Raw genomic sequence first — 72,089 nt, 5'->3', positions numbered from 1 at the left:
CACTGTGAACTTGGTATGCTCTATCTTATACATGTTATGCTCAACATGTACTACTTGTTCAACATGAACTAAGAAAATGACTTAAGTGTGTAGACACTCACTTGTCAAAACCAGTCTAAGATCAACAATCTCCCCCTTTGACATGAGTGTCAAAAAAACTTGGTCATGCATTGATATCCTTATTCTTACGAGCATAACATAGATCTTCTTCAACTATTATTCAAAATTTCAAAATATACAAATTTTGCAACAATACTTATACCTCAAAATTTCATAATAACACCTAAGTTGATAGGTCTTTTTTGTATTCAAAACTCTTTACTCCTACTGAGTAGATATGCTTCAACTGATACTCTTTCATTTCATCCTATTTGTGTTTATCTATGCATGCTCATACTCTATTTTTATCTTTCTCCCTCTTTGATTAGCTCCTTTAATTGCTCTTTCTCCCCTTTTCTTTTTAATTTCTCCTCCTACTTCATAAGCTCACTTATACATACTTATCTCACTTATCTCCCCCTTTTTGACACTCATGTCAATGGGCTATAAAATGATAGTGTGCTTGTCCAAGAATGATTTATGGACTTCTAGTATAATCTTAAGAGCCGCATCCACATTTTCACATGCTACATCCAAAGACTTAATTTGGATAGCTAGCTTGGTAGTAAGGTCGACTAGGCCATCTAATGTAGAAAGATTGGAGTCTTTCTTTATAAGATTTTCTACATAGCCTAACTCCTTGTGAAAAATCTCCTTGTGAGGAGTCAATTTTGTTTGGATGCTAATTAGTTTGGCCCTTATATTGGCTTCATCTGTAGATAATGTTGCTAACTAACTCTGTGCCTACAATAAAGTTCTAAAATGCTTCTCACTTTGAGCTGGATTCATAGGCAATTTTGCACCCAATGAATTAACTTGACTTTCCAAGCTCAAAATGTGACTCCTTTTCTCTTGTGTGAAAAGTGTGGGGTTGCATAGTTTGGTGTATAGTGAGAAAATATTCTAAAATACCTTCTTCACACTTTCTACCTTAGTTTCCAATGTAGCTTGTGTAAGTGCTATGTCACCTGATATTTTCTCATTTACTTTTCTTTCAAATTTCTTTTTAGACCACTTTAATAATTTAGCATTTGTATCAAGGTCTACATCACTTACCTTTTCTACTATATTTGTCAATTGTCAATGGCTTGGTTTCATCTAGAGTAGGCCGACTAAATGCATCTAAGAGGATGTATTTAATATCCAACAATGCTTGCTTCTACCTCTACTCCCTTCTGAGTAGTTCCTAATGCTTCTTTCTAACTAGGACTTCTTGCAATATACCCATTTGATCTATTGTCATTGTGTCAAAAATTTTTTTGGTAAAAGAATCTCTTCATCACGGCTTACAACTCCATATTGTATTACCTCTTCTACCTTTGATAAGCTTAGACTTGGAACTATAATTTGCAATGGTTTTGCATATGTACTCATTTTCTAAAGAGTGTAATTGGAAGGAGTGCCAGATTCTAGTAAAGTTATTAGTACATGAATGGCTGCTTGCTCCTTCAGCTTTGGTGTCAACTCAAGTTCTTCAGGCTTGTCCTTATTTTCCATAATGCCTTGGGATGCACCTTGTACTTGTGTTGAAGGTGAAAATAAATTTATCTAACCTATTTGACTCTATTCTTCAGTAGTGGCTTGGGTTTCCACTATGTCCTTTGCAACTATATCAACCTTTGTTGGTGTAGCTTTAGGGACTTTATCTAAAGGTTGAACATGAGTGAATTGAGGGGTGATGGTAGGAAATTATTATGTTTTCACCTCTTCCCTTGCATTGTCAATTACTATCTTTTGAATCTCATCTACACTCACTAATACAAGATTATCACACAATTTTTCCTACATTGTAGATTGATCTAGTATCTATTTCAGATCTTTCTCTAAAGGGGGTTGATGTTCTTAGCAGTGAGATCAAAAACATCCTTCACTGCTACTATTTCAATATTTACACTTGTTATATGTTGAGGGATGAAATTAAGCAATTGTGTATCTTGTACACTTTGTTCTTCTTCTTACTACTCTACCTCAACTGTTGTCTTTTTTAGAAAGGATAGGGTTGTTCTTGCACCAAAAGATTGACTTGTTAATGCCTGATACAACCAATAGTCTTACAAAACTATAGGAGGTGGTTAACACATATTGCAAAGCCTACGAGGGATGCTAGCCCACTACCAACAATCCCCCTCCTAGCATCACTTGTCATGGCCAGCAAGATTTGAACCTATGACCAAGTTCTCATACCAATTGTCAGAAATGACAAGGTTGTCACTACACCAAAAGATCAACCTATTAATGCATGATACAGGCAACAGTCTTGTAGAACTATAGCAGGTGGTTAATCCATTCCATGAATCCTATGAGGGATGTTGGCCCACTACCAACAACCTTGTCATCTATATTCATTTTTGTACCTCCCTCAACTCTTTCTTCATTGTTGTCATCTTCTTCATCATCTTTAACATCTATAGGCTCTTCTTCACTTGCCTTTACTATAGGTGATCCATATGTGACCTTCCACATCTATGTGGGCTTCTTCACAACATCTTCAATATTGTTCTACAATATGCTGAAGGCTCTATATTTTGGAACAAATTGAACTGCATATTTCTTCATAGCCTTAGCAATTTGTGTCTTATTGAGTTTAGGCATTACTTGAGCAAGGGATGACTCCTTGATTTTCCTTTTTTAATTCAAACAATAATGCCATTCATGCTCTACTCTTTCATATAAACCTTTAGGCATAGAGTTTACAATTTCTAGTGGGGCTTTTTCAAAATTTGCCATCATGGCATATATTGCCTCCTCCACTTGATTCTTTTTAACTTTACCAAGATTATCAAAATCAATATGAGAAAATCCTATTAAATGTACACTATTCTTAACATTTTTACATAGTTTTTCTAGATTTGAGGATGGGTTATGACTCACCACGTAGAATTGACTATTGTCATCTGATTCTATTTTCTCCTCATTAGATTCAGCTTGAACAATCTACTTTCTCCTTGACCTTTTTTGAGCTCCTCCTTTTTTCTCTATTAGTTTGATCTTTTCTTTTACCTTTTTTGTAGTAACATATGCACTAGCCCTTTTGGTAGGTACTATAGGTTTGGGCTTGCTTGGTTTGGCAGTCTTTTTGGTTCTTGTCATTGGTTGAGCCCTAGCCTTTCTCTTCTTTTGATCAGTAGGAGTAGGTACTTCATTAGCTTCTTCTCCCTTGATACCTTCTGTAATTTCTATCTCTTCCTCTTGCTGATCTTCTCCCATTCCTTGTGTTAGTGCAAGTGGTACTTGGGTATGGGTGTCTTCTTCCTCTTCTTCCTCTTCCTCTTCATCCTCTTCCTACTTGACACTTTCACTAAATTTAGCTTTCAATTTATTCACCAACTTCTCCTTCTTATTTATAATAGAGGTAGTCTTTAGTTCCATGGAAATCTTAGATTTGGCCATCTCATAATTACCAAATTCTTTGGCATCATTATCTATTTCTTTAGCAAGTATTGTAGTTATTTCTATAGAGGCCTCATCTACATTGATTTCATATCCTAAAGGCCTTAGCCATCTTACCCTTGGAGTTTCTACTTGAATAGAAGTATAATAAACTATTGGAAATATAAGAGTAATTGAGAGGGGTTGGGTGAATCAGTTACTGCAAAAATAAATCTCAGATCCCTTAGATGTCAGTACTAAATGCAAAGAGATAACTAAATACTGTTGAAGCTTAGCAAACACACAGAATGTTGTAGCTTAGTAGTATCTGGATTAGCTCAGTAAAGTATAACACATATATCATTAGATGTTATCTATGATTACCATTACTTTAACTTATTTTCAAACACATAAGTAAAATAGCATGAACACGTTTGACACCAGGATTTAACATGCAAACCCAATTTGGGAAAAACCACCAATAGCAACTAGTTACTAATTTTAACTCTTTTAAAGTGAACCCTAGTAGGAGCCAACCCTATAAAAGGTTTCAAAACACACTATTAGGTGTGACCTTGTTAAAGAATTTAATCACCCTATTAGGAGTGTCCTAGTTAGAGGTCTTGAGAACAATTCAATGGAATTACCACCTTGTTAGAGGATTTGCAAATAGTTGTTAAGCCAACTTATTAGGAGATTTAGATCACTACTACAATGGTTAGAGAGTAACAATTAGATGACTTGATTTGACAACAATTAATTTGCTAATTTTAGATCTCTATTCTAGCTTCTACTTGATCCTTCCTGATCGAATATGAATTTGTTGCACCACAAGGATATTCTGCTTATCCTTCAAATTCTCTTCCTTTTCCCATCAATAGATCTTCAATCACATCATCACAATTCACACATTCTCTTCCACTTTTCAAAATTTGAAATCACAACTTGATTGTTAGTTTTTGATGACTATTCAGGAAAGTATTGTACATACTTTATAAATTCTTTAAAAAAAATTGGGCCCTATTTTATCAAGATTTTGGGCCGACATGTAATTATTAATCATAACCCTTAAGCAGTAAAAATACTTGTATAAAAGGGCCTAGGGTTAGGGATTGTTTCATAAGGTGATGCAAAAATTGGTTCTTGTAGTGGCATTAAGCTATAAGGGATTACAGATTGTAATCAAGTTGTAATCACTAGATCATAAAAATATTAGACTTTCTAGTTGGTGGATGTAGCCCAAGGTTTGGGTGAACCACACTAAATCTTGGTGTCTTGTGTTCTTTTCTATGTGATCTATTATTGGCTATATTTGCATGTAATTGTTATTTTTTTCTGTGGTTTAATCCTAACAATTGGTATCAGAGCGAGGTTGTTTTTTCAATTATCCTCTGCAAGAAGGTTTCATAGTTGAGTGGGAGCAATGGAAGATGAGCGTAAGCTAAGGGTTTACATGTTTAATGGCTAGAATTTTTAGTTATAGAGGATGCAAATGGAAGACTATCTATATCATAAGGATTTATGGAAGCCATTGGAAGGCAAAACCAAGAATCAGGGATCTATGTCAAATGATGAATGGGATCTTTTAGATAGAAAGGAACTTGGGAGCATTTGATTATGTTTGGCACCATTAGTGGCATTTAATATTACAAAAGCAAAGATAACAGAAGAGTTGTTGCAAATCCTAGCAAAACTGTATGAAAAACCCTTCGCTTCAAATAAGGTATTTCTCATGAAGCATTTATTTAATATGAAAATGGAAAAAAGTGGATTCCTTGTGGATCATTTAGTTGAGTTTAATACAATAACTAGTTAGTTATCTTCTGTGGGTATCAATTTTGGTGAAGAAATTAGGGGTCTCTTGATTTTGTGTTCTTTGCCTGAAAGCTGGAATGACTTGATAATGGCTGTGAGTAATTTTGTTCCTGGATCTAGTACCCTAAAATATGATGATGTGATCGATGTTTTTTTTAGTGAGGAAACTCGTAGGAAATCCTTAGGTAGATCCACATTAGGAAGTGCTTTGAACACACAAATCAGAGGTAGAATGACTGAGAGAGGAAATAATTTCAAAAATTGTGAGAAATCAAGAGGAAAGTCAAAGGGGAGGAGGTCTTGATCAAGAGGACTGAATGACTATTGGTACTTTGGAAAACTAGGGCATAAAAAGAAAGATTATTGGAACCGAAAGAAAAATGAAGGAGATAAACTAGATGGAGACAAGGAGGCAAGGGTGGTAAGTAAAAAATTTGAAGAGGATGTTTTGCTTCTATCTTTAGAAAGTGTTGATGATTCATGGGTTTTAGATTCTAGTGCTTTGTTTCATGCTACACCTCATAGAGGTTATTTCATTGATTATGTCCAAGGGGATTTTGGACTTGTTTATTTGGGGGATAATGAACCCTTTCAGATTGTTGGAAAGGGAAAACTTATGATTAAGTTGTAGAATGGGAATCATTGGCTACTACATGAGCTAAGACATGTTCCAAGGCTAAGTAGGAATTTAATTTCAGCAAGGCAACTCGGTGATGAGGGTTGTGTAGTTAAATTTTAATGATAAAAATTGGAAGTTTACAAAAGGTTCCCTTAAGGTAGTAAAAGGTGTGAAAGTAGGCACCTTATATCTTTGTACAAGTCATATTGTTACTTCTACTTTAATTGTTTTAGAGAAAAATGAATGTTTAGAAACAATTGCTGTAGTTGAACAAGGAGAACAAATAGCTACTAAGAAGAAAGAAGATTATTATGTAGTGCTAGATGATACTCCAAAAGATGATTTTCCAACCATTCCTCATGATGTGCAACAACCGAAACAAAAAATACCACACACAACAGTGAATGTTAGATGGTCAACAAGGCAAATTAGACCTCTAGAAAGATTTTCTCCCTCTTTTTATTCAATTTTACTTATTGATGCTGGTGACCCTGAATGCTATGATGAAGCAGTGTAGGTGGATATTAAGATTTAGTGGGAGTTTGCAATGAAAGATGAAATGGACTATTTGTTGAAGAATAAGACATGGGATTTATGCAAGTTGCCTACAGGTCAAAGAATTTTACAAAATAAGTGGGTTTACAGGTTGAAAGAAGAGTATGGAGGTAAGAAAATATCTAAAGCCAGGTTAGTTGTAAAAGGATTTGCATAGAAAAAAGGAATCAATTTTGATGAGATATTTTCTCCTATTGTTAAAATGACTTCTATCTATACTATTTTAAGTCTTGTGGCTATTGAAGATTTTCGTTTGGAGCAGCTTGATGTTAAAATGGCCTTCCTTCATGGTGATTTGGATGAAGGGATATGTATGGCTCAGCCATGGAGACTTGAGGTCAAAGGTAAGGAGAACTTAGTGTGCAAATTGAAGAAAAGTTTATATGGCTTGAAGCAAGCACCTTGACAATGGTATCTGAATTTTGACAATTTTATGCATGAGTATGGATATGGTAGGTGTCATTCAGATCATTGTGTTTACTTTAAGAGGTTGGATGATGATAACTACATTATTTTATGTTTATATGTTGATGATATACTTGTAGTTGGGTCTAACATGGATCACATTAAGGGGCCGAAATGCCAATTAGCACATGCATTTGCTATGAAGGATTTGGGGGCAGAAAAAAAAATCTTTGGTATTAAGATTTATAGAGATATGAAGAATAGGAAATTGAGACTATCTTAGGCTAATTATGTTGAGAAGGTGTTGCAATGATTCTCTATAGAAAATGTTAAAGTTGTCAGCACACCTTTACCTAGTCATTTGAAGTTGACTAAGGAGATGTGTCCCAAGACACATGAAGAGGATGATAAGATGTCCAAGGTACCCTATGCTTCAGTTGTAGGAAGCTTGATGTATGCTATGTAATGTACAAGGCTAGATATTGCACATGTAGTGGGAGTCATTAGCAGGTATATGAGTCATCTAGGCATTGAGCATTGGAATATAGTCAAATGGATTCTTAGATATTTAAGAGGAACATCCAATAAGTGTTTACACTTTGGGGGCTCTACTACAAATTTACAGGGCTATGTTGACTCAGATTTGGTAGGAGATATTGATGCTAGATAGAGTACTACAGGTTATGTCCTTACTATTGGTGGGGTAGCTCTGAGCTGGGTTTCTAGGTTATAGAAGGTTAATGCTTTATCCACTACAAAGATAGAGTATGTAGCTACTACAGAGGTAGCCAAGGAGATGATATGGCTTCAATTCTTCTTGGAAGAATTAGAACACCCTCACAAGGATAATTATTTATTTACAAATAGTTAGAGTTCCATTCATCTTGCAAAGAATTCAGCTCTACATTCAAAGACCAAACACATACGGTTGTGGTACCATTTCATTCGGTTAGTTTTAGAGGATGGACAGTTCAAGATAGACAAGATACATATAGATGAAAATCTAGTAGATATGTTTACAAAGGTAGTAACAAGGTAGAAGCTAAACTCCTCTTTAGCTTCAGTTGGTCATCTAGATTGAACATGAATAAAATGATAGCAGAGTCTAGGGTGGTTTGATCTAGTGGGAGCCTCATGGAGTAGTAGCATAGCTACAAGATTAGTCTCCAAGTGGGAGATTGTTGTTTAGTGTGGAGCCTGATCAGTCCCCAAGTAGGAGATTGTTAGTTTGTGGTGATTAATTAGGAAAGTATTATACATACTTCATAAATTGAAAAAAAATTGGGCCCTATTTTATCAAGTTTTTGGGCTGGCATGTAATTATTGATCATAACCCTAAAGTAGTAAAAAAACTTGTATAAAAGGGCTTAGGGTTAGGGATTATTTCATAAGGTGATGCAAAAATTGGTTCTTGCAACAATATTAAGTTATAATCCATATTGTAATCAAGTTGTAATCACTGGATCATAAAAATATTGCACTTGCTATTTGGTGGATGTAGCCCAGGGTTTGGGTGAACCATGTTAAATCTTGGTGTCTTGTGTTCTTTTCTAGGTGATCTATTATTTTATGATATTGGTTATATTTGTATGTAATCGTTATTTTTGCCTATGGTTTAATCCTAACATTGACCCTATACTTATATCTTCCACTTTGTCAAGTTGGCTCAAATACAACTTACAATAATCAATATTCATCACCTTAGTTGACTAGAATCAATAGATAAGTCAATTAAGCTTAATACAAAAAAATAAGAAAATCCTTCGTTAGCCAACCTAGCTCGATAGAAACTAACTCTAAAATGATTTCCTTCATTAACCAAAAAAAGCTTGGTTAACACTACAAACTTATAAAAATCCTTTGGTAACTGAGTGAGCTCAATTAGCACTAGTTTCTCCAACTCTCCTTTCTTACCTAAGTGAGCTTGGTTAACACTTTCTTTTTGCAACTTTTCCTTTGATGCCTGAGTGAACTCTGTAGACACTACCTTCTAAACTAGGCAAACATAGGAATGCTTGGTAGACACTAAGAACTATCTTCACTACCTGAGTGAGCTTAGCATATACTGACTGATAATGATTATGACATTTGTGTAACATTAAAAACAACATGTAATAACAAAAAAGACTTTTATTTCACCAAATATGGACATCTCAAATTATTTACTCATTTCTTCTGAAAGTGCTTTGCATAAATTATCATTTCCTGTAAATAGAGTATCATCAACAAATATTTCTACCAACACAATCTTCTTATCTGGTCCTTTCTTGATATATAGACTACTGTTATCATTAGTTCTTTGAAAACCAATCTATACCAAGTAATTATGGAGTCTTTTATACCAAGCTCTAGGGGCTTGTTTAAGACCATATAATGCTTTTTGTAGTTTGCAAACCATGTCTCCATTGCTAGGATCTACAAAACCTCTTGGTTGCTCAATGTAAACTTCTTCATCAAGAATTCCATTCAAGAATGCAACTTTAACATCCATTTGATATAATTTAAATCCTCTATGTGTTGCATATGCTAGTAAAGTTCTAACACCTTCAAGTCTTACAATAGGAGCAAAAGTCTTGCAATAGTTAATACCTTCTTCTTGAGAATAACCTTTACGTACTAATCTTTCTTTTTTTCTTAATACCTTTCCATCTTCATTCAGCTTATTTTTAAATACTCATTTTGTACCAATTACATTTTTATCCTTGGGTTTAGGAACAAGAGTCCAAGTTTTGTTCTTCTCTATCTGTTCTATCTCTTCATTTATTGCTTCAATCCAACTTTCATTTTCTAGAGCATTTTTAACACTTCTAGGTTCAAATTCAACAAGTAAACATGAACCTTTTAATTTTCTTCTTGTCATTGTTCCATCAAATTTGTCTCTAATGATCTGATTAGGTGTATGATGCCTTCTGACATATCTTGCTAATATAGGCTCTTTGGTCTTTGAATGAGTTCCACCATCTTCTTCTTGAATTTCAGTTTCAAGCTAGAGTCCTTCTATTTGTGACTTGGGTCCATCAAGTTCAGTTTGAACTAGCTCGATAGCCTCTGATTGTGACTCAGGTCCTTTCAACTTGGGTTACACCATCTGCAACTTGATAACTATTGGATTTTCTTGGGACTTGGGAGATGAAGCTTCTTTTCTCTTAGATAGATTTGGCAGAGTACCAGGTTCATAGTAAATGAATCTTTTGTAGTCTTTAGGTTCCTTGTTGCTTTCTTCTTTAGTCTTTTCTGCATATTCATCAATTCTAACATGTGCACTCTCTATAATTTTGTGAGTAGACAAATTCAAACATCTATATGCTTTACTTCTGTAGGAGTATCCTAGAAACATGCCTTCATTACCTTTAACATCAAATTTTCCTTTTCTAGATTCTTTTGATATGTAACATTTACTACCAAATACTTTTGAGTAGCTTACATTAGGTTTGTAGGCATACCATGGCTGATAAGGTGTCCTATTTGAATCTTTCTTCAACTAAACTCTATTCAAGGTATGAACTGTAGTACTAATAACTTCCTTCCAATATTTGAGAGCAACATTATTTTGAATCATTAGGGTTCTTGCACAATCCATGATAGATCTGTTTCTTCTTTTTGTTGTACCATTCAGCTGTGGTGTACTAGGGGTAGATACCTGTCTTTTGATTCCTCTTTAAATGCAGTAATTATTGAATTTATGGGAGATGAATTCACTACCTCTATCTGATCTTAGGCATTTCAACTTATTTCTAGTTTCTTTTTCTACTCTTGCCAGATACCACTTGAATTTTTGAAAGGCTTCTAATTTTTTGAAAGGTTTCTGATTTTTCTTTTAAGTACATTATTGTCATCATTCTAGAGTAGTTATCCAAAATAGAATAAAAAATATTTCTCCACTATAAAACTCTATTCCAATAGGTCCACATAAGTTTGTATGAACAATTTCCAAGACTTCTTCTAATTGATAGTCTTTTCTTTTGAAGCTTGTCTTTCCCATCTTACCAATTTGGTAATTCTTGTATAGACCTATGTCAAGCTTCTTCAAACTAGGAATACCTCTTACTCTTTTATGTTTTCTTATCTTAACTAGATAATCAAAATTCACATTACATAGCCTTTTGTTCCATAACCAACTTTCCTCTACTTGAGCAATAAAACATGAACAATTACTGAGATCAAGATAAGATAGATTACCTTTTGTTTATTTGGTAGATCCAACCAAATTTCCTTTTCCATCTAGAAGTTTGGCCTATCCATTCATGAATTCTACCTTGAATCCAATGTTATTTAGCTATTCCACACTCAGTAGATTATGCTTTAGTCCTTCACCCCAATAAACATTGTCACATATAAGTTCTTTAGTTAACAAGACACATCCTTTTCCTTTTATGTTACAAGGTTCATTGTTTCCAAATCTTACACTAGCTCCATTATAATATTCCATATGATCAAATTTTGTTTTTTCACCAGTCATATGATGTGAGCAACCACTGTCAATAATCCATATATCATTTTTTCTAACATGTGAGATAAGTTCCATCTTATCTCCTTCATCATCAAATTCAGCTTTCATAGCTATATATACCATTTCATCTTCACTGTTATCAAAATTTTTTGGCATAAAAAAAGATTTCTTACCTTTTTCCTTGAAGCTATTGTAGTTCATGGAGTCCTTCTTGCCTTTATACTTATTTCTTTTCTTCTCATCCTTAATTTATTTGTTTGGGCACCTAGCAACAATGTGATCACTTTCTTCACAAGAAAAGCAGATCAGAGGAACTTTACCTTTGTACTTTCCTCTTTCTTTGGAATACTTTCTTGGAAGTAGGGTTTCAAAAAATTCAAGATCATTTTCTGAACTTTGTTTTGATGGTCCATCTTCTCCACTTCTTGATTGATAGGATTTTGACTTTTTACCCTTTTCTTTGAGCGAAAGTTTGGTTTTAAATGTAGATTCAATATTCTTTGAAGCACGAACATAGTTATCATAATTGTCTAACTCAAAAGTTATTAATCTTCCAACCAGAGCATCTAAACCTATCTTTTTATTTGGATCACATCTCATTTCTTGAATAGAAGATACTCTAATAGCATAAATAGGAAGATGAGTTCTGAGTACTTTAATTACAATAGTTTCCTCCTTGATGTCTACTCCAGATGCTTTGATTGCACTTACACTAGCCTTGATCCTTTCCACATATTTATCAATGTTTTCATCTTATCTCATTTTCATTTGATCAAATTATCCTCTAAGGCTTTCTTCTTTGAATCTTCTTACATTGTCATCTCCTCCATAGATATCTTTCAGTTTATTCCACATTGAAAAAGTAGTTTTGCAATCTTTTACCTCATCAAATTTAGTATAACTAAAAGCAGATGCAATATGAATCATCATGATATTATGATTCTTCTTTTCAATAATGTCTTCAATTGATAATGTTCCAGTGGGAGTCTTATATTTAGCATCAAGATACTTGCAACTTGAATCATTGATGGCAGCCATATGTAATCTCATAAGTCCTTGCCATGTTGCAAAATTGTCTCTATTCAGCTTGGGAATCTGATGCAGGAGCATCCAGAGGTATAAGGGCAATCCTGTGTCACCCAAAAAAATGTACTTAGACTTAGTTTCTATTTCATGTCTTTACATTTTTGGATACCCATTTGGCTCAAATAAAGGTTCCAACTCTCATAGTTCAACTATCAGTGCGTTTGAAAATCCCAAAAAAATAGGAGCATGTATTTGGGCCATCATTTCGGTAAACTAGAAGGTGTGAATTGGCCAGATGAATGTAATCATGATTTAGAGCATTCCAAAAAAAGAATCAGGTCAATAGGCCCCACGGTTTGAAATTTATTGCAGTTTTTCGAGTTTTGGAGACCTCCTAAGAATGCTTCAAAGTTAGGTTTGGGGCATTAAATGACCTTGAAAAGGGTCAAAACATGGGGGAAAAGAAAAGCTTGTCCATAGGGCTATAGAGCGCTTCAAGAGCTTTCTGAAAATGTAAACGGTTCGTCAATCGGAGCTACGGTTCAAAAGTTATGCCTCCCGAAAGTTCGGCTACCATTTTTGGATTCTTCTAGATTTGCACCGACTTCTAACGTAGCTTCTGGAACCTTCTATTTTGTCGGTGGATGCCTACTAGCACTTTCTAGAATGTACTCCTAGTCCTTAACCCTTCAGGGTCTATTTAAGGAGATTTCTGACATTGTAAAAGGCAGTTCGGAGTGGAGTTTGAGAGGAGGTGCTAAAAGGAGAAATATTCTCCAGATTTATGCTATTGTGAGCCCTTAGGGCATCTTTTGAAGTTTATTTTCTCTGCACTGTTTGTACTAGCTTATCTTCTCAGTTAATATAATTTCCCTTTTCTATTGTGTCTATTCTGTTGTTGGGTTGTGTCCCCATCAGAATCTATCATTTGTAAGACATCCTAATCTTTAGCTTAGGTCCTTGAAACCTTCTTTGCAAGCACCAAAAGCTCTAATACCAATTGTTGGAAATATAAGAGAAGTAACTGAGAGGGGATGAGTGAACCAGTTACTACAAAAATAAATCCGAAATCCCTTAGATGTCAGAACAAAATGTAAATAGATAATTGAATACTGTTGAAGCTTGGCAAACACATAGAATGTTGTAACTTGGTAGTAACTAGATTAGCTAAGTAAAAGATTAACACATAAATCATTAGATGTTATCTATAATTAACCATTACTTTAACTTAGTTGCAAACACATAAAGAAAATAGCATGAACACATTTGACACCAGGATTTAATGTGGAAACCTAATTTGGAAAAAATCACCAATAGCAACTGGTTACTAATTTTCACTCTTCTGAAATGAGCCCTGTTAGGAGCCAAATCTATTAAAGGTTACCAAACACACTATTAGGTGTGACCTTGTTAGAGGATTTAATCACCCTATTAGGAGTGGCCTAGTTAGAGGCCTCGAGAACAATTCAATGGAATTGCCACCTTATTAGAGGATTTGCAAATAGATGTTAAGCCAACTCTGTTAGAAGATTTAGATCACTACTACAATAGTTAGAGAGTAAAAATGAGATGACCTAATTTGAATACAACTAATTTGTTGATTTTAGATCTCTGTTTTGGCTTCTACTTGATCCTTCCTGATCGAATATGACTTTGCTACACCACAAGGATATTCTACTTATCCTTTAAATTTTCTTGCTCTGCTCATCAATAGATCTTCAATCACATCATCACAATTCACACATTCTCTTCCACTTTTCACACTTTGAAATTACAACTTGACCTTACACTTATACCTTCCACTTTGTCAAGCTAGCTCAAATACAACTTACAATAATCAATATTCATCACCTTAGTCAGCTAGAATCAATAGATAAGTCAATTAAGCTTAATAAAATAAAATAAAAAATCCTTTGTTAGCCAACTGAGCTTGGTAGAAACTAACTCTAAAATGATTTCCTTCATTAACCAAAACAAACTTGGTTAACATTGCAAACTTACGAAAAATCCTTTGATAACCGTGTGAGCTCGGTTAGCACTATTTCTATCCAACTTTCCTTTGTTACCTGAGTGAGCTTAGTTAACACTTGCTTTTTGCAAATTTTCCTTCGACGCTCAAGTGAACTTGATAGACACTACCTTCTGAACTAGGTAAACATAGGAATGCTCAGTAGACATTGAGAACTATCTTCATTGTTTGAGTGAGTTCGGCATATATTGAATGATGATTATGACATTTGTGTAACATCAAGAACAACACACAATTAATCAATTGTATCCAACATCAACATAAAAACATCATCATAATATTTTTCCACTAGTGATATTGGAATCCTCAATCTCTTTTTCATAGATTTGTTGAAGTTCTCAAAGTGACTTGTCATTACTAATTCAAAATTCTCACCCAATTATTCGATGAACTCATCATTTTGAACTACCACTAACCTATTTGTTTTCCATGCCATAGTGCCAAATGTAGGAAATGTGTTTTGAATATAAAAGAAGATACATATCAGAATATAACCAAATTTGCACCGAGCACTCTTTATTTTCTTTATTGCACCTAGGTTTTCAATTAATTGATGTAGCTGTAGCTCAGTAAGATCATATGTGTGATCCTTTTCCACAATATTATAACAAACATCTATTGCAATATGTGGAACACTATTTAATCTACTTGGTTAGTAAAACTTGTGTGTAATTACTCTAATGACAAATCTATCAAAGGATCTGTGATGGTGTCAATAGTCATTCTTCTCTTATTCCACATGGGTCCTGTATTCTTTATGATAACCTCTTTTGAATCACTCCTTAAATTCTTAGGCTGATCTAGGGTTGGATGCCCTATTATCCTATGGATTATTATTTTGGTTATTTTGATTGGCCCATTATCTAACCAAAGTGAACTAACATGAATTCTACTCAATACAATCCTAATCCATTCAATTTTGATAATATTTAGGAAATCTAAGGCATGAGTTAACCCTTTCTTCTCTACAATTTTGAATTCTTCCCTTAACACCCTATTTTCACAAAGTCTATCATATGCATGTCTGATTTCCATGTCTCCAATACTTCCAATCTTACAGTTGTAACATTTCTTGACATCTTGAACCAAATTTTTGTGGTATCATGGATAACGCACCGGAGGGATCATGTTTATATGCAATATTAGGTATGGCCTTAAAAATTGGTTGTTTGACCTCATTACTAACTAGCTAAACATTAAAAACCTCTCTACCCTCTAAAAACTTTGAACTAGATGCCATTTTGTGAAACTAGGGTTTATGAAAGTAGAAATAGCATAGCTCGGCACATGTTAAATACCTTGCTAAATCTGATGAAATGCTATTGAATCACTATTCAAATATTTTGCAATCACTTCTAATGAATTTCTTGATTACCTCTTGCTCTCCTTGCTCTTTCTCAATTTTGAAATGATGGAAAATGAGTTGAAATCAATCAAATACACTTTTGAAAATCTATAATTAATGTTGAGTGCTTACACAATTGTATGTTTGGCATCAACCAACTTTTGGTGGTATCATGGATAATGCACCAGAGGGATCATGTTTATATGCAATATTAGTTATGGCCTTAAAAATTGGTTGTTTGACCTCATTACTAACTAGTTGAAAATTCAAAATGTCTTTACTCTCTACAAACTTTGAACTAGATGCCATTTTGTGAAACTAGGATTTATGAAAGTAGAAATAACATAGCTCGACACATGTTAAATACTATGCTAAATCTGAAGAAATGTTGTTGAATCACTATTCAAATATTTTGCAATCACTTCTAATGAATTTCTTGATCACCTCTTGCTCTCCTTTCTTTTTCTCAAATTTGAAATGATGTAAAATGAGTTAAAATCAATCAAATACACTTTTGAAAATCTATAATTAATGTTGAGTGCTTACATGGTTGTAAGTTTGGCATCAACCAATTTTAGGCTTACTCAACATCCACTAGTCTTTTCAATCATTTGGAAACCATTATGAGCTTGACATCAACTAGCCAGTCTGTTAGCTTGACATCTTCTAGCATTTCACTCAGAAATCATAGGAAAATTTTCATACTTGACAACAACATAAAAACTTAAAGATTTCTTTGATTTCTAATAACATCTTTCATCTTTATTCATGCATATATAATCTTTTCATAACTAAATTATTTTGGAACTGATGTATGATATAACTTATGAATATCAATCCCACATACCTCATGATTGCCTAGTTTGATGAGGTATGATCATTTGACCCATTGGATGAAGTGATCCCTTCTCCACTTGATGTGCTACAATCCTCCTTTTTCTTCTATGTCTTGCTCATTTTATTTCTGACATTTTCAACATCGTCCTTGCCTTTGCCTTTATCAAAATCACAACTTGGTGCCTTGGAATTTGTTGGACAATATCAAATGATGTGGCCAATCTTCAAACAACTAAAATATGTGGTTTCGTTCAATGACCTTTTGTAGTCACTTTTGAAGTGTGTCCTAATACAATTCTCAAGAACATGTCCATACTTTTGACAATAATGACAATTGTATCTTGTATTATAATCCTAGTTATAAGTGTTGCCATTGTTATTTACCTTTGTTTGCCTATTTAATGACCACATAGGTTTGGATCTACACTCAAAAGCTCTATGTCCATATTTTTGATAATTATAACAATATCCTTCAAATCTTTGTGTGTGCATGGTCATAGTTTTACATTTATGTGCTTGATGACCTTGTTTGTTGCACTTATGGTAGTGAACCATGCTCTTATGTTTGACATTTTGATTTATAGTCTTTCTCCTACACACATTAGTAGTATGTCCTTTCTTACCACAATTATGAAAAGTAGTTTTGAAGTTCTTACCTTTTTTGCTCCTTTCTTTAGCACTTCTAGGTGATTCTCTTTTTTTAGTACTTGTGTATCCCAGTCCAGATGCATCACTATTGGATCTAGGGGATCTCAATAATTGCTCAAACTATTTGATAGCTTCACTTGGTTTATTGAAACTTTCAGCAAATTCATTTTCCCTTTTTAGGTCATTTTTCAATTGCTCATTCTAAAACTTCAATGTTGTTATCTCAATGTCCTTGACATTCAATTCATAGTTGGCATTCATCATTTGACTCAGATTATCTAATTGCATCTTGGAAATCTTGGTTAGCTTTGATGATTTCTCTTCAAGTACTCTTTTGTCTTCTTCAATCATGGCTTTGTCTTCCATAGCTTTCTTCTTCTATTCAGTCATCTCACATAGTATTATGGCTTGTGATTCTTGCTCCAACTTGAGATTTATATTTCCTCAGCTTAGGCTTTATTCTTTTCCACTAGATATGTAACTATTGCATCAAATTCATTGGATTCTCCATTAGAAAATAGCTTGATAGCATCCATCTCTTTGTATTGTGTGTCATTCTCCTCAATAGAAATTTACTTCCTTCTCTTCAAAGATTTCTTTAGGTCTTCTCTTGCTTCATTAAGTTGATGTAGAATGAGTTGTATTTCAATTCCCTAATTCTCAATGATCTTTCCCAACTTGTAAACTTCCATTTCAAGATCTTTCATCAAAGCTACAAAGCTTCTCTTTTAGAGAACAAGGCTCTTATACCAATTGTTGGAATTATAATAGGAAAGGTAAACTTTTGAAAGGGGGGTGAATCAGTAGTTTAAACTTTGACCGATAAAACATTCACCATACATCCATCTCATACATTCAATAAGTAAACTGAAATACCATGTAAAGCATGTACATCTAAATCATGCAAAAAAGTAAGCATTTACACATATATATGACACCAGATATGATTACCCAAAAACCCTCCAATGAGAAGGTGAAACTGGGGTGGGGATGACACCCACATATCTTCACTACTGCAGTAATAAAGTGTATCCAATTAAGGTTACAATATTTGATCATGAAACATGATCTACCTTATGAAAGGTCTGCCCTATTAAAGGCCTACAAAGACTATTAGGTCTCACCTTGTTAAAGGATTTGAACACCCTGTTAGAAGTGTGCATTGTTAAAGGACTTTAACTCACAATTAAGTAAGCGACTTGTTAGAGGATTTCAATATAGCCTGTTAGGAGTACTTTGTTAAGATATTTAACTAATTGACCTACTAGAATGACTCAGCATTGATCTCATGGTTAACACTTGGTTTCTTGATGACAGATCACCTCTAAACTGATGTATTCCTAGTCCTTCTTGATCAAATGTCTCTTTGTTGTATGCTATTCCATCCCTTTATTCTCCTTTAACTGATTCTCTAGTGTAATCAAAATTCACAATTCCTTAGCCACCACGAATGCTCTATTTACACATGAAAACTTCTCTCTTTTCTTCTTGCATACACATATGAAGTTTAGGGTTTGTCCTCCTTAAGAAGATATAGGTAACTTAGGCTTAGGTATGAATCAACGGCTGTGATTTATCAATTATGCCACTTAAACCTTCCCTTTACCTAAGTGGCTACATGTAATGCATTGGGATTCCAACTTAACATTCATCCCTATCTCTAAAATATCTTAATTCAATCTTTAAGTTGTCTCAAAAGTAGTTTACGTAGTAGTTTGTGCCATTACAAATAACTATGTCAAAACTATGTTACTCGACATCTGAAGTCTCTGATGCTTGGAATATACTAATTTCTATACTATGACTCAGTATGCACAACTTACTTGGCTCTTGTATCACTCAACATACACTATCTACTTGGCAGTTGAGTGATTCAGCACATGAGTGGCTCAAGAGTCACTCTGGACTCAGTATGCTCTATCTTATACATGTTATGCTTGGCATATACTACTTGTTCAACATGAACTAAGTAAATGACTTAAGTGTATAGACACTCACTTATCAAAATCAATTTGAGATCAACACAAACCTCTGATCAAAACTCATCATAGAAATAAGTGAATACATCACCATGGTTAGGTATAAGATATCGTGACCAAAATAATAACCATAACATATAACAAAAAAAACTCCCCAAGCCTCTGGTAAACATCTTGATTGGTCAATGTACTAAGTCAAACCCAAAACCAACACAAGTAAACCACACATTACATAAAGTACATAACAATTGTAGCTTTTATAATTCATTAGGTTTTGAAAACATAAAAGTTCAATTTTCACAAAAGGGTTTTCATTTTTCAAAAGTCAATCAAAATCAATAAAGGTTCCATATGTTGTATTGATCAATTATGAGTCTCACATTCATACCCAAAAATAGACACATCTTAAATTTAGTCAAACGATAACCTTTATGGGACAAATATCTTCGTTTAAAAATATGTCCCTAAAAGTCCATTTATGAAGATTTTACAAGTTTTCTCTCTATAGATAAATGATCTTTTATTAAATCAACAATATATTTAAAATAAATAATGCAATTATACCTTGTTGATTTTATTATTGAAATTAAAAAAATATTATTAATTATTGAAAAATAAAAACTATTAACTATTAATAAATAATATTAATTTATAAATTTAAAAACTATATTAAAATTTAATTTATAATAATAAAAAGTAAATTAAAAATGATAATAACATAGAGAAGACATAATTTTTTCAAAGAGGAATTTACTGTACAATACTCAACAAGACCCTACCTAGATCTCGTGCTAACAAATCATATGCTAAGAGGTCACAAGAAAATTCCCTTCCTTTATAAAATCCTCTTCTTGGAAATCGGCTCCTCCAAACTTGTGTGTGGAGAAATGAGCTCTCATTTCTTAAAAAAGAGCTTTCTCCCTTTAGGGTTTCGATTTTGCATCATGTGAAACCTTTTTCTTTAATATTTTATTATATTTTAATTTCATGTGCAACATTTTTACAATTTAATTAAAATAAACTTTATTAAACTAATTCTTCTCTTTCTTATTAAATCACAAGATGTCTTTAATAAAATACTTATTAATTTAACTAATGATAATATTTAGAGTTTATTTTAAAAATAAGACTCCTAAATAAATTATTATTATTTTAAATAAATATAACTACACCAAACTTATAAATTTACTTAAATCTTTTAAATATAATTCTTTTATTTAATTAATTCCTCAATTAATTAAATACTAATATTTCTTTATCAAAATTTTCGTTAAATTAAATCATTTGATAATCTTTTAATTTGATTTAATTATAACTAAAAATCATAGCAAATCCACAAAACTAAACAAGAAGACCCATAATAAAGGTAAGAGTATTAGATCAAGCTCAAGGGTCAAAATCACGAATCCACTTCACTTGATGAATTTAGAAGGGTAAATAACTCAAATACATGTCCTAATTTCTAGGGCAATTGGTTTAGGGTTAGGATTTGGACCTAAGGACTATCCCTGTCTTTTACCATTGAGATACCGTGATAGGGCATGTTCATCCTGGCAATTTAGGAAAGTTGATGCATGATACTTGCAATTTGCATAAAAATCGAGCATGTACATTTACATAAAAATCTAAACTAAATAGGTAATGGTGGGAAGTGGTGCATTGTGTAGATCTTGAATAGCAAGTAACTATGACTCCCTCCCTCAACCACATTAGAAAAATGAAACATAAAGTAAAACATATAAGTACACCATACACATGCAAATATAGGGTAAGCATCCATAGAAACTACATATAAATCATCCATCTATCTATCATCATGAAATAACTGAAATCACTTTACGAATGTATATGAAATATCATCATCAAAAGGATAAACATTAATACATGAAATAACTGAGTATCAAGTAGTTCATCAAATATATCAATTGAGTATGAAATGACATCCAATAAAATCTGATAACCAAGTACCGCTAATCATAAAGCATAATCATAAAACTAGCCTAAAATAATTTGACAATCCAACATGAAAAGTAAACTTAAGTTCCTTGGTAATAGACTTGACTTGGTTTACACTGAACTCCTTTGGTAACCGATCCAAATTAGTTTACATAGGAATCCTTGAACTTCTCTTCTTCTGAACTTTTTCTTAACGATGCTAGAGTCTTTTGAACTTGGTTCCAACTACCAATTCTTGGTTAGAGTATAACATTTGTGTAATATAAATGACAATATACAATTGAATAATTGTTATCAACAACCATTTCAAATTATCTCTTGCTAGACTTTTTAAAATATTATATTTGTCAAACCCCTACAAGAAGTTCTAAACTTTGGCTATCCATTGATCCATAAGTGTGTTGGGGGGAGGGGGGGGGGGGGAAGGGGAGGGGCGAGGCAGGGTGGTCTGGAGTCGAGACATTTCCACTTTTAGGTATCTATATTTTTTGCAAGCATTTGTAGGCCTAAGTAGAGTGTGGTTTGGGATGTTCTTTCTTCATTTATGAATAATAAATATTCTATTATCCCTCTACTTCCATTTGTACTATTGGATGTGGGGGATACCAACTTCCATAATATTCTGATGAGAGAATGTCTAGAATTACATTGTTAGCTAACAAATTATTTTATATCTTTATTTAGGGCCCATGTAAGTTTTAGTTTGTTGAGATTCTATTTGTAGATGAAAGACGAAAAATAACAATAGATGAATAGGTGGTTAATGATCTCCACCACCATCTTACACATAGTGAATCTATTCAAAACTTAAAACATCTTTTAATAAGGTTATCTTAAGTGAGAACTCTCCCATGTAGAAGGGTCCATCAGAAGAAGTTAACTTTGGGTATCAGGTATGAATCCCATATTTTTACCCAATCATGATAGTCATTGATAGATTTTAAAGTTAGGTCATAGGATGACCTAGTGGTGAATGAGCCAAAAGTAGTAGGGGCATATATGATCCTATTTTCATGCCCAAATAAACGGATTATAATGTGTTGAAGATTAGCTATTAGATACTGTGCAACATTTTGAACTACTAGATTATCACCCATCAGCTAAACTAGGTTAGTCCACCTCCCTTGGGTAAGGCACCTAGCCACTTTCTCACCTAGTTGAGGGACAAGAAGATTGTGTAGGTCAAGCTACCTATTTAGTTCTATGATCAGGACATCATATTAGTTGTCCGACTAGAATGTGTTTTTTTCCTCATTACCTAACTACCATTTGATACCTTTGTGGAGGAGGTTTCTTTCACTTGTTGAGGTTGTTCCATATTTTGGAACCTTGATGTAAGTTATCTTTCATAAATAATTCACTAAAACTCCCTAATTAAAATACTTAACATGCATTATGTTATACCAATCCTCTTTCCCCATGATTAGTTTGCAGACCAATTTGTAGTTTAGTGCCCTATTAAGGTTATTGATTTTCCTTAGCCCAAGACTACCACACTTTTAAAGGGAGTAGACAGTTTCCTAGTTGACTAAAGGATATCTTCCTTTTTCCCTTTGTGCTCACCTGTAGGAAATTGTGTTGGATTTTCTCAAGTTTATCTATAATAACTCTCAGATTTTTGAAAAGTGAGAGGAAGTAAACTAGTATGCCAAAATTTGTCATCCCAAAATAAAAACCTTTCTAATTTTGGCTGATTATTTTATCCAATAGTGGCTTAATCTTGTTCACCATTAATTTGGAGATTATTTTCTAGAAGGTCATGGATAGGCTGATGGATCTAGTCTCTTACGGACACATGATTTTTGTGTTTTGGGACAAGAACAATAAATGTTTTATTTTGTTGTCATGGAATTTTACCCATCCTAAATAAGTGTCTTGTAGTCCTAGAAACATCCAACCCAATAATATCCCATAATTTTCAACACATTCTTTAATTATAGTGATGAATTTTACATTAAATCCCATTTGTGAAAGAACTTTGGATAGGAAGTACCAATTAACATTATCAGAAGCTTTTGATATATCAAGTTTGAGAGCCATACGTTCATTTTTTATTCTATCCATAGAGTGAATAATTTTATGTGTGAACATGGAAACATCCAAAGTTTTGGAGGCTATTTTGTAGAAGGTTGTGCTTAGGATGACATATCTAAAGTCTCTTATGGACATCGAGTTGTGCTTGGGGACACACACAATAAATGTTTAATTATGTTGTAATAGAATTTTACACATCCTGAAGAATTTTCTTGTAGTCCTAGATATTTCCAACCCAATAATGTCCCATAATTTTAAAAGAAGGCCAAGGGGAAGCCATCCACATGTGGGCCTTTGTAGGTACCTATAGAAACCACCACTCTTTCAACATCTTAACCATGAACATGGCCAATAATGGTATCATTATCCCTTGTAATGACCACATGTGAGAGGTGGCATAGGAGGGGTTCCTAGAAATTGGTATTGTCCCTCCCCATGGTAAAGAAGAAACTCTTAAGGAATTTATTACCTAGAGGACAAAGTAAAATCTTTTCATTAATATTTATCCCCATCTCATTTTTTAGAGTCATTATTATTTCTCTTTGCATTATTATTCAATGATCAATGGAAGAAGGAAGTGTTACCATTTCCCTCTATTATCCATTGCACCTAGGAAAATTTCTTCCTATAGGTTTCCTCCTTAGACATGAGCTTCTTCCATTCTTATTAACACTTTTCTTCCTTTTTTTCACATCCAAAGGTGTGTTCCACATAGCTAGTTGGATTCAAAGGTGATCCAAGATGATGGAAAGGTATTTTTTCTTAGCAATGATATCCCTAAAGTTTATTTTACTCCAACCCTTAGATCAAATCCCAATAATCTCTGGTTTGGCAACAACTTTGTATATATTAGAGCTCGTAATTGGTGTCTCCCACCACTTCTTTACCATTTTCCTAAAGGTAGGGTTGGAGGTACACATTATTTCATATCTAAATGGGGAAGGACCACATCGAGGTGAATCCATCTATTTAAAGAGTAGTGGGTTATGGTCAAAGTGTTGACATACAGTCAAGTTTGTTATTAGTGACACACACTTATTCAGATTATATATAGCCACCGAGCTCTTTGTAAAACTATCAATGTTTGCCATTTATTTTTGTTGTCACTGAATTTTGTAGTTGGTACCAAGTCCTTTGGAAAAATCTCAATGTTTACCGAGTAGACACAATTACAATGAAGGTTAGCAGTGTAAACTGTGTATCTCAGTGTATGTCAAGTTTACTAGAGCAAGCCGAGCTATGTAGCGTTCACCGAGTTCATAGTATATATCATGTGAGTCTAGTGTTAACTGAGCTACTCAACATTAACCAAGTGACTTAGTTTATACTAAGCTTGAAGTGATAGTGTTTAGCAAGTGATACAATGTAAGTCAAGAAACTCAATTTATATGACAAGTTTCACAGCATCTACCGAGTCACCAATGCAAAATGAGTTCAAGACTACTTGGAAGTGATCAGTATGGACTAAGCTTCTACATATACCAAGTGCATGATGATGTAAAGTATTGATAGTGGATGTCGAGTATCAGAACCTCATCAAGTCAGTCTTCAAAACCCGAATGTCTTCATGTGGGCAAATTTTGTAATATTTTTGGTAACTTGTATTGTGGCCAACTTTGTAATTTGTATAATTGGATTGGTATATATAATGAATTGTATCATATCTAAGTGTATGTATGATCAAGATGTGAATGCGAATAGAATCAAAGAAAAGTAGAAGGAGAAAATTACAAAGGCTAGAGTAGTATAAGGAGCAACAAAGACATATCTATCACAGCAAGGTGATTAGTACATAAAGGAATCTCATTTAGCAAACCAAGTTGTAGATCAGAGATCATCTACTATTTCATCCTAATAGGTGGATCAGTCAAATTATTTCACAAGGTAGACCTAACAGTCTTTTGTAAATCTCTTTACTGAGTACATACTTAATTGCATGTTTGTAAATCCTTTCACAAGGTGGGCCTAGTAGTCCTTATTGCTCCTAATAGGGCATATCATCAGAAGTGATCAATGTAAACTTTAATAAGCTAACTTTATATTGCAGTAATAAAGTTTGTGGGTATCATCCCCACCCCAATTTTACTTTCTATTTGAAAGGTTTCTAGGTCACCAATCTATGTGTCACAATGTTATGAATGCTTTCATGTTTTCATATTCTTATGCATGTAATTAGATCAAATTATATGTGATGGATTAAATGATAATTGGATTGTTGGATTAAGAGTTGAAATTGTTGAAATTTTAGAAGTTACTGATTCACCCCTCACCTCTCAATAACTTAGCTTAGCCTTGAATATTTCCAATACAAAGGCCATTGTAGGTAGGGACTTGAGGTGTGTGTCATTAGTCACTTCTTAGGATAAAGAACCAATGAATCTATCAAAGTAATCTTGTTTTCTATTATTATACTAGGTGTACATGTTGTAAGAAATATTAATGTCCACTAGACTTAAATAATTTATGAAAGTAGCCAAGTCACCCATACTACCATTCTAATATAATAATCCACTAGCCTTCTCAAAGGGTTCGATGGGGAGTTGAAATAACCACCCAAGAGGAAGTTTCCTGAAGGGTTTGGAAACATTGAATTCTTGATTTCCTTTGAGAGTTTCTTTTTTCCCACCCTTGTATTAGGAGCATAAATATTGAAAAGATGCCAAAAAACTGGTCCTTTTTGAATGAGACAACAAGGTAGTTCTAATAGGAGGAAAAAGGGGTACCTCTCACATGTCTAGGGTTCTAGAGGGTGGACATACCTCTAGAATCCCAAAAAAGTTCAAAGTAGGTGAAATGAGTCCCTAACTAGAGGGTGTTAACTAAAATATCAAAGTTATTTTAAGACATTTTAACTTCTTGTATGATATTCACTTTATGTTGAAAAATATACTTTCTAATATCATACTATTTTGTTGGGTTGTTGAGACCCCAAATGTTCTAGATTAAAGAAAAAGCATTTCATACCTTTTTGGTTGTCATCTTGTTGGATGCAATTGTTCAATTGTGTGTTATCTTTGATGTTACACAAATGTCATATCAGTTATCAGTCAGAGTCTACTGAACTCAGTTGGTTAGTAAGGCAAAAGACAGTCTCTACCAAGCTCAGAAGGTTAGCAAAGAAGGTTTACAATGTCTACCGAGCGTTCTCAAACTTTAACTTGTGCAAAAAGTTGTTACTGAGCTTTCAAGGTTAGCAAAGGAAATTCAATGTCTACCAAGCTTACTCAGTCATCAAATGAAAATATGGCAGAGAATAGTTCTTATCGAGCTCTCATGGTTAGCAAGGAAATTCAGTTCTTAACGAGTTCACTCAGTAGCTAAAGGATTTTGCAAAATTTGCAGTGTAAACCAAGTTGAGATGGTTAAATCGAGAAATTATTTTTGGAGCAATGTTTATCGAGCAGGGTCAACCAATGAAGGATTTCATTGTTTTGGTAAATAAAGTTTATTTGTTTAATGGAATATGTGTAGCCAACTGATGTATGGTTTATTGGTAAATGTAACTTGTAATTGAGTTGACTTGATAATCTGAATGGTATATATAAGAGGTCGAGTTGCAAATTATAAGTGTGAGGGTGATGGATTTGATGTGATATGAATGAAAAGGAGGATTGATTATTAAAAGAAAAATTTTTGAAGGATGATTAGAGATCATTGAGGAGCAGCAAAGCTATAACTAATCAAGGAGGATCTAATGGTATAGAATAGAGATCTGTAATGAAAAAATTTAGTCGTATCTTATTTAGGTCAATTCATTGTTACTTTCTAACCATTGTAGCAGTGATTTCAAAATATCTAAACAAAGTTGGTTTAGCAGCCATTTTGTAAATCTTCTAACAAGGTAGTTCAGTTGAATTGTTCTAAAGAACTCTAGCAAGGCCACTCTTAATAGGGTGATTAAATCCTCTAATAGGGTCACACCTAACAATGTGTTTTGTAACCTTGAATAGGGTTGGCTCCTAACAAGGCTCACTTTAGAAGAGTGAAAATTGGTAGCTAGTTACTTGGTGGTTTTTCCCATATTGGGTTTTCATGTTAAATCTAGTGTCTCTTATGTTCATATTATTTACTTTTGTGTGCATGTTAATAATTATGAATGCTTAAAGATAAATAACAAGTTAATCTACCGAGTAACAACATTTTTGTGAATATTTACTGAGTGACAGTAGTAAGTAACTTGTTGACATCTAAGGGATCTATGGATTTATTTTTGTGGTAACTGATTCACCCTCCCCCCTCTTAGTTACTCCATCTATAATTCCAACAATTGGTATCAAAAATTTTGGTGCTTGTAGGAAAAGATTTCAAGGATTTAAGCCAAAGATCAGGATGTCTTACAAGAGGGAAATTTCAAGACTTAATAGGGACAACTTCTCAAGATGGCAGGGATTGATGAGACTTCATCTTGCTTCTATTGGTGATACAAGGCTAAAGCACCTTGATGACAAATATGCAGAACCTACTAGCACATTATCTATCAATGATATTGCTGAAAAGAAGACTCACAACAACATGGTGATAGATATTGCATCTGCCCTAAGTTATGAAGAATTTGATGATATCAAGGATTTCAAAACTACCTTTGAAATGTAGAACAAGCTGAAAAAGATCTATGGAGGTGATGATAATGTGAGAAGAGCCAAAGCAAAAAGTTTGAGAGGTCAATTTGATCAAATGAGGATGAGTGAAGATGAAAACATTGCAAAATATGTCGAAAGAGTTAAAGCAAGTGTTAGTGCAATCAAAGCATTTGGAGCAGATATCAAGGATGAAATAGTTATAAGTAAAGTTCTTAGAACACTACTTCCCATCTATGCAATCAGAGTTTTTGCAATTCAAGAAAGAAGATGTGAAGAAAATCATAAGATAAATTTAGAGGCCATAGTTGGAAGATTGACTGCATTTGAGCTAGATAACTATGATAATTATGTTCTAGCTGCCAAGAACATTGAATTAGCATTTGAGGTTAACCTTTTACTCAAGGAGAAAGGCAAGAAGATAAAGGATTCTCAGTCAAATAGTGCAGAAGAATTAGAATAGATTTTAGACAATGATCTTGAGGTGGTTGAAGCTCTGCTAGCAAGGAAATATTCAAAAGGCAAAGGGAAATTCAAAGGTAAGGTTCCTCTAATATGTTTTTCTTGTGAAGAAATTGGACATATTGTTGCTAGGTGGCCAAATAAGTAGAACAAGGATGAGAAGAAAGGTCACCAATGCAATGGCAAGAAAGACTTCAAATCATTCAAGGAAAAAGGTAAGAAAACATGTTTCATGGCTAAAGATTCTAATGATTCTGGTGATGAAGAAGAAGATGAAATTGTTTACATTGTTGTAAAGGATGAATTTGATAATGATGAGGAAATGGCACTTATCTCTCATGTGAACAAAAATGATACATGGAATATAGATAGTGGTTGTTCTCATCACATGACTAGTGATAAAACTAAGTTTGAACATTTTGAAAACTATGATGGTGGTAGTGTGAGGTTTGGCATGAACCTTGTTGCATAAAAGGAAAAGGAAGAATCTCACTAACCAAAGAACTTGTATGTGATAATGCATATTGGGTAGAAGGACTAAAACACAATCTGTTAAATGTGGCACAACTACTCAATAATGGATTCAAAGTGGAGTTCATGCATGGAAAAGCAAGACTGTTGGATGGCAAAGGAAAGCTGATTGGATCAAGCACTCAAACAAAAGGTAACTTGTTTTATCTTGAACTTGGTGAATGTTCATGCTTTATCTCTCAAGTTGAAGAAAGTTGGTTATGGCATAGGAGGTTGTGTCATGTGAACTTTGATAACTTGGTGATAATAATTTAATTTAGGAAAGTAAGAGGCATTCCTAACATAAAGAAACCTGAGGTTGGTCTATGCAAGAATTGTCAAATGGGCAAGATGGGAAAGACTAGCTTTAAAAGTGAAAACTATCAGTCTGAAGAAGTTTTAAAAATTGTGCATACTGATTTATGTGGACCTATTAGAATTGAAAGTTATACTGGTGAAAAGTTCTTCATTCTTTTTGTTGATGGTTACTCAAGAATAATGATTGTCATTTACCTAAGAGAGAAATCAGAAGCATTTTAGAAGTTCAAATGATATTTGGCCAGAGTAGAGAAGGAAACAAGCAAAAGATTGAAATTCTTGAGGTCAGACAGAGGTGGTGAATTCATTTCACATGAGTTCAATAACTTTTGCATTGAAAGGGGAATCAAAAGGCAAGTTTTAGCACCTGGAACTCTTAAACAAAATGGAATAGTTGAAAGAAGGAACAAATCTATCATGGACTATGCAAGAACCTTAATGATTGAAAAGAACATTGCTATCAAATATAGAAAGGAAGCTATCAGTGCTACAATTCATACCCTTAATCGATTATTGTTGAAGAAAGACTCATTCAAAACCCCATATGAGTTATGGTATGGCTACAAACCCAATGTAAGTTACGTAAAAGTATTTGGAAGAAAATGTTACATTTTGAAAGAATCTAGAAAAGGTAAATTTGATTTGAAGGGTGATGAAGGAATATTTTTGGGATATTCTTGCAAGAGTAAAGCATATAGATGTTTGAATTTGTCTACTCACAAAGTCATAGAAAGTGCACATGTGAAAGTTGATGAGTTTACAGAAAGAACTCTCGAAGAAAAAAAAAGGGAACCAAAGGACTATAGAAGATTTGTTTTCATTGAACCTGATACAGTGCCAGATACACCTGTCAATTAGGAATCTTCTACTATCGATTCTTTAGTAACCAAGTTGTAGGAAGTTCAAACTGAGCTACAAGAACCCGAGTCACATTCTAATGCTATTGAACCAATGTCTATCGAGTTGCAAGGAACCAAGTTGCAAATAGAAGTTACCGAATCAATAGCTACCGAGCTTGAGCAACCAAAACTAGAAGTTAAAACACAAGAAGATAACAATGCAAGTCATTAAAAAGGCAAGGAGCCTGTGCTAGCCAAGTATGTCATGAGGCATCATGCACCAGATCTGATCATTGGAGATAAATATGAAGGAACTATGACGAGAAGTAAGTTGAAAGGCACTTGTTTACTTACTGATTTTGAACCTAGAAATGTCAAAGATGCATGAGAAAATGAAAGTTGGATTGAAGCTATGAATGAAGAGATAGAGCAGATAGAGAATAACAAAACATGGACTCTTGTACCTAGGCCTAAAGAAAAAAATGTGATTGGAACTAAGTGGGTATTCAAAAAGAAGTTAAATGAAGATGGTAAGGTGTCAAGGAACAAAGCTAGACTGGTATGCAAAGGATACTCTCAAGAAGAAGGTGTAGACTATGGAGAGACTTTTGCTCCTATTGCAAGAGTGGAAGGTGTTAGAACCTTACTTGCATATGTTGCATATAAAGGATTCAAAGTTTGTCAGATGGTTGTCAAGTCAACATTTCTCAATGGTATACTAGATGAAGAGGTTTACATTGAACACCTTGAAGGTTTTGTTGATCCAGACAAGGACATGATTTACAAATTACATATAACATTATATGGTTTGAAGCAAGCCCCTAGAGCATGGTATGAAAGACTACATAACTATCTTGTTCAAATTGGTTTTCAAAGAACTAATGATAATAGTAGCTTGTATATCAAGGAAGGACCAAATAATAAGATTGTTTTGGCAAAAATATTTGTAGATGATACTTTGTTCATAGGAAATGATGATCTTTGCAAAGAATTTTTAAAATAAATGAACAAATAATTTGAAATGTCAATGTTTGGTGAGATCAAATTCTTTTTTGGTCTTCAAATTCAGTAGAATAAGAATGGCATCTACATCACTCAATCTAAATACATCAAGGAGATACTGAATTTTTTTTGTATATAAGACTACAAACTAGTTGGGACTCCTATGTGTATTGGATTGAAACTTACCAAGGATGATGAATCAAAAGAAGTGGATCAGACATTATATAGATCTATGATTGGAAAGTTTTAGTATGTAGTGCATACAAGACCAAACATTGCGCTTTTAGTTGGTATTGTAGCAAGATTTTCAAAAAAACCAAAAGAAAATCACATGATGGCAATCAAAAGGATCATGAGATATTTGTAAGGAACTGAAGATTATGGATTATGGTATAAACTTTGAGGAAATCTAGATTTAAAAGTGTTTACTAATGCAGATAGGGTAGGAAACGTTGATGATAGAAAGAGGACAAGAGGAGGAGCTTTCTTTCTTCGAAAGAGGTATGTTTCTTAGACAAGTAAAAAGCAAAATTGTACATCCCAGTCCATAGCAGAGGCAGAATATGTTGCAGAAGTAGTAAACTGTTCAAACATTGTTTGGTTAAAATAGTTATTAGAAGGTACGAAGGAAGAAATCAAAGAACTTGTTTTTATGTTTTGTGAAAATAAAAGTGCAATTAACATATCCAAGAATCCAGTGATGCATTCAAAAACCAAGCATATTGCTATAAAGTATCACTTTGTTAGAGAATTGGTGCAGGATAAGGAGATTAGATTAGAATATGTCCATACAAAGGAAAAAATTGGTGACATATTCACAAAGCCTTTACCTAAGGATGCATTCATTTATCTAACAGGTAAGTTAGGGGTCATTCCCCTATCTGAAGCTCACTAAAATACAATTTTAGTGATGCATCAATAGAAATAGAATCGAAGATCTATCAGTTGATACAACAAAGTAATGAAGAAATTGCAGATGAATCAGTACTTACAATACATTGAATTTCATTTGATTTGTGTTTTCTTTGGCATGTGTTATCAAACAGGGAGAGTTTACTATCATATCTTTCTGAAATTTGCAAGAATAAGATAGTGTATGCAAGAGGGAGAGATTACTATGAAAGAGGGAGATTATTGTATTTGAGGAGTTTTGTGGAATGAAATGTAAGAAGAAGAAGCATTCTTTCAGAAAAGACTTGTCTTCAAGTTTCATTCTGCTATGACATGTTGCATTGTCATCAATGCTAAAGAGGGAGATTTTTGGATACAATTGTTCAATTGTGTGTTGTCTTTGATAGTACACAAATGTCATATCAGTTATCAGTCAGAGTCTACCAAGCTCAGTTGGTCAGAAAGGCAAAAGAGAGTCTCTACCAAGCTTAGAAGGTTAGAAAATAAGGTTTATAGTGTCTACCAAGTGCTCTTAGACTTTACCTTGTGCAGACAGTTGTAACTGAGCTTTCAAGGTTAGCAAAGGAAATTCAATGTCTACTGAGCGTAGTTGGTCATCAAAGGAAAATATGGCAGAGAACAGTTCTTATCAAGCTCTCATGGTTAGCAAGGAAATTTAGTTCTTACTGAGTTCACTCAATAGCCAAAGGATTTCACAAAATTTGTAGCGTTAACCTAGTTGAGATGGTTAACTCAAGAAATTATTTCTGGAGCAGTGTTTACCGAGCAGGGTCGGCTAATGAAGGATTTCATTTTTTTGAGAAATAAAGTTTATTTGTTTAATGGAATATTTGTAGCCAACTCATGTATGGTTTATTGGTAAATGTAACTTGTAATTGAGTCAACTTTATAATCTAAATGGTATATATAAGAGGTCAAGTTGCAAATTCTAAGTGTGATGGCAATGGATTTGATGTGATATGAATGAAAAGGAGGACTGATTATTGAAAGAGAAAATTTTGAAGGATGATTAGAGATCATTGAGGAGTAGAAAAGCTATAATTGATCAAGAAGGATCTAATGGTGCAGAATAGAGATCTATAATCAGAAAATTCAGTTGCATCTTATTCAGGTCAATTCATTGTTACTTTGTAAGCATTGTAGCAGTGATTCCAAAATCTCTTAACAGAGTTGGTTTAGCAACCATTTTTTAAATCCTCTAACAAAGTGATAATTCAATTGAATTGTTCTAAAGACCTCTAGCAAGGCCACTCTTAACAGGGTGACTAAATCCTCTAATAGTGTCACACCTAATAGTGTGTTTTGTAACCTTTAATAGGGTTGACTCCTAATAAGGCTCACTTCATAAGAGTGAAAATTGGTAGCTAGTTACTTGGTAGTTTTTCCCATATTGGGTTTCCACGTTAAATCTGGTGTCTATTTTGTTCATATTATTTACTTTTGTGTGCATGTTAATAATTATGAATGCTTAAAGATCAATAACAAGTTAATCTACCGAGTTACAAAATTTTTGTGAATATTTACTAAGTGATAGCAGTAAGTAACTTTTTGACATCTAAGGGATCTGTGGATTTGTTTTTGTGGTAACTGATTCACACCCCCCTCCCCCTCAGTTACACCATCTATAATTCCAACACATCTAGGGTGAGTTTCCTAGCTGTAACTATCTCCATTGCAATTAGTTTGTGTCTTCTTACTCTCTTCAAATCCCACATCTAGTTTTTTAGGTTTCTTTATTTTTCTCTTTTTCTTCTAAGTGTGTCATCTTTGTCCCTAGCCTTATGTTCGATGCCAATGCCAACAATTTATTCTCTGATGGCTACATCTTGAGGTAATCCCTTGTCCAGAGGGTTAAGCTTCCTCATTCGCATAATATTAGCATTTCAAATTTTGTCCACTATGTGGTTTTCTATCTTTCCATGGCTTCCCATCACAACCTTCATATTAGGAATTTGATGGGATTCACCATTCTTTTCAATAATGTTAGGGCTATCCACCAATTTTTTTGTAGTAGTTACCCTAGGAGGTCACAAGATTTCTTTATTCTCCAATCCAACATCTCTAAATACTTTAGGGGATGTATCACCTATTGTTAAGGTCAAAATAATGTCCTCTCTAGGAAGTGAGTTATTATTTGAGCACTCTCTAGTGGTGAAAATGGAAACCCCTAGGGAGGTTGTTTTTTAGTTTTTATTTTTGGTTCAATATCCAAGCTCTTCTTACATGTAGTATTGGTATGCCTCCTAGTATTGCACTGTCAACAACACATGGTTGCATTCTCATAGGTTAGCACTTGTGTGTATTTTCCAAATCTCAACTTGAGAATCAAAAAGTTGGGTAGGATTGTATTAATGGCCACATGAACACAAAACCTCATGACAACTCATTATGACTTAGTTAGGTAACTAGGCCTATAATAATGTAGTTCCTAAATAAGTCCTTTATCCATCTGTAGATGTGCGCATACCAAAGTTACAAGGGGATACCCAATAACTTGACCCAAACTTGAGCTATATGTGTAACACCTCGCCAGGGAACCCAAAAGAATTTAACCTATTAAGTCACCAAGTTCACTAAATTTTTTTTTTTTTGAAAGATTAAAACAACAAGAGATAACATAGCAGAAGAAATAACTCAAATACATACATAAGAAATATAATAACAACTACATCTCTCAAGGGTTCCATGACATTGAATCACATACATAACTTTTATTAAAATTAAATTTGATACATAAAAAAGTTTGTACATAAGATGCCACATGACATAATCAAAATACATAATCATCTTTGTACTATAAGTCACATGGTATGAAATGCTAAAATAATATACATCATGATAAGATACAACATCTCATAGGATCCCAAATAATCAAAGTACTATAAAATATGACAAAAGCACATAACCACAAGATCAAAAATAGAACAAATGCACACGTACATCCTATAATGACATCCAATGATCATATCTTAATGGTATAAGAAACACTACCACTCGACCTCATGGAGCCTAAATGGCCCACTCCCACCATGTTGAGGAGATGATCTCAAGTCCCAAATACATAACAATCCAAAAGTTGTAACAAGAATCTAGGTCAAGGAATCTTGATAGTGATCTATCTCAAATTTACCAAGTACACAACTAACTTCTAATCCTAGAGGAAACAAAGACATGTAAGAAACCTAATATACATATGGGAAAGTGTTATCACATGAGTCAACTCTAAGGTTACCCTAGTAGCCTCTCTAGACTCTGGCCCCCTAGTGACTCTATGTGGCACCAATATTGTTTCATACAATCAAGGAAACCTAATGAGGCAAGGTCGCAACCAAGCATCCTCTTTACTCCCATTGTAGCCTATACTAGAACTCAAAAAATGAGCAAGGTAAAACACTGACTCTTGTTAATTCATTTAAACCTCATTAATGAAATTTTATCACTTATTAATACAACTTATAATAGGTTACCCAGGTAGCCTCTTTAGGGCTCTAACCTCCATTTCAAGCCACTTTCCAGCATACATATATATAACCTCCCCTAAGCTCATAAAAAGTACAACTCATAAAATCATAATATTCACCTCAGTCCTATATAAGCAATTGGAAAGTACGAATGGATAACTAATATTCACCTCAGTCCTATACAAGCAATTAGAAAGTACTAATAGATAAATCACAATATTCACCTCAATCCTATACAGGTAACTGGAAAGGACCAATAGGTAAATCACAATATTCACCTCAATCCTATACAATCAACTAGAAACTAGTAGGTTTCTCCAAAAACTCATCACAAGATAAAACATAAAACCTCAATAGATATATAAAATAAGTGTAGATAACTAGCCATTTTAGTTTTTTTTAATTTTTATTTTAAATATAATTCCATAAAAAATGATTTGCATCAAATTCAAATTTTCATTTCATAATCATTACATAGTTAGATAAAGGTTATCAATCATACAATATTATCATGTTATTAATTTTAAAAATCTTAAATCATGAATGATTTAATTAATAACATAAATTTATATTATTAGATTAAATCTTAATATCAATTTCATTTTAAAAATATTAATTTGACTTCTATTTAAGTCTAATATTAATATTTACTTTTTGTTTAATTCATAATACAACTCGAGATAACTCAAACTTGAAATTATTTTTATAATTAAACTATTTATAGTTTCTCTCATGATATTTAAATACTCAGAGCTAAATGATAATAAAGTTAACTCAACTATAACTCTTCTTAAAATATAGCTACATCACAAAGATATATTTATTAACTTATAACTCCACTATATGTATGTGTGTGTGTGTGTGTGTGTGTGTGTGTGTGTGTAAAGTCATGATTAACTAATAAAAAAAGTCATATTCATTGTGTGAAGGATAAATTTGTTCTTGAATTTTCATGTACAGGAACCTTAGGACTGAATAAATGGCTAGATAACTCAGCTCATTTTCTTCATTGGCCTAAACTATGTAAAGCATAGAATGTTCATAAAAAAAACCACCTCTATATTATAACCCATTTGTTTGGAAGAAAAATTTCCCCCAATCAGAGCATATCCTTCTTTAGAATTTTGGCACCATCAGTTTTAGGGTTTCAAAGTAGAGCAAAAATAGGCTACGAGGAATTTGTAAAAAGCAAATTTTTCTCATAAAGATCCAGAGAATTTTGAAGTTTGATCTGAAGACCTGGCTAATGGGTTGTCATTAATTATCATTACCTCAATTTGGTCATCTAGATTTTCTTGAGGTGGTTATTCATTTATTTTGATCTAAATCACTTTTGGAATTGGAAGGGCTCAATTAGATCTGAAGGTGTGAAGAGGTAAATTTAAGAGAAAACCCACTGGGCACATACATTTCTCCACCCCCAAAGAATTGATGCTTCAACAAGGGCTTCACATGAGTTTTGAGATAAAATCAAAAGAATTTTGAGGAAGTTTAGAAAGATCTTTGCATAAAAACTAGTGTTATACATCCTTACATTACTTGAAATTTTAATGATTTGATCTCCTTGGCATTCATATGCATATTTCACTGAAAACAAAGGTATGACAGTTTTTCACTGTTGATCTCATTTTTCTTAAGTTTGAAATTCCTATTGAGGATCCATTTGTTTTGTCATAAGAATCAGGATTTGTGACATAATGGCATAGGTTTTAATTGTTTTCATGCTTTTCTTTTCATTTTGAAATTTAGTTTTTGTCAATTCTGTGACCTTTAAATTTTTTTAAAACTTTTTTGTGGCCATGAGGGTTTGATTATTTTGTGCTTATCTTAAGGGTTTCATGTCAACCACATACCTATTTTTATTCTTATGTTCTAAAGCCCTAGATGACATTTGATTCCATACAAACACTGCAGAAATATTGTTAGCAGGCAATTATCTTCTATGGTTTCTATTTCTTGAGCCTTCTTCCTTTAGTGTTGGTAATTTTTATTATGTAAAAAGATTTATTCTTGTACCTTTACTAAAAATTAAAAACATCACATAATATTTGAATTAATAATAAAGTATTATTATAGAGTAGTAATACAATATTTCTTTTTGGAAATGATGGCAAGTAGAGTAGTTTTAACTTTTGCGAAACCTTTGAACTTAGCAAATAATGACATACACCATGATTTTATTAAAGGTCATGACAATAATCTAGGGTTTTTTGGAAATCTCAAAATGCTATATTTGTTTTTCTTTGCAAGCAACTGATGAAAAATCCTTTGCCTTCGCTATGAAGACTCGAGGAGAAATGAACAAGTCTAGGAAACTTTGCATTGGCAATGCTCCTAAAAAGTTTAGGTATGAAATGAAGATGTCAAATGGATTTTTGGCTCTTAATGAGCCTATTGGTTTGGAACATGCTAATATCCAGTCGATGAATTTCAATCATAAGAGCAACATTAAAAATCTAGGCACGACTAGTCGAAATAATCTAGAGAAATCCTCAGAAAGGCTAGGGTTGCAGCCATTGGTAAAACTCAAAAGAAATGTATGTGCCAGGATGACTCTAGATTCAAACTAGGACATTTTGGCCCAAATCTCACTGGTTCAGTACATGCAAAGAGAGCAACTGGAAAACCCTCAAACCTTTAAAAATGAGAATTTCCCCAATTTAATAAATTTTTGTACTAGGAAAGGATTTTGAACTAATATCATATTTACCACTAAAAGTCTTGACAAATAATCCTTCTTTTTTAATCATACAAAATATGCTATCCATAATAGATTTCCAATGTATCCTTAGTAGATAGGTTCTCTAACTGAACCCAATCCGATTTCCCATAATACCCATGAAGCACATTTTCGTAAGTCTGATACCTCAATCTCCAACCCACTAGATAACCCCCCTAATACATATATCCCCCTCACCAAAGGAATACTTTTCCCAAATCTCCTCAAAAACCCCCTCTTATCCCCAAACAGATCCTCACTCAAATATTAATATAATGAAGGAAAAGGTCCTGATTATTAGCAATCATGATACCAAAGATCATTGGCAAGATTTCCAGAATGTTGGTGTATTCACATTTTAGAATGGGCCAAAACATGATTTGATCAATCTCATTAAATGGCTAAAGGATTTCTGCCAAAATCAGGTGAATATCTCTCACCATTCGGATAAACTAGTTTACTTTCACTATAGTGATGAATATGTCAAAAAAGATTTCCTATTTGTCTTTGTATGCTATTTTAAAGGTTATGTTGTTAAATTCTTAGAATGTACCCTAGATTGCAAGGAAGAATAGTTGAATTTCTCCATCCCAACATGGATCTCAATTCAATCCATCTCTTTGGAACTTATGCATGTAGAGATTTTCAGGAATATAGGTGCATCAATTTATAATCTGATAAGAATAGATGCTTCTTATAAATATTGTAATAATATTAAGTTTCTTATCAACCTAGAGACTAATTATCCAAAAATCCAACCTATTAAGGTAATAACAAAAAAATCTATCTATAACTTAAATTTTGATAGATTTGAAGGCAAAATTTTGGAAATAATCAAATTAGATGATGAAAGAAAGATTACTTTCAAAACTTTAAAACCAACTTTAGACCTTAAAGATACCTTCCCTATGATGAATACAAGAAAAAAAAAGGAATTCTAGGGGAAGTGCATTTATGTTACTACAAGAAAAGAAATTTTAGATTTAAAAGAGGGTGAAATAAGAAATGGAAAACCAATAGTCATATCTCCAATTTCAAAAACTAGATATAGTTCTCCTTCTATCCTCAAAGATCAAAAGAAAGTGTCAGAGCTATTACAAGTAGTAAAAGAAAAAGAATCTCATAGCATAGAAAAAGGAAAATCTTCAAAACTTGAGAACAATAAAGAAATTATTGATCTGTTAGATAGGGAGGAAAATAAAGGCACTGGCTCACAGTTGAAATTTGAACCTGCATGCAAAGCTCAAAATTATGGTGATATCAACATAAGAGAAGGAACATAAATAGATCTCTATTTAGCCAACACTAATATACAAAATACAACAAATAGGTGGAAGAGGATAAAAAAGAAACCAAAAAAAGCATAAGCTAAGGCTACAAAAGAAATGAGTGGGAAAGAAAATGAGCCAGAAAAGGATCCTAAATCTTAGGACAAAAATATCATGGTTGATACTAATAGTACTCTTGAAGAAATTGAAAAAAAATGTATCTTCTCTATTGCATCTCTTGAACAAAGAAAGGCCAAATACACAAATGAATTAATGGAAACTCTATTGCATCAGAAAGGAGATTATATGAAGGAGACAATACACTCCAATAAAGAGGTAGTCAAAATGGTCATCAAATTTTGGCAGACACCAAATACCTCACAGGAATCCCCTATGCATAACCTCAGTGGGCACAATTTATGGGAGAAGGAAAAAAGTAAGAATAAGGGAACATTAACACAAGATTTTTAGGACTTCTTGAATAATGATATGTCAAAGAATGATGATCTAGAAAGATTATCTTTAGATGAGGTTGAGAAAGAGATTTTGGAACTACTAACAGTTGAACTAATCCAAGTTTTTAACCTAGACAATATTGACAAAAGTAGTGACTTACAGAAATAGGAACTAATGTTGCAAGTTCTAAAACTAGGAGGAGATAACTACACCTTTGAAGATTTAATAAAAGATACATTAATCATTGAGGATGAAGATAAGAGAAGTAAAGATTTACAAATAGCTGAAGATATAACAAGTATAGGACAAGGTGAGGCTAATAATTGGGATAGAACATGGAGTACTCTAGATGTAGAAGATAATATTCACACAAATGTTCAGATAACCCTCACAAATTAGATAATGAAAGAATTAGAAATCAAAGAAAAAGATTTGAATGAAGGTCAGGAATTGGAAAGTGTTGTAAATGCACAGGAGAACATAGAACAACTAGGTATTCTAATGAATCAAGAAGGATTAACTACTCCAAAATATGGCATACAGAAAGCTAAGAGAGGAAGGAAGTCCCTTATAGAGCTCAGAGAAGCTGAGAGGAAGGAAGTCCCTTATAAGGAAGTCCCTTATATTCAAAGTAGCATGAAGATCACTACCTGGAATGCTAGGAGCTTAAACAAACCTAGCAAGAAACATCTACTAAAGCATAATTTAAAGCAATTTGAATATGAAGTTATTATATTACAAGAAACAAAATTAATTAAGGAAGAAGGAATTAAGCTAGAAAAGAAAGCAGGTAGCTGGAATATTAATTTACTTGAATCTAGAGGATCCTCAAGGGGATTAGGAATGATTTGGAATCCCAGGAAAGTAAATTTAAATATACTTAATTCAAACAATTTATGGGTGAGCAGTAGAATTAAAAGCATAAAGACTAATTTATAGCTAATTCTAATAAACATATATGGACTAACCCATAACATAGATAAAAAAAAATGCTATGGGAAGAAATAAGTCTTTTTTATTAAAAAGCACAACAATGAACACATTCTAATAGGTGGTGATTTTAATACTATTATGAGTATAGATGAAAAATTTGGAGGTATCTAGCAAATTTCCCAAGCATTGTTAGAATTTAAAAAATGGATAGACCTTATTAACCTATATGATATTCCTATTAATAATGGTAAGTTCACATGGAATAATGTAAGGAAGGAATTTGCATTTATTGCTAAGAAACTGGATAGGTTCTTTCTCAAAGGAGAACTAAATGGATTAGATTTAGATATTCAAGCTTCAATTCTACCTATAGTAGGATCAGATCACTATCTAGTTAGAATTGAATTTTTTGAACTTATTAAATCTATTAGAAATCCTTTTAAGTGTGAAAAAATGTGGGTTTAGACAAAAATTCCATGGAGCTCATTAGAGAATGGTGGGATCAAGGAAAATTTAAAGGTTCCAAAATGTTTATATTTGTCTCTAAGATGAAAAAGATTAAAGAAAATATACTTAAGTGAAATAAAGAACATTTCAACAATATATTTAAAGAAAAACTAGACAATGAAGAAAGCTTAAAAAAATTAAACACAGTAGTTATTAAAGAAGGTATGAATAATGAGAACTTCCTTCTAGAAAAAGAACTACTCACCAAGAAAGAACTCATCCTAGAAAAGGAAGAAGTTTTTTGGAGGCAAAAATCAAGAGAAAAATGGCTAGAAGAGGGTGATCATAATACAATTTTTTTTCATAACAGCACTCTTTATAATAGAGCTAAAAGAAAAACTATTAAAATTAAAGATGCCTCAGGTTCTATCACTAAAAACCTTGATAGTATAGCAAAGACTTTTGTAGATTATTTTAATAACTTATGAAATAATTTTGATAGCTCAAATTTAATTGCACAAGCACAAATGCTTGAAGCCATACCAAATGTGGTTTCTAGAGAAGATAATAAAGAATTAAACTCACCTATATCTCTAGAAGAAGTTAGATCTATGGTATTCAACATGATCCCTGATAGCTCTCCAAGTCTAGATGAATTCGAGGCTTTCTTCTACCAAAAATGTTGGGATATTACTCAAATTGATCTTTGGAAAGCCATTGAAGCATCAAGAAATAGAGGGTCCTTAGTGTTAGAAATTAATAATACCTATCTTACTTTAATCCCTAAAAAAAGATGATCCTAAAAATCTAGGTGATTGAAGACCTATAGCTCTTTGCAACACCATATATAAAATCATATAAAAAATTTTAGCTAATCAAATGAAACCACTTCTTCCTAAGCTTATATTAGAAGAACAAACCATTTTTGTATAGGAAGGTCAATTCTAGAAAGGATACTCATTATACAAGAAACATTACACTCAACCAATAAGAATAAAATGGAAAGCATGTCCATGAAATTGGACATTAAGAAAGCATATGATATGGTTGATTCGAGGTTTTTATTTAAAACCTTAGAAGCATTTAGATTCTCTCACCAATGGATTAATTTTATATATTAATTCATTTCAACAACTAAAATTTTAATTCTTATTAACGGGTCTCCTGAAGGCTTCTTTGACTTATCAAGAGGTATAAGATAAGGAGATCCCCTATCTCCTTTCCTATACATTATCATGGCAGAAGCCTTTGGGAGAGCAATTACCAAAGCTCACAATGACAAAAAAATATGTGGAATTAGTATAACTAAAAATGCCCCCAATATTACCTACCAAAAATATGTAGATGATACCATTCTACTAGGTGAAAGCACAACAAAAGAGACCCTAAAAATCAAGTCTATCATTCAACAATATATGGAAGCTTCTGGTCAAAGAGTGAATCCTAAAAAATTAGAAATCTTTTTCATTAATACCAAACTTAAAATTGAAAAACATATCTGTAATATTATGGGATATAAAAGAGGTACATTCCTATCTAAATACTTAGGAATAGAAATAGAAGGCAGTAAAATTAATAAGGATTGGCATAGTATTCTTAATAGAATGGATACTATGATAGGAGGTTGAAAAGATAAATGGCTTACAAAAGCTAGTAAAGTTACCAAGATCAAAGTAGTGATGTCCGCTCTTCCAACATACCCTCTTTCCTACCTACCTTTATCTAAACATATCAATAAGAAGCTTGAGGAAAAACTTAGAAGCTTCCTTTGGAATAACTTTGACCAGAAGGAAAAATTGGCTCTCATAAAATGGTATAATATATGTAAACCAAAGGAATTAGGAGGCCTAGGTATCAAAAACTTAAGATAGAAAAATGAAGCTCTAGGGGCCAAATTAACATGGCGACTTTTTTTAGAAAATAAGAAAAAATGGGAAAAAAATATTCATAACAAATATCTAAATGTTGCCGACCCTTACTCCTTGTTTAGAATGTTGACCCTTCCTAAAGGATCTAAAAGTTGGAATTTTATAGTTAAAACTAGGGCCATGATAAGTAATTATCTCACTTGGGATGTTGGTAATGGTGATGAATCTCTCTTCTAGGATGATTTTTGGGATGGGAAAACCCCAATTGATAGCATGGATATTCCTTCTATCCTTAAGGAACAATTAGTCAAACTTTGGGGGTGTAAGGTTACTAATTATAATACTAAAAAGGACATTAATGACAGTATTAGGTGGGAATGGAAAACCCTAGCAAGATTGAACTTGATCCAGCAGTAAAACAACTTTATGAAAAAATAATTCTTAAGAGGAAAATTAAGCAATTAGAGAGAAATGACAAACTCATATGGGCATCATCAAAAGATGGCAGATATACTATAAAATCTGGATATAGAGTAATCACTAACTCCCAAAAGTTGGGCGAAGTAAATATCCCCCTTAAACTTTGTTGGGACTCTTCCTGTATGCCAAAGGTAGGATTCCTTCATGGATTGCCTCATAGAATAGGATTTTATCATAGACTTAGAAGGTTTTGCATTGAGGGTCCTTCTAGATGTGTGCTTTGTAAACATGATAGTGAAGATGCTGGTCATCTCTTATTTATATGCCCATATTCTCAATATTTTTTGGAATGGCTCCATCATATGCTGGATCCGATAGCTCCTCTACCAAAATCATTGGATGACCTTCTTAGGGGTTGGCCAACTATTAATTATGGAAGTATATATGCAAAAATCTAGAATATCTGTCCATCCATCCTTGTTTGGGAAATATGGAAAGAAAGAAACACAAGAATATTTCATGATCAAGACATGAGTGCTCTTGAGATTACTAATAAAATTGAGGCCTATATTGTGGAAACCTTAAACTCTCACATTAGAAAAAATCTAAAAGAGGAAGGAACATTTTCAGAATAGGATGGTCTAATGAAAAAGAGTTGGGAAAATCTAATTAATCCTCCACTTATGTATAAAAAAAAGAATAAAGATGCAAGGGACAAGTGGAGATGGATTCCCCCCCCTAGTGGGTGGGTCAAATTAAATTTTGATGGGGCATCAAGAGAAAATCTTGGTATTGTGGGAATAGGATGCATCATTAATAATGACTCTAGCAAGTGGATAGCTAAAAGAGCCAACTTGATTGGATCAACCACTAATAACCTTGCTAAACTAGAAGCTCTTCAAGAAGGCCTCCAAATGTACTGAAACTTAAGTATCTCTAAACTTATCATTGAAGGAGATTCACAGATTGTCCTAAATGTCATTAGAAGAAAGGAAACACCAAACTGGGTTTTAAATTCTAAACTAGAAGAAATCTTAAAACTCATGGACCTCTTTGAAGATATTCAGATTCTCCATATTGTTTGGAAAGGTAATCAAGTGGCAAATAAGTTAGCAAATTTAGGTGCTGATGGTGAAAATAGCCCAATCTATAATCATCATTAACTTAAGAATAAATTCAAGAGTCTAAGTGATAACCAAAACTAGATAATGTAACTTTCAATCGTAATACACACAATATTTAATGGTACCCTCTTTATTACACACATGAGTGTAGGTACTCCACTTCTTGCGTGTGTATGTTGAGGGATTTAGTTAAATTTGTAGAATGGACTTCAATTCAATTTATTTATCTAGATTGTTGTGTTTACCATCCAAATTGCTTTTAAAATGTCATCTCCACATGAAGCATGTGTGAAATGCGATTCTTGCCACTAGTTCCATCATAGCATCTTGCGAAAAAAATTCAGAATCAAGATTCATTCAGCATTGGATGAAGGTGCAATCTCTCACCCTCTAAAAGATGTGGTTCTGGACAAAATGTTTATCATACACTCCTATAACACCTGGCGTATGATCCGAACCATAATTGGGGAGGATATTTTCTTTGCATCTATAAGGAATGTTTTATTCCCTTCAACTTTAGTCTCCATCTTTCTATCCAATTCCATGGATCTTCTTCAATCTTCATCGAGACTAGAAATTATTGCCATCAAGGTGATTCGGCTAAGTTTCTTGGCTGATAATAAATTGAAATGTGCGATGCAGAACTATGCTTTGTGGACCAGTAATGCCCTGGTTGGTGGCATATTTTCCATAACCATGCTCATGAAGAACCATGAGGCCATGATGACTTTTGAAGAAATGCAAAAAAACTTTGAGAACTACAATACTTGGTTCCTAATCAAGACCCTACAATTCACAACTCGTGCTTTGGGTTACTAGTTGATTGAGGAGGTGAAGAAAGTTTCTTTTGCTTTGATTGACATTTTGGGGATTCCAATTTCTTATGCTCAAGAAAAAGCTACCCAAGTGAAGACACCTCTGGCTACCCCAACTCATTCAGTCAATGAACCTGGTGCCTAGTCATTCTCAGCTTTCAAAGACCCTGGTCTTGGTCACCATGTCTTAACAGAAACTACTCGGCCTCTACATCTAGATGTCACTATACCTAGTGGTTAAGGCATGCCTTCATCCACTAGTTTTTTTGCTGGCACTTTAGATGTTGCTACTAAGGGCCTGAGTTTGGGTTGGGACATTGCTCCTGCAACATGTCCAAATTTTGGATGGGACTTCTCTGTTACGGGTGTTTCCAGTGAGGATATGGATGAAAAATAGCACAGTGGTATCCTTTTTTCTTTTTGGATTTTTTCTTTCTCCTCGCTTCAGGCATGTTTTACAGAATGTTGAAAATCTTGTTTTGATTGAATTTGAGTCCCCCATGCCTACTATGTGATGAAATTGTATAATTTTCCAAATTAAAAATTTTGTTGGTTGTTCATTAATATAGTCAGATTGTAAATATTGATGTTAAGTCAATTGTAAATATTATGACGATGTTGGGTTTTCTTTCTGGTTCTTTTCTAGTTGAGCTCTTGAACCAGTTTTTACTTTACATAAATATATATCTAGTGGCTCACCCACTTTTGCCAAAAATAAAAATAAAAATTCATTCGTAATAACTTAATTAGATCTGATAGATAATTTAACCAATAAGGGGTTTATCAGTTATCTCTTGTAGCTGGATCATAACTTTTAGATATCTTTGTACATATATGGATTTTATATATATATATATACATATGTGTGTGTGTGTGTGTACAACTTTATTCTTATATATATATATATATATATATATATATATATATATATTTATATATGTATGTATGTATGTATGTATGTATGTATGTACTGGTTCATTTATATATAGATTTTTAGTTTTATACATATGTTTTCAGAACTCTCATTTGGAATTTTTTTGTTTATCACTGTAGGTTTGCATGTGTCGAATGGTTGTTTTAGTAATTATATCTAATCTATACATTATGGTTGCATGTCTTATCTATATTGGCATGTGTGCCAATTTCTTTATATATTTTTCATGTTCCTTTTATTATGGTTAGATTTGTAAATGTGGTTTGTTGTCCCCTTTCTCACGATTGGCACATATGCCTCTTTTAGTGATAAGAATTTTAATTTCTTAATGCTCTTGGTTTGAAGTTTGAGGGTCCTTTTAGTCAAGAGTAATCTAATTTACACAAGGTAGACTAATTTTAAATTAAGTTACTTCTAACTTCCAATTCTAAAATGGTTAAACATTACATTATACTCTTAGTATTTCATAAGCTATGTTGATCTTGTATCTTTATGTTAGTACTATGCATTATATATAAATAGACTTAGTTGTTGATTGGGTGGCCTAATCAAGATATGTATTGGTGGAATTCTATGATGCTTTTCTAATTTAGAATTATTCCAATTCTAATTCCTACAATTTTAGTCTTATGTTGCTAACCCTACTAGAAGCAAAAGATTTGTTCTAGTTCTATTTGGCAACTTGGTGTTGTATAGGACAAAAAAATTTCAATGGAACAAAGTGGAGGGTAGGATCTTCTCTCCCCTTTCTTCACTTTGATTGGCCTCAATATTATATTTGTGTTACTTATGGAAATACATAATGTAATCAATGTAAAACTTTAACATATTGATGAGCCCAAGCTCACAGAGATATTCTTAGTTGTAAGTAATAAACTGGGGAATGCCCCTTTAAATTTTGTATAATAAAGGACTATGTCTCAGGCAAGACTAGAGGTTTTCTTTCCCCATTCTTTCCTACTAGTGCCTGTTTGAACGAAGGACTTGTAATTTCTTTTATTTATTTAATAATATAATGAAAGGCTTCAGTCATATATATATAAAGTTATAACCCACTCAAAGTTTTTTTAAAGAATTAATATAAAAACCCACTTATATGAAAATAAGTAGTATTAATTTATTTAATTTTTAAAATAAATAAATAATATATTTTTTAATGAATAATTTTTTTAAATATGAAATTAACAATTAATAATTTAAAAAAACTAAAAATTATATTATATTTTTATAAAATAAAAATAAATATGCGATTAGTATTTTCACATGCCTTTGACCTCTCCAATCATGCAACCATAATCTACTTAGTTTTTTATATTTAGTATAATTGTTTTAGTTACAACATGCTTTCCTCTCAATTAATCTTTTGATTTTCCAATAAATTTTGTAATTAAATTATTTTAGATATAAGAATAATCTTTATCTTTATTAAGAAAATTCATAATAATTAGATGATAAATTTAAAGTTCAAACCCTAGCTATTCAATTTGTTGTTTTCTCCCAATTTTTATAATCGAATTAGAAAGGGTTTTAAAAGAATACAGTCATAATAATTTTCTAATTTTTTTTTTTTTTTATAGTTTTCCTCAATCATGTTTTCTCAATTGATAAGTTTTCCTTTTCAAAATCTACAACATAATTCTTTATCCAAAGATTAATATAATAAATTAATTAATATTATGCAAGCACCCAAGAAGACATGAAGTACATAGATCTTTCAGTAAAGTTCTACAATGCATTGTCAAACCCTACCTCAAAAAAACAACTAAAATTTGAGACAACCTATGAATGCATGCAAATACAAACCCTCTGAAACTTTCAATAATTCTTTTGCTCCAATTCCAAATTTTGCTTCCCAAAGCCTATGTGAAGAAATGAGCTCTAATCTCATAATAAAGAATTTTCCCCTCTTAGGGTTTCAATTTTACGAACATGTAAAAGTCTTTCTTTTTATTATTGCAATTAATTTTTTTCTTGTGCATATTTTTTTCATTTTTATTATAATAAAGTTTATTTAAATTATTATCACTTTCTTTTATTAAATAATAAGATGTAATTAGAAAGTATATTTATTAATTTAACTAATAATAACATTTAGATTTCATTTTAAAAATGAAACTTCTAAATTAATTATTATTAAATTCAGCAAATATAATTACACCGTATTTGGACTTTTAATTAAATTTTTTAATTTATTTCCTCTATCTAATTAATTTCTTAATTAATTAAATATAATTAAAATTTGATTTTCCCTTGTAATTTTTTTATTAAATCAAATCATTTAATAATATCTTTATTTGATTTTATTATAACTAAAAATCACAACAGACCCACATATTAAATAAGAAAACCCATCTAATAGAAAAAGTACAAAATCAAATTCAAACTCAAAGGCTCAAAATTTTGAATTCACATCACTTGATGTATTTGGAAGGGTACACAACTCATATACTTGTCCTTTATTCTAGGACAATTAGCTCAGGGTTACCATTTGGACTAAAGAACTATCTCCGCTCTTTTGCCATTGAGATGCTACGATAGGGCACCCTCATCCTAGAAATTCAGGGAAGTCAACACCTAGTACTTGCAATCTACATAAAAGCCAAACATATACATATGCATATATATTCAAACTAAATATGTAATAGTGGGGAGTGGTACATCATGTAGATACCAACTAGTAGGTGACTATGAATTCCTCTCTCAACCACATTAGAAATGTCAAACATACATGTACACCACACATATGCAAAAATGGGGTAAGTAACCATGAAAATTGTATATAATTCATCCATCTAACTATCATCATGAAAAAACCAAAAATCGCTATATGAAACATACAAACCATCATCATCAAAAGAGTAACAATGAACACATGAAATAACCAAGTATCAAGTAGCTCATCAAATAAATAAGTATGGTTACATCAATCAAATCAGGTAACTAAGTACTGCTAAATCATAACACACAATCATAAAAGATGACCTAAAAGAATTTGGAAATATAAAAAAAATCTAGGGGTAGGCACTACAATGTGTGTTAGATCATTTGCAAGGTCGAACAATGCCAATATGAGAGGGCACGTCCACCATATAACCATGAGCCCACCATGATCAAGGACATGATTTTAGTAGTCATAAAGCATAATAAGAAGAGTCCACCAAGCATTTCCAAAGTGGAAATATTGCCCTTGATCTTCCATTTTCCATAGTTCCATTTTCTTACCATACTAATTGAGGGTCTAAAGTTCACAAATCTCCCAACTAGAGCTAGATTAAGGTTTGCAATGGTCCTATCAACAATAGAGTCCATGAGGTGAATATTTATTTCTTCTTCCATTGAAGTAATATTCACTAGATAATACTCAAGAATATTCTTAGAGGCCAACACAAGCACCTATGTCCATCCATCTTTGGATGGGGTTTGTTCAAGTACAATAAAAAGCTCCAAAGTTAGTGAATGCGTATCTTGAGAATCAACAATAATGACAAGCACCACAAATGGTAAAATCTAGGCAGACTCAATGACATGGAGATTAAAGTAGGGCCAAAGGGTTTAGAACCCATGGAGGTAAAGGGGATGAACAAATCCTCTCCAACAACAACCATGGAAATTTTTGAAAAAATATAGGGCAACAAACTAGGGAGGAAGGCAGAGTTGTTTTTGTACTACATATAACTTAATTAACTATTATACTATTTAGCCCATAGTGACATTTTATGATGATTAAGTTTATGTGTTGCGGTTTTTTCCATTACCAATATTCTGAGCCTAAAAAAAAACTAAATATTATTTTTGACTATATCAATTTATTAAAACTATTTGTGGGATTAACTCAAATATTTTTAAAGGTAAGTCACTTTGTAAAAGTTATAGAATTATGGAGGTTAAAGGTGAAGAGAATACCCTTAATAAAAATAAAAATTTATTTAATATTATATCCAATGTTAGAACTGGTGAAAAAAATTAAACTAATAAGGAGACTTGCCCAATTTGACAGATTTAGCCTCTATATAATTTTGGCTCAACCTTTGCTTGAATTTGAAGTTTAGAACCATCTAATATGATATGGTTTTTTAGAAAGAAAAAAGTTTAGAATTTTATGAGAAAACCTTTTTCTCTAAAGTCTCTTCTATACAACATATAAAAATTATACCTTTAGATTCATCAACTTGCTCATTGTTAAAAAATTCAATAGTCCTCAGGAATTTACACACTGTAATGATGATATTTTTTTGTTGATCAGTAAAAGGTTATGTTTATATTATATTAAAAAATATTGAGTTACAAAAAGTGGCTTCCTTATTAAATATATTTATGCAGTTATATCCTTAGAATGCCCATAAGTATTTGATTATAGTATCTCCATCCACTATTCATTTCATATGAGTCTATATACCAAGCATGTAAAACAAAAATACACTAATATAGAAAATTCCATTGAAATATCCATAACCAACCACCACTATAATTTAATTTTTTTTCTATTGGGTCTCCACTCATCATAGTTAGATAATTTATGTGTGTTTGTTTATATCTTCTCTTTTGAGACTCCCATGTCCAATTTTTCTTCCAAATACTTCAAAAATTATTTGATGTGGTGTCAATCTTCTTAATCTTGGGCTCTTTGTTACTCTTTATCTTGTGATACACACCATACAAAGAAGGGACAAAATGATGGTTTGATATCTACTAAGTGATTCCATTCCCCACCTCCATCGTATTTACCTTTCCCTAGCATGACCATGTCAATAAATCCCTCCATAACATAGTGTCATTCCCCTTTAACACAACTTCTCATAAGCCACTTGGTCATCTCATCTTCACTCCAATATTGAAGATACCAAGACATGAACAATAAGGCAATATCAACATTGATTGATAAATGTGTTAGTTTGTGGTGATTGATCAAGGAAATACTGTACATAATTCATGAATTTTTGGACCATGGCTAACATTGTGGCTGATGTATGGCCGACATATGGCCAACCTATTGTAATACTAAAGAGGCATAAAACTACTTGTATAAAAGGGCTTAAGATTAGGCATTTCTCATAAGGTGTGATGCAAAAATTGGTTCTTGTGGTGGTATTGAGTTGTAAGGGATTACGGATTGTAATCAAGTTATAATCACTGGATCATAATAATATTGGATTTGATGTTTGGTGGACTTAGCCCAGGGTTTGGGTGAACCATGTTAAATCATGGTATCTTGTGTTCTTTTATGTGTGATCTATTATTTTCTATTATTGGTTATATTTGCATGTAATTGTTATTTCTGTCCATGGTTAAATCCTAACAAGTGGATTAGATTGAGATTGTTTATCAGTTATTCTCTATAGGAAAGTCTCATGGTTGAGTGGGAGTCTCATGGTGAGTGGGAGCGATGGAAAACAAGGGTAAGCTGAGGGTTGACAAGATTAATGGGCAGAACTTTCAGTTATGGAAGATGCAAATGGAAGACTATCTTTACAACAAGGATTTATGAAGCCGTTGGAAGGCAAAACCAAGAATCAAGGATCTAGGTCAAATGATGACTGGGAATTTTTTTTGACAAAAAGACACTTGGAAGAATTCAATTATGTTTGGCACTATTAGTGGCATTTAATATTACAAAAGCAAAGATGACAGAAGAGTTGATGGAAACCCTAGTAAAATTGTATGAAAAGCCCTCCGCTTCAAATAAGGTATTTCTCATGAAGCATTTATCTAATATAAAAATGGCAGAATGTGGATTTGTTGTATCTCATTTAAATGAGTTTAATACTGTTACTAGTTAGTTATCTTCAGTGGGTATTAATTTTGATGAAGAAATTAGGGTTCATTTGATTTTGTGTTCTTTGCCTGAAAGTTGGAATGGCTTGGTAATGGTTGTGAGTAATTTTGTTTCTAGATCTAATACACTAAAATATGATGATGTGATTGGTGTTATGTTGAATGAGGAAACTCATAGGAAATCCTTAGGTGGGTCTATCTCAAGAAGTGCTTTGAATGCACAAAGTAGAGGTAGAATGATTGAGAGAGGAAACAATTCTCAAAATCATGGAAAATCAAGAGGAAAGTCAAAGGAGAGGAGGTCTCAATTGAGAGGACCAAACAACTGCTAGTACTGTGGGAAATCAAGGCATAAAAAGAAAGATTGTTGGACTCGAAAGAAAAATGGAGATAAACCAAATGGAGACAAGGAGGCAAATGTGGTAAGTAAAAAATCCAAAGAGAATTCTTTGCTTCTATCTTCAGAAAGTATTGATGATTCATGGGTTTTAGATTCTAGTGCTTCATTTCATGCTACACCTCATAGAGGTTATTTCATTGATTATGTCCAAGGGGATTTTGGGCTTGTTTCTTTGGGGGAAAAGTTAAGATTAAGTTGTAGAATGAGAATCATTGGCTACTACATGAGGTAATACATGTTCCAAGGCTGAGTAGGAATTTAATTTCAGTAGAGCAACTTGGTGATGAGGGTTGTGTAGTTACTTTCAATGATAAAAATTGGAAGGTTTCAAAATGTTCCCTAATAGTAGCGAGAGGTGTGAAAGTAGGCACCTTATATCTTTGTACAGGTCATATTTTTCCTTCTACTTTGATTGTTTCTGAGAAAAATGAATGTTCAAGAACAATTGTTGTAGTTGAGAAAGGAGAACAAATAGTTGCTACAGATTTTGATACAACACAATGGCACAATAGACTTGGTAACATGAGTGAGAAAAGTATGAAAGTACTTCATTCAAAGAAAGTTTTACCAGTCTAAAATGTATTAATATGGATTTTTTTGAAAGATGTGTGTATGGAAAACAAAAGAGAGTGATTTTTGTAAAGATTGGGAAGGAAATAAAAGGGAGAAATTAGAGCTTGTGCATACAGATGTATAGGGATTGGTATCTTCCATCAGTGGCTCTCATTATTATGTTACATTTATTGATGATGACTCTAGAAAATTATGGGTTTATTTCCTTAGATAGAAATATGATGTGTTTCAAACTTTTAAGAAAATAAAATGTCTAAAATTTGATAATGGTGGTGAGTATTGTAGTCATGAATTTAAAGATTATTTCTCCACTAATGGTATTTGTAAACAAAAAACCGTTCCAAGGACTCCATAGGGAAATGGAGTGGCTAAATGCATGAACAAGACTATAAAGGAGCGTGCAAGGAGCATGAGGTTGCATGCTAGGTTGCCCTTACATATGTGGGTAGAGGCTATCAATGTTGTTGCATATTTTATTAATAGAGGCCCCTCTACTCCTTTGGGTTGTGGTATTTTAGAGGAAGCATGTACTGATAAGAAGGTGATTTATTCTTTTCTCAAGACATTTGGTTGTGAAGCAGTTGCTCATATAGATTTTGAAAATAGAACCAAGCTGGAAGCTAAGTGAAAGAAATGTGTATTTTTTGGATATGGCATTAATGACTTTGGTTATAGGCTTTGAGATTTTGAAAATCATAAAATTTTAAGAAGTAGGGATGTCATATTCAATGAGAAACTATTGTACAAATATCTATTGCAGCAACACGAGAACAAAGAAGATGATTATGTAGTGCTAGATGATACTCCAAAAGATGATGTTCCAACAATTCCTCATGATGTGCAACAATCACAACAACAAATACCACACAACCCCGTGAATGTTAGATGATCAACAAGGCTAAGTAGACCTCCATAAATATTATCTCCTTGTATTATATTTTACTTACTAATGTTGGTGAACCTAAATGCTAGGATGAAGCTATATAGGTGCATATTACGATTTAGTAGAAGTCTACCATGAAAGACAAAATGGACTCTTTGATGAAAATAAGACATGGGATTTATATAAGTTGCCTATAAGTAAAAGGGCTTTATAGAATAAATGGGTTTACAAGTTAAAAGAAGAGGATGGAGGTAAGAAAATATTTAAAGCCAAGTTAGTTTTAAAAGGATTTGCACAGAAAAAGAGCATTGATTTTGATGAGATATTCTCTCCTATTGTTAAAATGACTTCTATCCTTACTATTTAAAGTATTGTGGCTATTGAAGATTTATATTTAGAGAAGCTTGATGTTTAAATAGCCTTCCTTCATGGTGATTTGGATGAAGAGATATATATGGCTCAACCATAGTGATTTGTGGTCAAAGGTATGGAGAACCTAGTGTATAGATTGAAGAAAAGTTTATATGGCTCGAAGCAAGCACCTCATAAATGGTATTTGAAATTTGATATTTTAATGCATCAGCATGGATATAGTAGGTGTCATTTAGATCATTGTGTTTATTTTAAGAAGTTGGATGATGACAACTAAATTATTTTATGTTTATATTTTGATGATATGCTTGTAGCTAGGTCTAACATGGATCACATTAATGGGTTAAAATGCCAGTTAGCACATGAATTTTCTATGAAGGATTTGGGGGCAGGAAAAAAAATTCTTGGTATGAAGATTTGTAGAGATAGGAAGAACAAGAAATCGACCCTATCTCAGGCTGATTATGTTGAAAAGGTGTTGCAATATTTCTCTATGGAGAATGCTAAAGATGTCAGCACACCTTTACCTATCATTTATAGTTGATTAAGGAGATGTGTCCAAAGACACAAGAAGAGGAGGATAAGATGTCCAAGGTACTCAATGCTTCAACTATAGGAAGCTTGATGTATGATATGGTATGTACAAGGCTAGATATTGCACATGCAGTGGGAGCCGTTAGTGGGTATATGAGTCATCAGGGAATTGAGCATTAGAATGCAGTAAAATGGATTCTCAAATATTTGAGAGGAATATCCAGTAAGTGTTTAAATTTTGGGGGTTCTACTCCTAATTTACATGGATATGTTGATTTAGATTTGGTAGGGGATATTGATACTAGGTAGAATACTATAGGTTATGTATTTACTATTAGTGGGGTATCTGTGAACTGGGTTTCTAGGTTATAGAAGGTTGATGCTCTATTCACCACAAAGGCAGAGTATGTTGTTGCTACAGAGGTAGCCAAGGAGATGATATGGATTTAGCTCTTATTGAAAGAATTGGGACACCCTTAGAGGGATAATTATTTGTTTATAGATAGCCAGAGTGTCACTCATCTTGCAAAGAATTCAGCTCTGCATTCAAAGACAAAACACATTCAGTTATGGTACCATTTCATTCCATCAATTTTGGATGATGGATAGTTAATGCTGGATAAGATATATATAGATAAAAATCTAGTGGATATTTTCACAAAGGTAGTGACAAGGGAGAAGCTAAATTCCTCTTCAGCTTCAGTTGGTCTTCTAGACTGAACATGAATAAAAGAATAGTAGAGTCCAAGGTGGTTTGATCTAGTAGGAGCCCCATGTGGTAGTGGTATTGCTATAGGATCAATCTCCAAGTGGGAGATTATTGTCTAGTGTGGAGTCTAATCATCCCCCAAGTGGGAGATTGTTAGTTTGTGGTGATTGATCAAGGAAATACAATACATAACTCATAATTTTTTGGACTGTGGCCAATGTTGTGGTTGATGTATAGTTGACATATGGCTGACCTAGTATAACCCTAAAGTAGCATAAAATTACTTGTATAAAAGGGCTTAGGGTTGGGTGTTTTCCATAAGGTGTGATGTGAAAATTGGTTCTTGCAGCAGTATTGAGTTGTAAGGGATTATGGATTGTAATCAAGTTGTAATCACTAGATTGTAATAATATTAGACTTGTTGTTTGGTAGATATAGCCCAAGGTTTGGGTGAACCATGTTAAATCTTGGTGTCTTGTGTTCTTTTCTATGTGATTTATTATTTTCTATTATTGGTTATATTTGCATGTAATTGTTAGTTTTTTCTGTGGTTAACTCCTAACAATATGTGTTATGTCCCAATCACCTTATCCCCAAACATAATCTTCATCATCTGCAAAAAATCAAGTCTTCAACACTATTTTTTCAACTTCTTATCAAACTTGTTTCGAACAAAAGTAAGTTATTTATTTTTTATGTGTGACTAAAAGGAAGATGCCTTAGCAATTTTTACAATGAAATACAAGCCAAGTAAATGCAATATTATTTTTTGCCCCATAAAATCCTATAGAATATCTACCTCTATGCATTCTTGATCCCATGAATTATGAAAAATAATCTATAAATATAATACAAAAACCCCTCCCAAATAATGTCATCATTTTCATATTTTAATGCTAGTCCCTAGTTAAATAATGTACATTTTCCCTCATTTCTTTCTCTATACGCATAAGTGATTCCAAATTTAAATAAGGATGTCAAATTGGCATGAACTAATTTTATTATTTTATTATATTTCCACACTTTTGATGTTCCATTATGATGTAGTACAAAGTAGGAGAGTCCCCAAAGGAGATTTCCTAATCCCTAGCAAATAACCACACAATGGAAACACAACACAAGATACAATATCTAATACCAAACTCAACCCTTTACTCATAAAACAATTGATTACATGCAATGTACTAGGCTATAAGGTCTTCCTAGTTATGGCCAAACATAAGCAAATAATAGCTCTACAAGATCCCTCAAGATCTAATCCCAAACTCTAACTATTCCATATCTGCAACACAACAACACTCTGGTAGAAACCTCTAGCAAGATCTAAACTTGTGGTTACAAGTCACCAATAAATCTCCTTGTTTTCTAAGTTGTAGCTACTATCTCTTCTCAACTTTTCTCCTCTTGGCTATTCCATTTTGAATGAATTATTAATCAAAACTCCCATAAACCCCCTACTTATAGCCAACTAAGCCACAAGTTAGCCTAGCAAGTTCCAAATTAAATAAACACTTACATTAAATGCATATTTAATCCAAATTTAACTTGTAAAAAATATTAAATGTGAAATGTTAGCCCTCGTGTTAACCTGAAATAACTAAATGATTGAGTGTCAAAAATATGAGAAATCTAGGAATTACCGAGAAAAAATGTCTAGCAAGCTCCCTGAGCATCATCGAGAACCATAATCTTTATCAAGCCCCTTCAGTGGCCAAGTGCCTTTCGCAACTAAGATCCTTCAATGATCGAGCTCCTAAATTAACACTAAAACTAGGAACTACCCTAAAAGGATTGAGAAACACTTCCTCAATTGAGCAATAAGATTCAACTAAACACCAAGCTTCTTTGCAAAGCCCATTTGATTAAGCCTCAAACTGAGAAATACCATAGAGATGGAAAAACACCTCCAACCTTCAACCAAAAATGTGAAAATCTTCAAGAACCTTAGATGCCCTACATCAGACTCCTGGGGTACAAAGAAAAGTGTGTCTCACACTTTTTTCCTTCATGAAAACCAGACTTCCACTTCATCTTCACCAAAGGCTCCCAATTTATCAAGGATAAGAGAACCAACCCATAAATCACCCACACTTGCGATATCCATCCAAACACTAGAAGTGTATGTATCACCACTAACCAACCACTAACCAATTAGCATAAAAATTATTAGTACAATCCATCCTAGTGACAAGCACATCAAACTCTAGATCTACAACAACATGAAGATCCAAAACCAAATCCACAGCAACAACAATATGTAAGCCATCACCAACACATGCCAAACTCTCAGCACCAAAATGCTTTGTAATAAAAAAATCATCACTCACAAAAGCCCAATCATCCATGATCAAGTGCTCTATAATTTCTATGTAAGACTCAACTAATATATCATGAAAACCAATCTCTATCCCAGCATCAAAAAGGCTAGGAACGTCTTCAACAAAAATCACAAGTTGCTCTACAAGTTTCATATTAGACTCCATAAATTGATATTAAAAAAAACCTACCTCCACCTCAACCTCACCATGTGCTCTTCATTCTTGAACAAGTCTCCTAACCATCCAAACAACTCTCTTCTAGATCACTAAACTCTAGCTCCATAAATCTCTATGAAACTCAACAATCCCTTCCTTAACCAAATCAGTCAAACTAGATTCCAAATGAGAAAATATCTCTGAAATCTTCTTCTCAAATACATCATAGAGATATACAATCATTCTAGGGTCCAATATTATCATAAGTATCTTCCAAGATCTTTGTAAACCCAAAGCAATAAATCCATAAGATCAACTAGATCCAACATTCACACAACTCAAGGTCCTGGTATGGACTACCTCTTATTCAATGATCTATCCATGGGCTTAGAAACCAAGCTCTGGTAATATCCAAGAAAATCAAACCTTCATTCTAATACCACCTAATGTAGTACAAAGTAGGACAATCCTTAAAGGAGGATTCCTAGCCCCCAAAAAACAACCACATATAAAAAACACAAGATATAAGATCTGATATGAAACTCAACTCTTTATTCATAAAATAATTGATTGCATGCAATGTGCCAGTCTATAAAGCCTTCCAAGTTATAGCCAAATACAAGCAAGTAATAGTTCTACATGATCTCGCAAGATCTAATCCAAAACTGAGCTAGTCTAGATCTATAACACAACACTTTGGTAGAAACGTCCAACAATTTAAACTTGTGCTCACAAGCCACCAAACAATCTCCTTGTTTCCCAAGCCACAACTACTAGCTCTTCTCAACTTCATTCCTCTCAGTTATTCCATATTGAATGAATTATTAATCAAGACTCCCTTAAACCCCCTACTTATACCCAATTAAGCCACAAGTTAGCCTAGCAAGTTACAAATTAAATACTCCTTTACATTAAATACATATTTAAGCCAAAAGTTGGCTTGCAACAAAAATTAAATATGAAATGTTAACCCTCATGTTAATCCATGATAGCAACATGACCAAGTGCCAAAAAGCATAAGAAATCTAGGTACTACCAAGAAAACTTGCTTGCCAAGATCCCTAAGCATCACCGAGCACCATACACTTTGTCGAGTTCCTTCAATGATTGAGTGGCTTCCACAACTGAGTTCCTTCAGTGACTAAGCTCCTCAGTCAACACTGCAACCAAGAACTACCCCAATAAGGACTAACTAACACATCCTCAACTGAGTAACACACTTCAACCAAACATTGAGATTCTCCACAAAGCCCATTCGGCCAAGCCTCTAACTGAGAAATACCTCAGATATGGTCAAGCACCTCTAGTCTTCCACCAAAATTTCCAAAATATTTAGGAACCTTAGATGCCCCTAAATCACATTAGAAATCCCATTTATAACTAATGAGGAAATCACCTTCAATATGTAATTTATAGACTCTAAATTTACTAACAAAAGTGATAGAAAGAAAGGTTGCTTTCTCTTTAGCTTCATTGTTTGTGATGACTCCATTTTTTTTGATACCCCAATATCAAAACATTACCCTCTGTAGGGCCCATTTACTGTTGCACCAAAAGCCATGACTGTTAGTGAACATGGAACACCACATAATTAACCACCTGTGGGCAGGGGAGTGTGTCGCATCACCCAACAATCTCCCCCTCGACGCGCATACTAGGTGCTTACGTGGGTCGGGAAGGCACCGGGGAGATTCGAACCCATGACTAGGCCAAAACCAGGCTCTGATACCAATTGTAGGGCCCATTTACCGTTGCACCAAAAGCCATGACTGTTAGTGAACATGGAACACCACATAATTAACCACCTGTGGGTAGGGGAGCGCATCGCATCACCCAACACCCTCCCAATCCCAAGCCACACATTTGTACTAGAAAGATAAAAAACTATTTGACACACCTTTAAAATTAATGTTACTCAACCTTTGATTGGATTTTACTATGCAATATTCTTTTTTTTTTAAGGGTGGTGTATAAACTAAGAATGCCTATAAATCAATGGTTTCCACCCTAATAAATTAGTTTATGATTTTTCCTTTATACAGATAGCTCATTTTTTAGTTAGAGGGATGTTAAAATCCTTTAATTTGTCAAGTTCAACATTAATGGGGTCCTTGTATTAGGTTTGTTTTAAGAAATAGTGAATTTTTTTTTTGGCTAATTTCTAAAAACCTCTTAAATGTTACCAATAATGAATAAGAAACCTATGCTTTCTCACTAAATTAATTATAAGTAGAAAAGAGGAATTTTTATAATCCATATTGATTAAGATTCAATGATAACAATCGATTCTTTGAAATAAACAAAATAGACTTAGAAATTGAAAAAAAAATAGATCATTTTATCCTGGTTAAACAATTAGAAAGAACACATGCCACTCCACCCCATATTTAGTTTCATGCACCTATTTTTCTTGTTCAACTAATTAAATCAATGAAAACAAGGTTATTATTTACAAATCTCGATAAGAATTAACTAATATTTAAGGTGAATTTGTATATAGGTATGTTTAAATATGTGAACAGAACTAGATATTGATCTCTTCACTAACTCAGGTGACATATTCTAAGCCTCTATGTTTTGGATTTTTTTATAATAAAAATTGATATTAGTGTCAATCCATGTGACAAGATTGATTTCCTCAAGTTTTTCATTAGTTAATTTTCTTTTGAGACATTATTTGAGTGGTTATTTTTTTCTTAAAGGGTGTGTTTTTAGGAACCCATTTTCTCATTTCCATCAAACAATTCCTCATCATTAAAATGGTCTATTTGGTTGCAGGAATTGCCCAATGGGGAAATCAACTATGCTCAAATAAGTTCATTCCTAAATTTGACCATTCTTAAAATAATTTCTAGGATAAATTCTCAACCTATTTGGTTAATCTAGAAGAGGAGTGAGAAAACATATTTTTTCTATTTGGTTGCAACTTGCAAGAATTGGAAGTCATGGTTGAACTACAATTGCAAGCCAAAACCATCATTTAGGGAAGAGTGGAGAGCTTTAGGTAATGATTTTTTGTCAATTGAAAAGGTGTTTGGACTCTTTTAAATGCAAAACTAATTTTAATGGTGCAAAAATCAGCAACACCACAATCCTCCAATCTCCTACAACAAGCCCATTCGTAATGGTAATATGCATTTCACACCATTTATTAGAGCATAAATTTTTTTCATTTTGGTCAACAAGCATTCCAAATAACCACTTTGAATAGCTAGAATCAAGTTCCAAAACCTCAACCATCCATTGATTTGAGTCAGACTCCCCTCTGTTAGATGCAAATACAATGGAACAAGGGATCAAAGGTTTGTATTCAACATAGAGATCGTAGATGACAAACATAGAAAATGATATGTACAACAATATTTTAGGTTAAAATCACTTCAACAATGCTATTAACCCATTTGTAGACCCAACATAAATTATAATATGGTTAAGAAAAAAGTGGAATAGGAATAGCTATTCCTATTCCACCCTTTTGGATGGAAGAGTTGGATGCTCATTTTCAATCAAAATGAGGCTACCATCATTCTAATTCCAATTTCAAATTTGACAACCAAACATTGAGTGTGCTAATGTAGGAATTCGAGCACTTGAATTCAAATCTTCACACCCCAAAAATAAGAGTCCAATAAATTGGTCCCATATGACTCTACAAGTATAAAAATAATAACATAAAAAATAATTTAATCTTGATTCTACTTCACTCATATAATCATTTACCTTAGCACATTTTTTTTGTCTCTTAAACTATTTCAATGAAAAAGGTAATTTGGTTGTTAAAACTAATTTTCTATTCAGATAGAAAGTGTACAAATAATAAATATATCATTAGAACTTATAATGCAAGGCCTTACATTCTATCTATTAGGAATAAATCAAGATGAATTATCATATCCAACACTTTCATTAACAATAACTCTTGAGGTTTTCTTTTTCTAAATTATTATATTTTAAATCACTTCAAACCTTTAAAATGGCATGCTTCCAATAAACTATAAATTGAACATTGTAAAATAATCTGCACCATTGTCATTTTTCCCCATGTACAAAATATCAACATCAAATTCTCACATCTTTGGAGTGCATAAAGAATATTCCATGAATGATGAACTAATGGAATGATTCTTTTTGCAAGACTTATATGGTACTTATATGTCACCACCAATATCCCATATTGTCATCTTATATTTTAGTTGCATGTGACATAAATAGAATCATGATTTATACTAATAATATATAGTGTTTACTATAATTTATGAAAAAAAGAAATAAAAATGTTGAAACAATATCGATTATATCAATTAGTTGTGATAAGAAAAAATTGACAATTTTTTTGAGAAACTAACTATACCAGTTATCATTGATCAACCATTGATTGACCTCTATTATTTCATAAAATAAAATTAGAAAGAGGGTGTTGGCTTGTGGAATAGATAGAACTAGCACAATCACACCATAAGATGGAAACATTACTCTTACCTCTATCAAAAACATAGTACAAACCATAGTGTAGAATATTTAAAGTTGCAACATATAAGTATTTAAATTGTAAATAAATATAATCCCTTTTCCATGTAGGGAAAGTATTATAAGCATTTTTAAAAAAGTTTTTAAAGATATACAATCTATTATGAACCAAAAAGAAAAAATTATCAAGAAACATAATAATTAATGTTTAACATTTCCTCCCAGCAGCTTTGATAGTAGCATAGCAATCTGCTCTTCCTTAATGAACTCAAATAGTCCTTTTTAGACATCATCACTCATGGCCTTAGTGCCAATGCTTATCTCCTACATCATGCATAGAGTGATAGATAATACATGCACGACCTTGATTATCAACTTGTTGGAGTCCTTGATGTTCATGTTAAACTCGTCCACCTCCTTCTTCAACTCATGAACAACATGTTTGAGTATCGACAATTGGTTCTTTATGTTTCCCAATGTTTCTCCCACCTTAGGGATGGTATTTTCCATAATTTTAATCTCATGGGAAGAAACTTGTGGGGGAATAGGATTGGGAGTGTAATTATGGGCCAGGTTTTGTAAAATAGGGGGAGGGGGGAGGAGTGGGTGTTCTCTAGGAGAAGGGGGTGGAGGGACTCACATGTCTTGCTAAAAGAGTGGGTAGAGGAATAAATAGAGGATTTAACAAAATAATTATCTTACTCTATGTTTTTTTTTAGGGCCTACTTGCATTATACTTGGCAATTCTACTGGGCCTTCAGGAATCAGGGGTCTTAATGTGATCACCAGAGTTAACCATGTAGACCTATTTTTAATTCTTTTGGGTGATCTTGTGTGATCAAAAAATCCTTTTTTTCACTAAATCTAGGGGGAGGAAGAATTTATTTTAGTTCTTATCCTACTGACTATGACCTAAGAGGGACCACCATATGGGTAGTTCTAGGTGGGGTTTCTTGATTCATAGTAATAATAGGGACATTGATAGGAGGAAAAATCATATAATAAAAATTGTACAACCAAAACATAAGGCCCTAATGAAAAATAAAATTATCCATACCCTTATGAATGTCATCAATATTTCTCTACATAGAGTGTGACAAAAATAATATAATAGAAATAAGGTCTCTATCGTTTAGGTCATTGAGGAAGGGGAGATGATAAAACTAGAAGACAATAAACTTACCTTCTTAGTTGAAGTACTTCATGATAATATGGAAAAATCTTGGCTAGATGCTTGAAAGGTCCTCCTTGCTATATCTACCTTGTTTCTTCACCATTTATTCCTCAAGGGTCCTAAAGAACTAGTTGAAAGTATAATAGTGAGACTTTTCACATATATTTTTCTATTTTCTACCTTTAATATAAAGGCCAGTTGCCTTTGTACTAACTTTGTAATTTATCTCAAAGCTAGTAGCCTATACCATAACCCTTGTCTTGTTCCATGAAGAAAAAAATCATTTGGAGATAATATCATCATGTTCTCTATTCATACACTTCATGAAGGGCAAGATTCCTCCTTCCTCATAGACAATCATCACCTTCAAACTATTTTTGATGGTTTCATCAATTTTGTTTGGTTGAATGCACAATGTGGCTCCGCCCATGCTAGTGAAATTTAAAAACAATTGAATAAAGTTGTAGATAAAAAAAGGTAGGTTGAAAGGTAATAAGACCCCAAAGTACCTTTTTATAGTTGCTACAATCTTCGCTTTTATTGTAATAATGACCACTAGGAGAGTACCACCTCATAATGTGTCTCATCTGATCCTACATGTGTGAGCCCCAATTTTATTATTATTAATTTTTTCCTTGGAATGTTGATGACATACTTATAACTTTCATAATTCTAGCAAGGCTCATGCCTTATCATTATTAAAAATTTCCATTTTAAAATCAATGAAGGATTATTGTATTTAAATATCTAAGTCATTACTAGATCAACCTAAGTGTTTCCATAAAGGGTAGTCATCACTTAAATGACGATGGAGAAATTATCACCATGGTTATTAGTATCATAACCCCATCTCTAATTAACCTTATTATTGGTGTCCTGTATGGTTAAGAGTGTTGGCATTGTGTTCTTCCCTCCTTCATTAAAAGGTTTTGGGCTTAGGCAGTTGATTGTTCACCCTCCAACATCTTAATCCTTTCATCTATAATCCAACTATAACCATTGAATCAGCAACAACATTAACCTCCTGGTATACATAGAAAATGGTGTAGCTTTGGAAGTGGTTTAGGAGGGTGATGGAGTCATTGAGGATTGAGTTAACTTTCCAACTTGCACTACTCCCTTTTTGCATAACTTTAACAATAATTTTAGAGTCTCCTTTTGTCACGATCATGGTGATCCCCATAGAGGTAACAAATTTTAACCCCCACAACATGACCATTCATTCAATGTGGTTGATGATATAATCCTTTAGTGGTCCAACATAAGCATTCATTATTTTCTCTTTACAATGCCATAAAATTATGCCACTCACTTGCATATGACTTATGGAAGCCCCATCAATATTGAGTTTTCATTTTGAGATTTCATACTTTTCTAACCTGTATAGGAAGTTATAATCTTTAGATATTCCTTGATCTTTAAGAAAGGGGGATGAGTGAGGACAACTCCACACACAAGTAGAAATTTTCTCCAACAACATGCGTACCACCAGGTGGAGCATGGTTTGGGGTGTGCTTTCTTCATTTATAAATATGCTTTTATTCCTCTCCTTCCATATGTACCTGAAGATACTGGGGGTACCATTTTCCATAAAATTATGGTAAGAGTGTGTCTAGAAGTTCATTTTTGGCTAACGAATTATTTTATGTCTTCATCTGATGAAGGGTTCTCCAACTAATACCATAGACTCATAACATAAACAAAGAAACAACAACTAATGCGAGAACAAAATATGGACTTCTTATTATTGCCACAAATGAAGAATTAAAAAATTCAAAATTTAAATATGCTAGCCCACATAAGAACCTTCATTACAATAGTCTATAAGACAAGCTGTGAACTATCACCTAGATTTGTCCCAGACAATGTTCTGGTCTTTCTTAAATAGACAATTTTATGCCACCTGGGAACGTTCTAGACATTGAAACTTAATACCTAGGGCTGCCAAACCCTAACAATACATATAGAAACAACAAAATACATCTTTGACAATTATTTTAGAAATTTTAGGTAGCCCAACTTTGGAAGGCCATAACTCTCAAACCATTAGCTGATTGGCTATTATAACCATTTTTTGAAAATGTCAGCTCCTAATCTACAGGGTTGAAACTACAAGCACCCTTCCGACAAGTTTTTGGAACTCATTTGGGGCCTCTAAGGACTTCAAAACTTAGTTCAAATATTTTGTCCAAAATTTTCCACTAAATATCTACAATAACTTCTCTTATACTTAAGCTAGAGCAATGAGATTTTTATGGTAGGCTTATAATTCTAAAATGAACCTTCATGTAGAAAATGAGAACATTCTAAGCTTGTATGAAAAACTTACTAAAAATTGTAAGCTTAGAGAAATAGTAACCACCCTGTCTACTAGTCCTTAGTCCTTATTAAAATAGAAAAGACTAAAAAATTTTAAAAAATTGGGTGATGCAAGATTGCTCTTCCACCCAGGATGCTCTTACATTAGGCACCTAGGGTAATTTGAGAAGTGACTCTGTCACATCTCAAGCATTCAGAGGAAAACCAAAATGGTTAACCTTCTCCCTTGATAGCCATGGTGAATCCTCTACTAGCCTCCCTTCGCATTTGACTAGGTATTCCTCATAATTTTGTTTCTTTTACTTTTGCCAACACAACTGTCCAGTATCTCCTTAATCTCCTTTTTAGCTAAACTAGCTACTCAAATACTCCACTATACTTCTACAACTTCATCTCCATCACTTCCTTCATAATACCCTATCAAATGTAAAATATTCTTTTATTTTATTTTATTATGTAATGTTACACCTAGATGGACGTGTAACATGTAAAGATTCCCATAGGATAGACTTGATGAGTTGTATTGTAACATTGTGATGATATTTCATGTAATTTTTTAATATTGGGGAAAAGAATTAAATTTTGAATATTAAATTTGGGGTCAAGGGGTTTGGTAGCACATGGTTTATGTAGTACCACTTGGTGGTTTTGTGGGACTTTCTATTATATAAGCAGTCACAAGGGTAGTTGTTTGTATGGAGAAGAAAAAAGGGCAAAAGGAAAGAGTCAAGTAGGACAAGGCTTGACAAGTTAGTCAAGGAAGCATTTGTGAAGGTTGGAAGCATAGCATGGGATGTATGGATTCATGATTATTCACATAATTTTCTTGGTTGTGGCTATGGCTTTGAAGGCTTCCATGGTTGTATTGCAATGGTATTTTTTCTAAATAATACATGGTGATGGATGCTTTTGGAGGTTGGATTTTTTCCCTTAATAAGGGATTTCTAGGGTATATCTTGTGTCACAATTTTGTGGGTACATTGTCTATTCTCGTACGTGTGGATTTTAATGGCATATTTATTCTAGATCTATTATGGGTTATGTGGAAATGGTTATATTCTTTATTACAAGTTTTCTTATAGAAACTCTACTTCATAAACATTTTTGTAATCATGCCTTTTCACTATCTTGCATGGTCCAAACTTCTTCATCTTTAGCTTATTATATGTACCCACTAGAAAATGCTTCTTTATCAAATGAACCATAACTTCATCTCCAATCTGAAATTCCCTATACCTCCTTTTCACATCTACCTTAGCCTTGTACTATGTATTCATCTTTATGATGTGCTTCCTCACCTCCTCATGGATGTTCTCCAAATGTTCAAAATATTCTTCTCCTTCAGCACTACTTATTTCTCCTTTACCCAACTATCGCAATTTAGAAGCATTTCAAAGTGTACTCCTATAATATAGAATGATGATTTATTAGTACTCATGCTAACAGAATTATTATATGAAAATTTTGTCGATGGTAAAATCATACACCATCCTTTCAGCTTGTCTCCAACCAAACATCTCAACAAATTTCCAAAACTATGATTCACAACTTCTATTTTTTCATCTATCTATGGATGATGTGATGAACTAAACTTCATCTTGATCTTCAATTTCTTCCTTAATGTATGCCAAAAATACCCAAAAAATTTGGTATCTCAATATGAAACTATATTCTTTGGCAAAACATGTAGTCTCACCACTTCTCTGAAAAATAACTCTACCACATGAATAACATTACTAGTCTTCTTGCAAGGAATAAAATGTGTCATCTTTGAAAACCTATCAAGCACCACAAAAATAGAATCATGCCCGCATTGTATACTCAATTAATCCAAGAACAAAATCCATGCTGACATCCTCCCGCAACTTCTCTGGTATAGGTAATTGTTGATACAACCCCATATTTTGCTTCACTCTATTCACCATCTAATGTACTCTACAACTCTATACAAACTTCTATACATCTTGCTACAACTATGGCTAGTAATAATTCTCAACAACCAAAGAAATCATCTTATCTTTGCCAAAATGTTTAGCCATTCCTCCACTATGCTTCTCCTTGGTGAGATTCTCTCTCATGGAACTTCTAAGAATGCCTAATTGGCTTTCTTTGAACAACATGCTATCCTAGATCATGAAATCCAACTACTTTTTCTTGTCAAGTGTAACAAGTTTTGTACAAGCCTTCCACCCTTCACCAAAATTAGGATCATCTAGATACAAAGTACTAAGTTCCTTGAACCCAACCACCTCTATCTACATTTCTCTTACCAAAATTTGTCTTCTACTAAGAGCATCTGCAACTTTTTTAGACTTCACACTCATGTGTTTCAAAATAAATGTATAACTCTAAAAAAAATCAACCAACTTCAAATCCCTTTGGTTTAATTTTCCTTGATGATTCAAATATTGTAAAGCTTGATGATCAATGTACTAAACAAATTCCTTAGCAAGAAGATAGTGTCCCCACTTCTTCAATGCTTGAAGTATACCATAAAATTCCTGATCATAAATAGCATATTTTCTTTTTACATCATTCAACTTCTCACTAAAATAAGCAACAAGTCTACCTTCTTGGCTCAAAATAGTTCCTATTGTAGTACCACTATCATTATATTCTACTTGAAACACCTTGTTAAAATTAGGAAGTGTTAAAATAGGCTGCTAGGTAACTCTCTATTTCAACAAATTAAAACTCTTATCTACTCCTATAGTCCACTTAAATTACTTCCTATCCCCTCTCATTATTTTAGTCAAGGGTCCACAAATATAGCTAAAACCTCTTATGAACTTTTTGTAAAAACTAGTTAGTCCATAAAAAGACCTTACCTTTGTCACACTTCTTGGAGTAGGTCATTAAAGGATAGCCTTCACTTTCTCTAGGTCCATTTTTAGACCTTTTGTAAGACTACAAATCCTAGGTACACCAACTTCTATTTTACAAAATTGCACTTCTTCAAGTTTATCAATAAATTTTCTTTTATCAACTTGTCAAAAACCTTGTGAATATTAATCAAATGCTCCTCTAATGTCTTACTAAAGATCAAAACATCATCTGGTTAAAAATGAAAAACTTACCCAAAAAACTCCTTTAGTACCTCATTCATGAGCCGCATGAAAGTGCTCAGTGCATTGATTAGCCCAAAAGGCATGACTAACCAGTCATATAGTTCTTATTTTGTCTTGAAAGTAGTCTTCTAGTCATCACCTTCTCTAGTATGAATTTAATGGTATCCACTCTTTAGATATATCTTTGTGAAATACTTAACTCCACTCAAACAATCCATAATATCATCCATCCTTAGCAATGGAAATCTATTGATTGTGATCTTGTTGATTGCACAAGTATATATGCATATCTTCCATTCTCTATTCTTCTTTGGTGCTACTACAGTTGGCACTGCACATGGACTCAGACTCTCTTGAATCAATCACTTATGCAACAACTCATGAACTTGTCTCTTCAATTCTTCACATTTTGTTGGTTTCATTATATGTCTTGACTTGTTTTGCAAACTAGCTCCTTGAACCAAATCCATTTAGTGATTGATCTTCCTCATTGGAGGCAATCCATTAGGTTTATTATTTGATATAACATTAGAAAAATCTTCCAACATATCTGCAACTTTTGCAGGTACCTCCTCTACTTCTTCTTTTCTATCTTTTGGAATTATAGCAAAACACATATGCTCATGCTTCATACTTTTGAGAAAATATTTTCCATCAACAAAATAGATTTTGGCAGCACTACGTACGTTTTCTTTTTTCTTCTTCAATGACTTCTACTTATGCTTCACTCCATCCTTGGTTAGATTGTAGGTATTTTCTTGCCCATTGTGTACAACATTCCTGTCAAATAGTCACAACCTACCTTACAACATATGGCATATGTCCATAGGCATGATATAACATAGTACCTCATCTTGTTAGCTTCCAATTTTGAACTTTACTAAGTAGTTCTCATTGACCATGACCTTGTGGTCATCTTGCACCCAAGGAATACAATATGGACATGGGTGTTTCTGTCTCTTCAGCTTCAACTTTGTGACCATCATTTTTTACACTAGATTTTCAATACTTTTACCATCAATGAGCACATCACAACACTTATCTTCACATCTACAGCTTGTGCAAAACAAGCTCCTTCTTTGATCAAGTTTATTGTCACTACTCAATAAGACTCTTTTGTTAACTAGGACATCTCCTCTTTCAAGATCTTTAGAATGTGATGATCTGTCATCTTCATCAACATGTGCAACTCTAGTCTAGCCTTCTTTTCTTTGATCTATCCTTCCTTGGTGTTGGGAACATTCAAATTCTCTATTCCCATCTTCTCCATAGTGAAAAAATTTCCCATGAAAGCCTCCTCTTCCAGATCCTTTTCCTCTACGTCTTCCTCTCTAATCTCTATTGTTCTAATCATGAAAAAAATTGGAATTATCTTCCCTCTAGTTTTGACTACTAATTCTAGCAACATCCTTATTATTCTGATCATCATTATGGCCTCCATAAGATTGTCTGCTAGATCTTCCACCACAACCTCTTCCACTATTCTTGTTGTAAAACTTCTTGCTCAATTTTTCCTTGACTCTTAGGGAAAACTGGTATGCCTCCTCAATACTATTCATTCTAACCAGACTCAACTCATCCTGATTACTTGTCCTTAACCCATTAAGATAATAGACCACTTTCTCCTTATCAGCTTCTGCATGGCCAATTCTAATGAGAACTCGATAGAACTCTTCGGTATACTCTTAAATATATTTTCCTGCTTGCTTCAACCCTTTCATCTTCTTCAAAAGATCAAGCTTATAATCCATGAGAATGAATTGTTGCTTCAGCTTAGCTATCATCTCATCCCATCTAGTGATTTTTTCCTTTCCCTTTCTATTTCTCTCTAACTAAACCTCCTATGACTAGATCTCCACAAGTCCCTTTAGTTTTTCCTTCACAAACTTGACCCTATTAGGATCCTCAATATCTTTATACTCAAAGTACTCCTCCAATTCATTGATCCAATCGATTAGCTCCTCTAGTTTAAGATTTTTCGAAAATGTGGGAACTTCAAACTTAGGTCTTTTTCCAATCTTGGAGATGGCCTTAAAAATCATCTCTTCCTTTGGGTTTAGAATTGACTCTACTTCAACATGTTCTTTTGCTTCATCCACATCCTTTCTTTCATCTCTTACAAGAAGATTTATTCCTCTATGCATTTTTTCTTCCAATGATTGCACTTGTCTTGCATTGGCTCTGAAACCCTCAAGTGTAACACCTACAACTCTTCCACCACACTCTCTTTGTGGAGACATTTTCACACTTCTGTTGAAACCCTAGTGCAAACTACCTCACAATCAGCAATATGTCTACATGCTCAACCAAAACCATAGTCCTAGTATGAACTACCTCATAGTTGATGATCTATCCACACACTCAAGAAATCTAGCTCTGATATGACCTAATGAAGGATGCTCCCCTTAATACTGTAAACTCAAAGAAACAACAACAAATGGAGAAAAAAAAATTGGACTTCTTATTATCACTACAAATTTAAAATTATAAAATTCACAATTTCAATATGATAACCCACCTTCATTACAATAATCTACAAGACAAGCTACGAACTATCACCCAGAGCTCTCCTAGATAATGTTTGGGTCTTTCTTAAATAGGCAATTTTATGCCACTCGAGAAGGTTCTAGACATTGAAACTTAATACCTAGGGTTGACAAACCTAACATTACATATAGAGTTAGCCAAATACATCTTTGACAATTATTTTAGAAATTTTGGATAGCCCAACTTTGGAAGGCCATAACTCTCAAACCATTGTTTAGATTGGCTATTATAACAACTTTTTTGAAATGCCAGCTTCTGATCTACAACCTCAAAATTGTGCAAGCACCCTTCTATTGAGTTTTCAGACCTCATTTGGGGCCTCTAAGGCCTTCAAAATACTAAAAATTTTCAATAACTTCTATGATACGTAAGATAGATCAATAAAAAATTTATGGTAGGCTTATAATTCTAAAATGAACCTTCATGTAGAAAATGAGAACATTTCGAGCTTGTATGACAAACTTACTAAAAATAGTAAGCTCTTAGAAATAGTAACCACCCTGTCTACTAGTCCTTATTAAAATAGAAAAAATACTAAAAAGAAAATATTTTTTAGGTGATGCAAG

The sequence above is a fragment of the Cupressus sempervirens genome, chromosome 9, assembly GCF_028749045.1.
Source record: "Cupressus sempervirens isolate cs-2001-9-10 chromosome 9, ASM2874904v1, whole genome shotgun sequence".
Lineage (NCBI taxonomy): Eukaryota > Viridiplantae > Streptophyta > Pinopsida > Cupressales > Cupressaceae > Cupressus > Cupressus sempervirens.
Note: the sequence above shows the minus strand (reverse complement) of the source record.